The sequence below is a fragment of the Vicugna pacos genome, chromosome 18 (assembly GCF_048564905.1).
Source record: "Vicugna pacos chromosome 18, VicPac4, whole genome shotgun sequence".
Lineage (NCBI taxonomy): Eukaryota > Metazoa > Chordata > Mammalia > Artiodactyla > Camelidae > Vicugna > Vicugna pacos.
Window position 1 is genome coordinate 40,916,885 of NC_133004.1, and position 62,857 is coordinate 40,979,741.

At 50.7% G+C, this 62,857-nt stretch overlaps 5 protein-coding genes, 1 long non-coding RNA gene, 1 other non-coding gene and 1 pseudogene across 24 annotated transcripts; 3 read left to right on the top strand and 5 right to left on the bottom strand.

Annotated features, from left to right (window-relative positions):
• Window positions 1-6,681: 6,681 nt before the first annotated feature.
• Window positions 6,682-9,469, bottom strand: LOC102540382 (cell division cycle-associated 7-like protein pseudogene; annotated as a pseudogene).
• Window positions 7,907-7,978, top strand: TRNAV-CAC (transfer RNA valine (anticodon CAC)). The gene has a single exon. It is a non-coding gene; the product is annotated as a tRNA-Val (tRNA).
• A 6,114-nt stretch (window positions 9,470-15,583) lies between the features above and the next one.
• Window positions 15,584-23,304, bottom strand: LOC140687147 (uncharacterized). Its single transcript, XR_012061292.1, has 3 exons — window positions 22,401-23,304; window positions 18,586-18,699; window positions 15,584-17,783 (listed from the first exon to the last, which is right to left on the bottom strand). It is a non-coding gene; the product is annotated as an uncharacterized lncRNA (long non-coding RNA).
• ACHE (acetylcholinesterase (Yt blood group)) lies at window positions 22,097-27,898 on the top strand. 9 transcript variants are annotated; one of them, XM_072943180.1, is made up of 6 exons: window positions 22,097-22,213; window positions 23,316-23,508; window positions 23,799-24,888; window positions 25,248-25,732; window positions 26,514-26,683; window positions 27,559-27,898. In XM_072943180.1, exons 3-6 carry the CDS (start codon window positions 23,824-23,826, stop codon window positions 27,678-27,680), a joined length of 1,842 nt encoding a protein of 613 aa, XP_072799281.1. In that variant the 5' UTR covers window positions 22,097-22,213; window positions 23,316-23,508; window positions 23,799-23,823; the 3' UTR covers window positions 27,681-27,898. The 9 variants fall into 9 exon arrangements, with proteins under 9 accessions (XP_072799281.1, XP_072799280.1, XP_006219215.1 ...); XM_072943179.1 differs by lacking the exon at window positions 27,559-27,898 and adding an exon at window positions 26,796-27,552; XM_006219153.3 differs by lacking the exon at window positions 23,316-23,508 and having other exon boundaries at window positions 22,105-22,213; window positions 23,802-24,888.
• Window positions 27,899-28,042: 144 nt separating this feature from the next.
• Window positions 28,043-29,142, top strand: UFSP1 (UFM1 specific peptidase 1). The gene has a single exon (XM_072943182.1). The coding sequence runs from the start codon at window positions 28,583-28,585 to the stop codon at window positions 29,009-29,011; it is 429 nt and encodes a 142-aa protein (XP_072799283.1). The 5' UTR covers window positions 28,043-28,582; the 3' UTR covers window positions 29,012-29,142.
• A 63-nt stretch (window positions 29,143-29,205) lies between these two features.
• Window positions 29,206-40,526, bottom strand: SRRT (serrate, RNA effector molecule). Of its 7 annotated transcripts, none has more exons than XM_072943174.1 (20): window positions 40,225-40,526; window positions 39,866-40,005; window positions 36,574-36,702; window positions 36,166-36,312; window positions 35,731-35,943; window positions 33,749-33,918; window positions 33,471-33,655; window positions 33,156-33,254; window positions 32,956-33,073; window positions 32,604-32,758; window positions 32,212-32,273; window positions 32,017-32,095; window positions 31,530-31,718; window positions 31,010-31,183; window positions 30,762-30,915; window positions 30,386-30,579; window positions 30,039-30,195; window positions 29,743-29,844; window positions 29,500-29,626; window positions 29,206-29,399 (listed from the first exon to the last, which is right to left on the bottom strand). In XM_072943174.1, exons 2-20 carry the CDS (start codon window positions 39,985-39,987, stop codon window positions 29,324-29,326), a joined length of 2,652 nt encoding a protein of 883 aa, XP_072799275.1. In that variant the 5' UTR covers window positions 39,988-40,005; window positions 40,225-40,526; the 3' UTR covers window positions 29,206-29,323. The 7 variants fall into 7 exon arrangements, with proteins under 7 accessions (XP_072799275.1, XP_006219212.2, XP_015107447.2 ...); XM_006219150.4 differs by having other exon boundaries at window positions 29,743-29,832; window positions 35,731-35,919; window positions 40,225-40,524; XM_015251961.3 differs by having other exon boundaries at window positions 35,731-35,919; window positions 40,225-40,524.
• An 851-nt stretch (window positions 40,527-41,377) lies between these two features.
• TRIP6 (thyroid hormone receptor interactor 6) lies at window positions 41,378-45,296 on the bottom strand. The gene is made up of 9 exons (XM_015251965.3): window positions 44,808-45,296; window positions 44,397-44,524; window positions 44,181-44,306; window positions 43,503-43,889; window positions 43,086-43,179; window positions 42,803-42,972; window positions 42,134-42,312; window positions 41,776-41,896; window positions 41,378-41,649 (listed from the first exon to the last, which is right to left on the bottom strand). Exons 1-9 carry the CDS (start codon window positions 44,914-44,916, stop codon window positions 41,518-41,520), a joined length of 1,446 nt encoding a protein of 481 aa, XP_015107451.1. The 5' UTR covers window positions 44,917-45,296; the 3' UTR covers window positions 41,378-41,517.
• An 86-nt stretch (window positions 45,297-45,382) lies between these two features.
• Window positions 45,383-58,624, bottom strand: SLC12A9 (solute carrier family 12 member 9). 4 transcript variants are annotated; one of them, XM_072943183.1, is made up of 14 exons: window positions 58,155-58,624; window positions 53,617-53,838; window positions 53,263-53,397; window positions 52,665-52,796; window positions 51,950-52,258; window positions 51,158-51,265; window positions 50,914-51,025; window positions 50,179-50,336; window positions 49,988-50,070; window positions 49,687-49,811; window positions 49,344-49,536; window positions 48,998-49,172; window positions 48,634-48,780; window positions 45,383-46,676 (listed from the first exon to the last, which is right to left on the bottom strand). In XM_072943183.1, exons 2-14 carry the CDS (start codon window positions 53,795-53,797, stop codon window positions 45,787-45,789), a joined length of 2,748 nt encoding a protein of 915 aa, XP_072799284.1. In that variant the 5' UTR covers window positions 53,798-53,838; window positions 58,155-58,624; the 3' UTR covers window positions 45,383-45,786. The 4 variants fall into 4 exon arrangements, with proteins under 4 accessions (XP_072799284.1, XP_006219207.2, XP_015107455.2 ...); XM_006219145.4 differs by lacking the exon at window positions 58,155-58,624 and adding an exon at window positions 54,579-54,707; XM_015251969.3 differs by lacking the exon at window positions 58,155-58,624 and adding an exon at window positions 54,583-54,701.
• Window positions 58,625-62,857: the final 4,233 nt, after the last annotated feature.

Consider the following 62,857-nt stretch of genomic DNA (forward strand, 5'->3'; position numbering starts at 1 on the left):
TCTGATCCACTGATTGCTGCTTCTGAAATGTAATGCTATCTCTATCAAAATCCCAGTGACATTTTTGAAGAAATAGAAAAATCTATGCTGAAATTCATATGAAATCTTAAGGGATTCTGAATAGTCAAATCACTCTTGAAAAAGAACAAAACTGGAGGACTCCCACTTTCTGATTTTAAAACTTACTCCAGAACTACAATAATCTAAACAGTGTGGCACCAGCATAAAGACAAACACATAGAGCAGTGGAATAGAATACAGAGCTCAGAAGTAAGTCCTCACATAAATGGTCAAACGATTTTTGACAAGCGTGCCAAGATCATTCACTGGGGAAAGAGTAGTCTTTTCAACAAACGGTGCTGGAAAAACTGGATGTCCATGTACAAAAGAATGAAGTTAGAACCTTATCTAATGTCATACACAAAAATCAACTCAGAATCAGGGCCTAAATGTAAGACCTAAAACAATAAAACTCTTATAGAAAACATGGGCAAAACCTTCATGACATTGGATTTGGCAGTGATTTCTTGAATACCAAAGACACAGGTAACGAAAGAAAAAAGGAGACAAATTGGACTTCATGGAAATTTTTGATTTTTGAAATTTTGTGCATCAAAGGACACTATCAGCAGAGTTAAAAGGCAGCTCACGAAGTGGGAGAAAATGTTTGCAAGTCATATATAAGATAAGGGATTAATATCCAGACTACACAGAGAACTCCTAAAACTCAACAACAAAAAAGCAAACCACCCAATTCAAAAATGGGCAAAGGACAGCTCACAGAGAAAAAAAATGTGACAGTGAATATATATATGTTCATGTATAACTGAAAAATTGTGCTCTACACTGGTATTTGACACAACATTGTAAAATGATTATAAATCAATAAAAAATGTTATACTGTTGTTAAAAAATAAATAAATTTTAAAAATTGTCAAAAAAAAAATGGGCAAAGGACTTAGTGACATTTCTCCAAAGAAGATATGTGAATGACCAAGAAGCACATGAAAAGATGCTCAGCAATCTGGGGGATATATTATATTGCCCTAGTTTTGGAGTGAGTGTGGTCAAGTTGGGGAAGTGGACAAAGGAATGAAAAGATACAATGTCCAGAAGATGTCTGGCATTCCTTACAAGTCCAGCTTCAGACTTTCTGATTCCTCTCCATGCATCCTTTTGATTTCATCTCCCTCTACTGCCCGAACTTCCTTCTGCTCCAACCAACAGGTCTCCTTGCCTTGGGCTTTCCTACTTCCAGGCCTTTGCCTGAGCTGTTTCCTACATCAAGAATTCCTTCTCGACACAACATTGTAAAATGATTATAAATCAATAAAAAAAAGTTAAATGCACTGTTAAAAAAAAAGAATTCCTTCTCTATCTCCCTTTGCGTTTCTCTCAGCCTGTGAAAATCCTATCCATCTCTTACTGCTTTTCTCTCCTCCACCAGGAAGCCACGTGTGATCAGGAAGTGACTTCTCCCACTCCTGATATGTAAGGGTACTTACTACTGATATCTCTCCCATGGCACTTAATTATCATTCAGTGGAAGACATTACAGTCACTTGAATGCCTACCCAAAAGAGGGGAGGGAAGGTGATATCTTTGCATTCTTAGCTACAGTAGTGGCCACTTTGCCTCCAGAGACAGGGGAGTTCCCCTGTCATTCTGGGGGGCCATTCTGGGGGGATATGGCCAAGCTAAGACTACTGGAGTCTTCTTGCTGTTGTCCAAGAATACCCTACCTCCACATTGGAGTCCAACATAGGGGAAGCTGGAGAGGATGGAAGGAAAGAGACACAGAAGCAAGAACCTCAGCTGCTCGCCCCACTGTAAGCATCAGGACTGTAAAGCACTGCTATATGTGTCAGATATAGACCTTCTGGAGGCTGCCATGTACAACCAAGACCACAAGTGAATATGGTCCCAGCCAGAGTTGGACAAGAGGGCTGCTAGAGAAAAGAAAGGGGCAGAGGCAGGAAGACTGGGGGCTGAGGATGAAGAGATTAGTTCAATCATCAGTGACACCACTGGGCCCCTTCCCAGCACCTCACTCCACAGACATTAATGTGGGATTCATGGAAGAACAGTGAGGATCATTGGCCTTTTTCCAAGTTTCCACCTTTGTCACAAGTACCTGGAGGAAAATGTGAATCAAGGAAAAGTACAACCTAAGACTATCCCTCAAATGTTAAGGATTAGGGACAAAGTGTTGAAGATAAGACCAGGGAATAGGTCTTTCCTTCTCCCCCAAGAAGTGACTCAGGGGAGACTGGGAACATTAGGCCAATGTGCTTCCCATCCTCTCCTCTGTGTCATGATCTGAATTGTGGTTGCGGTTGTCACTGATGGTATCTGGTTGTAGGAGTCAAAGTGCTGACCTGAGTTGTCTCTGAGGTCATGGTGATGGGGTAAGGGACGTTGATTTGCACGTTGGCAGATGAAAAGCTAATATACCTGGCTTTGAGACAAGTGGAAGCCAATAATGATTGGTATACAGTCAGGAGATGTCAGGTTATGCTGAGATAACAAACAATCCTAAAGACTCAGTAGCTTACAACAGCAGAGGTTTAATTCTCACTCATGCTACTTGCCCATCTCAACATCCGTGCTCTTTACTCAAGGATCCAGGCTGATGCAGCAGCCCCTCTCTGGGACATTGCCAGTCTCAAGGCAGTGGGAAGTGACAGATAACAAAACCACAAGCTGACTCTTAAAGCTTCTCTACAGAAATGACATGTATCCCTTCCACCCACATTTTGTTGGTTACAGCAAGTCATGTGGCTGTAGGTGAGTTTGACAGGACAGGGATGTAAAATACTTCAGCAGGGAGAGGCACCACAAGTCTGACACCAAGCCTGATATCAGTGAGGAGGGAGGGTATAATCCACCCCCAAGGAAAGAAAGTAAACATACCAAACAATTATACAACCTACCACAGCTGGGATCATAGTCCTAGTTTCTCCTAGTCAAGATGCCATCAGTGACACAGGCAGACAGGATCGAACCCCTGCTGAGTCTTTGTTGTTTCTCAGAGCGATACTAATGGAGATGGTCCCTGTGATGGTAGAATTAGGAGGATCAGATGCGGTGCTGGTGAGCTCAACCCAGTAGCCAAGGATATTGGAGAACCATCCACAGTGAAAGAGGGGAACTCCAGTAGTGAAGAAATTGGACACTGCAGTCATGTTTGGAAAGTCCTCCCAGAACTGAGAAGATCTGACAACATGCTCATAGAAGCACCAGCAGTGATGACTATCAATTGGAAGAAGATACCTTCAACACTGGGTCTTGTGTCAATATATGGAGTGGTGTAAGATGGTAACAGTGGGTGTCACTTCTGGACACTTTGTAGAAGGGATAAGAGAGTAATGGAAAGAATTTTGATACCAGTAAGTGAGAGATAGTAGGATATGATCTTTCATATCCTAAACTCAAGAAATAGGGTAATATTGTTCTAGTCAAGATGGCAGAGTGGTAGGACCACAAGCCTGCCTCTCCTTGTGACTACAATGAAACCACAGCTGAATGCTAAACAACCATCGAAAAAAGACTGGAACCTAGCAAAAAAGATCTTCTGCAACTGGAAACATAAAGAGGGACCACAGCAGGATGGTAGGAGGGGCGTGCTCATGATACAATTGGGCCCCATACTCCCCAGGTGGGCGACCCACAAGCTGAAGATTTGTTAAGTTGCAGAGGCCCTCCCACAAGAGTGAGAGCTCTAAGCCCCACGTCAGTCTCCCCAACTTGGGTCTTGGCATTGAGAAGAGAAGGAGACCCCAGGACATCTGGTTTTGAAGTCCAGGGGACCGTGGCTCTGGGAGCCCCACAGGACTAGGGGAAACAGAGACTCCATTCGCTTGAGAAGCATACACGGAAACTCACGTGCACCAGGTCCAAGGGCAGACGCAGTGATTCATAGGAACCTGGGCCAGACCTGCCTGTTGGATTTGCAGGGTCTCCTGGAGAGATGGGGGATGGCTGTGGCTCACTCAGGGGACATAAAAGCTGATGGCTGACATTCTGGGAGTGTTAATCTACATGAGCTTTCCTGGAAGCTGACACCTTGATTGTATCATTAGCACCAAGACCTAACCCCACCCAACAGCCTGCAGGGAAGCCTCAGGACAAACAACATACAGGGTGGAACACACCCACACCCATCATCAGATTTCCTAAGGCACAAAGGCCTCTAGACACAGCTCTACCCACCAGAGATCCGGGACCAAGTTTCACCCAGCAGTGGGCAGGCACTGACTCCTCCTGCCAGGAAACCTGCATTAGCCTCTAATCCAGCCCCATCCACCAGGGGCAGATACTAGAAATAAGAAAACAATAATATCAAAGCCTGTGGAAGGAATCCACAAACGCAAAAAGATGGGCGATATGAGGCGGCAAAGGAATATCTCCCAGGCCAAGGCACAAGATAAAACCCCAGAAGAAATAAGTGATGAGGAGATAGGTAATTTATCTGAGAAAGAGTTTAAAGTAATGATGGCCAAGATGTTCAGAGAAATCAAGAGTAGTATAGATGCACAGAGTGAAGGTTTTAGGAAAGAGTTAGAAAATATAAAGAATATCCAAACAGAGTTGAAGGATAAAATCACTGAAATGAGCAACACACTAGAAGGAACCAAGAATAGACTAAAGAAGGAAGAACGGATCAGTGAGCTAGAAGACAGATTAGTGGAAACCACTACTTCAGAACAGAAAAAAAGAAAAAAAAAGGAATGAGGATAGTTTAAGAGGACTCTGGGACAACATGAAGCACTCTAATATTTGCACTATAGGGGTCCCAGAAAGAGAGAGAGAAAGGACCTGAGAAAATTTTTGGAGAGATAATAACTGAAAACTTCCCCAATTTGGGAAAGGAAACAGTCACCCAAGTCCTGGAAGCACAGAGAGTACCACACAGAATCAACCCAAAGAGGAACACACCAAGGCACATAGTCATCAAACTGCCAACAATTAAGGATAAGGAGAAAACAATAAAACTAGCAAGAGAAAAGCAACGAATAACATACAAGGGAGCTCCCATAAGTTAATCAGCTGATTTTTCAGCAGAAACTCTACAGGCCAGAAGGGAATGGTACAATATATTTAAAGTGATGCAAGGGGGAAACTTACAACCAGAAATACTCTATCCAGCAAGGCTCTCATTCAGACTTGATGGAGAAATCAAAAGCTTCACAGTTAAACAAAAGCTAAAAGATTTCAGCACCACCAAACCAGCTCTACAACAAATGTTAAAGGATCTTCTCTAGTCATCAAACCATAAAAAAAGGGGGGGGAACAAAAAGAAGAAAAAGAAGAAAAAAGAGACCTACAAAAGATTGCTTTGGTTGTTCGGGGTCTTTTGTGGTTCCTTATAAATTTTAGAATTGTTTATTCTAGTTTTGTGAGGAACGTTCCAAGTATTTTGATGGGGGTTGCGTTGGATCTGTGGATTGCTTTGGGTAGTGCGGCCATTTTGATAGTGTTGATTCTGGCAATCCAAGAGCACAAGAAATCTTTCCATTTCTTTGTGTCATTTCAGTTTTCAGAGTATAGGTAACCTCATTGGTTAGGCTTATTTCTAGGTATTTTGCTGTTTTTGATGTAATGGAAATGTCTCTGCCATTATAAAATTCTGGTTTTTGAAGTGAAAAAAAAAGTGAATGAAGGGCTGCAAATGGCAAAGTATCCTTCTTTTCTATGGGTGAGTTGTATTCCATTATATATATATTTATATGCTGCATCTCCATTATCTACTCAACTACTGATGTGCACTTAGGATGCAATTATAAATAATCTTGCTGTTAATAGCAGGGTGTAGGTATCTTTTTGAATTAATTCTTATTTTGTGGTTGGCTTTATTCCTTTGATAACTATGTAAGTTTAAAAAGCTAAAGCTCTAAACGTTCTTAGAAACAATGAACAGTACATGTATGTAAATTTAAAAATATATGTGCAGTAATAAAAAAGATCTATCAAGCCATCAAAGACATAGAAGAAACTTAAAGGACACATTAATAAATGAACGAAGCCAGTCTGAAAAGGCTACAAACTGTACGATTCCAACCAAGTGACATTCTGGAAAAGGCAAAGCTATAGAAACAATAAAAAGATCATGGTTTCCAGGGGTCTGGGGAGAGGGAGGGAGGGAGAAATGAATAGATGGAGCACAAGGGATTTTTCGGGCAATGAAATTATTCTGTATGATACTATAGTGGTGGCTATATGTCATTATGCATTTGTCAAAGCCCATAGCATGTACAACATCAAGAGTGAATCCTAGTGTAAACTATGGACTTTGGTTGATAATAATGTGCCCATGTTGGTTCATCGATTGTACCAAATATGCCACATTGATGAGGGATATTGAGGGTAGGGGAGAATATGTGTGTGGGTGGGGAGGACTATGTGCGTACTCTGTAATTTCTGCTTAATTCTGTTGTGAACCTGAAACTGCTCTAAAAGACCAAAGTCTATTTTTAAAAAAAAGGAATAGGGTAATATTGAGGATAAGAATCCATTCACAGAGGAATAAGTATAGTATATGTGAATTCATTTATGTGAATTTTTTAATGTGACAAAACCAGAACTTTCTTACCTACAACAATCAGAGGATTGATACCAACACGCAACCCTTGTGTTTTTGCCATAGGTACCAGATGGGACCCCGCGTCAGGAATCATTGTTAACACCCACCTCCAGGAGTTCAGGCCCGCGATGACAGTCATCTTTGCAAAAGCCATACCCAGGGACAGACAGGAATCCAAACACACCTACAAGTGCCCTGTGTACAAAACCAAAACAAGGGACCCCAACTACATCTGGACCTTCAGGTTGAAGAGCAAAGAGAAGATGGTCAAATGGGTTCTGGCAGGCATGGCTCTGCTACTAGAAAGTATAAAATGGCCCTCATGCTGGGACTCCTATTCCTCCAGCCTTGGCCAGAACACAGTGAGGCTCTGTCATTGTATCTCTGTTCTCGTGCACATCAATTTATTCTACTGAGAGGCCTAAAACATATTCTGGCTTACGTAACTTTAAAGAAACTTAAATGTGCATTAATTTTTTAAACACCATTTCTGAAAAGTAGAGAAGGGGGAGAAATAGAGGCAAATGTAGAAAAATACTGGAAACCTATTCAGAATCTGTTCATTTTTAGCTTTCCCCAGTACCCCTCGACTCCCCCATCCCACAACACCAAAAAGTACAGTATTTCTCACCGTTTCATCAAAGTTCCACTGAACACACATTTAACCTCAAAAATAACGTGGCTGGAAGTTTTCCAGTCCGTATGTGGGATTTTAGTTATTGCAGATAATAAAATCTTTTTAAATTAAAAATTAGCCCTTATATTCTTTTAAAATATAGAAGCAACTGGCCCCTAAATGAAGAGGCAGCGGCTTCTGCTGGCCAGGAGCCTTCCAATGCCTCCAGTGTCGGAAATGTCCAGTTTTCGTTTGAGTCTTAATAAAAATAAAACTCTAGTTCCATGGTTAATTGCACTTCGTAATTTAGGGGAACATTCTTCAATATACATTTCCAATGACCCAGAGCAGGTTAAACTATGTAGTTTGAACTATGGGCACTTGTGATAAGGTAAACTAAAGGGGCTATAACCTCTGTAAAAACCTGACCTCAAGCCTGGGAGGTAAAAGGTCAAGGCAACAGGAATAATTAAACAGAGTCAGAGGCAAGAGTGGCTCATTCAAGGCTCCCTGTGGAACTTTCCTGGAACTTTCCTTAAACTTTAAGTCCATTTAACTGTGCTTTTTAATCATCTGCAAATGATTTTAACAATTCAGTATAGAAATAGGTTTGTGTACACATGTATATAGATTCCTTTGCTGTCTTCCAGAGAAATCTTTTTAAGCATATAAACCAATCTTTAAAAAAAAAAAGTATTTGGGTGGGGGAGGGTATAGTTCAGTGGTAGAGTGCGTGCTTCACATGCATGAGGTCCTGGGTTCAATCCCCAGTACTCTCATTAAAAAATAAATACATAAATAAATAAACTTAATTACCTCCCACCCACCCACCAAAATGGGGAGAAACAAACAATAAAAATGTATTTTTAAAAACTAGTATTTGGATCTATAAAGAATTTCTGTATAAAACACAACTGTAAAAATCTTAAGCACAAAAGATACGGACTCCATGGTGAGTAGCCTGGTTCTTCTTTCTCTTAATTTGTGTTTTACCAGCTGCTCCTGTAAATTCTCCAGATATTCCTTAATGTTATTATAACCATAAAATGATCCACAGGCAGGACCTGCAGGACTGCCCTCCCACCCCACTGCAGCTCTGGTTCCGACACTCGGTCTTGGTATAGATGGTCTTCTGCACACACTGATGGCAAGTGTTACCCAGAACTTTATCATAGCTTTAACTCCAACAGTTACAGCCACATTCTCTAAGTCCTCTTCAGTGATAGCCTCCACAGGCGGAAAGAAAATATACAGTGACTTCGTCTATGCCCCTGGCATCCCTCCCTTCCCCTCAATTGTCTTTCTGCTTCTGAAACAGCAGAACTTCTGCAAACTTAGCGGTGAAGTTCTCCACAGAGAACCTGTCCTGAGCCCATGTGCGCGCTCTGGACCAGGTTCATGCGCCACGTGATCTGTCCCTCTGAGAAGTCCCGCCTCACTGTTTTTTTCTTAGAAACTGAGTTTGGGGTTGGGACTGGGAAGAAATCTGGCATCAAGTTCAATTTGGCCAATAACTGGCAAACATGGCTTTGTTCTTGATGTTCATGGTCCTTTTCAGCAGAGAATCCCAGCTCTCCCGGACTGCATCCCTGGAGTCGTCCACAGACTCAGAGGCAGAATTTCTGCTTTCCTTCCCAGGTCTGCAGCTTGTCTTTCTTCCAAGAATTGCTTTTCAAAAAATCGTCCTGTAAGTGTGAGCCAGAAAACAATGGTTCAGAATAATTGTTCTTATCAGAATTTTTTTGCCAGCTTCTTGGTGGGAAATTGAAAAGATACTCAAAGACCAAAACTGTTTCTTCTAGGTGTAGCTTTTTCTTCATCATCGTCCTTGTTCTCACTCATGTAAGATGCTTTACCACCATCATTCAAATCTAACTCCACGAGCATTACTTCTGGGTTACTATTAACATTCAGATATCACTCTCTGTAAATCCTTCAGAATCTTCCCTCTCTGACTCAGTGTCCTCTATAAAAAAAATTCTTAGCTCTTCTATGAAGTATTTGGAGTGGAAATGCATATCCTGCTTCCCTAACACCAGAGACTCAAAACTATCACAGCTCTCCTCTGATGATAGGATTTCCATGGGAACATCATCTTGGAAACCAACAAACTCTTCCTCATCACCGGGGGCATTAAAGATGTCACCTACTTCTTTAGAGGTCTGTGAGTGAGTCGCCAACTCCATTCTTCCCCACAGGGCTTAGGCCTCCTCCCAGCATGTAGCCAGGGGAGACTGGCTTGCTATGGGAGAATACCCACTCCAGCACACCACACACACTCTATAGGAATTTTTTAAAGGTTAATCTACACCCCAATGTTCATAGCAACACTATTTACAACAGCCAAGACACAGAAACAACCCAAATGTCTATCAACAGATGACTGGATAAAGAAGATGTAATATATACATATCTATATGCAATGGACTACTACTCAGCCATAAAAAAGGAATAAAATAATGCCATTTACAGCAACATGGATGGACCTGGAGATCATCATTCTAAGTGAAGTGAGCCAGAAAAGAGAAAGGAAAATGCCATATGATATTGCTTATATATCTGAATCTTTAAAAAAAAAAAGAGAGAGAGGACACAAATTAACTTACCTACAAAACAGAAACAGGCTCACAGATGTAGAGAACAAACTTATGGTTACCAGGGATTAAAGGGAATGGGAAAGGATAAATTGGGTACTCAAAATCCGCACCTCTTGGGAGTAATGGAAATGTTAGCTATCTTGATTGTCGTAGTAGTGGTTTCACTGGTATATACATCTATCAAAATTCATCAGAGTGTACATCTGAAATACATGTAGTCCACTGTACAGGAACTATACTACAATAAAGACACTAAAAAACAAAAAATAAAAATAAATCGTGGTTGTGTTTAAAAAAAAATAAAGTCTATTTTGTCTGAAAAAAAGGTTAACCTAACAATAGTTTGATTAGGAGTCTATATATGTACAGTAATGCTATAGAGAAAATCGAAGTAATTATTAACACAAAATTCAGGAGAGAGTTATCATGGAGGAGAGAGGTGTATGCAATTGGTGAGAAGCAACTAGGGGGTTTCTAAAGTATATGACATTCAGTTTCCTAAGCTGGGTGGTGGGTACATAGATGTTCTTTTATTACTATTATTCTTTTATCTGCAGGTGTGTGGTTTTTTTCCCCACGCTTTTTGTATGCATAATATATTTCTCAATTAAAAAAATAATTTAAGGGAATAGACAGTAACATAACACATTCTAAATAATCAAATACCCAAGCTTATTTTATTGAAATAAAAAACAAGATAGGAATGCTCATTACTGCCATTATTATTTCAACATGGTTTGTGGTGTTTTAACTAATGTAATAAGGCAAAAAATGAAAACAAATCTTTGGCATATACAATACAAAAAAAGTTAAATGTCCCAAGTTTTTGCTGATGAAATAATTGTATAATTAGAAAATCCAAAGATGTTAGTGAAGGAAAAAACTACTATATTAATGAGAGGCCTTGATAAGGTGGCTGGATATAATATAAATAGTTTTCTCCCTTCTTGAAACAACCAGCTAGAAATGGAAACTGGTAAAAAATGTTCCTTTCACAATAGAAAAGCGAATGGAAAAATATTTAGAAATACATTTAACAAGAAAGAACATATCTCATATGAGGAAATCTATAAAACTTAATTCTAGGGCATAAAGCAAGACCTAAACAAATGGAAAAGATATATCAAATTCTTGGGTATAAAGATTTTACAACAAAAATATGTCTTCTAAAATTAATGTGTACACTTAATCCCAACATCTTAATTAAAATTACTTTTAATTTTTAATTAAATTAAAATTCAATTAATTAAAATTTAAAATTTAAATTAATTAAAGGATTGAACATTTTTTAATGAATACAATTACCTCAAAGTTCATGGAGATGAGCAAATGTCTAAGAATATATTAGAAGATTGTGAAAAATAATTGTGAGAAGGCTTACCTTGTCATATTTTGAAACATACTACAAAACTATAGCAAACCACATAGTATGGTGTTGCCATGAGAATAAGCAATAGATCCATGAAACAGAATGGAGAATTCAGAAATTAATTCAATTATCTTAATATACAACAAATTTAGAATTTAATTCTGATGAAAGAATGGTTTATTTAATAACACAACTGAACATCCACAGCAGAAAATAAAGTTAGATATTTATGTTGCAACATTTAATGTTAAAACAAACTAAATCAAAAAAAGAAAAATTTTTTTAAAAAACTAAATCAAAGACATTTTAAAAAACTAAAAATTGTAGAGGAAAATTTAGGAGACTATGTGTATGATTCGGAAGCTGAGGAAACTATTTTAATCAAAATGAGAAACCTAAAAGCCACAAAAATAAAATTTGCCATATCCTATACATTAAAAAGTAACCTTCTGAGAGGAAAAGATATTAAGAAAATACAAAATAGACAAAAAACAGATGAAGGGAATTACTTGCAATATGAATGACAGATAAAGGGTTACTATCTGTACTACACAAAGAGCATTTATACGTTGACATTTAAAAGACAAATTGTTCAACCCTATCCTCATGGGCACTGTATATTTAATGTCTCCAAAGATACTTTCCTGATTGACAATATGCTTCTGTTGGTTCTTTAAGTTTCCTTGTAGTATGTTTATCTTGTTTTGTTTTATTTTGTTTGAGATATAATTGGTATAGCATTATATTAGTTTCAGGTGTACAACATAATGATTCAACATACATATATATTGTGAAGTGATCACCACAGTAAGTCTATTTAACTACACAAAGTTATTAATTTTTTTCTTGTGGTGAGAACTTTCAAGATTTACTTCCTTAGCAACTCTTAGCAACTTCCAAATGTATAATAGAATATTGCTAACTGTTGTCACCATGCTGTATATTACATCCCCAGGACTTATTTTTTTAATAACTGGAAGTTTATACCTTTTGACCACCTTCACCCATTTTACCCACACTCCACCCCCTGCCTCTGGAAACCACCAATCTGTTCTCTGTATCAATGCATTTTGGTTTTGTTTAGATTCCACATATAAGTGAGATCATTCAGTACTTGTCATTCTCTGTCTGAGTTATTTCATTTAGCATAATGCCCTCAAAGTCCATCCATATTGCTGCAAGTAGCAGGATTTCCTTTTTTTATGGATAATAAAGTTATATTAGATATATAATATTAGATTATGTGTGTGTGTGTGTGTGTGTGTGTGTGTGTGTGTGTGTATTTACCACATTTCCTTTTCTATTCATCCATTGTTGGATATTTAGGTTCTTTCCACGTCTTGGCTATTAATAAATAATGCTGCAATGAAAGTGAAGGTATAGATATCTTTTCAAGTTAGTGTTTTGCTTCCTTTGATAAATATCCAGAAGTGGAAATGCTGGGTCATATGGCTGAATCATATTTTTAATTTTTTGAGGACACTCCACACTGTTTTCCATAGTGGCTACACCAACTTACATTTCCACTCACAACACACAAGTGTTCCCTTTTCTCCACATCTTCTCCAACACTTGTTATTTCTTGTCTTTTGGATAACAGCCATTTTAAAGGGTGTAAGGTGATATCTAACTGTGGTTTTGATTTTCATTTCCCTGATTGTTAGGGATGTCGAGCACCCTTCCATGTACCTGTTGGCCATCTATATGCCTGCAGCATATTTGTGATATAGGAATGTCACAGGTAAAATGCTTTTCAATATATTTGTGAAACTTATGTTTCCATGTAAAGTTTGTTCCTGGTGAAATTTTTTCCATTAATCAATGCCCCTCCTTCTGTCTCTCTCTCCTGACACCTCCCCTTCTTTGTTTGTTTTATGCATACGTATTGATTCCCAGGATAAAATCAAGTGCTTAGCTCCCACTGCTCCGGAGCCTAAGATCATAAAGGGGCATTTCAAGTGGCAGCCAGTTATGGTTTTAACTTTCTTATTGGCAGTTTTATTTTATCACCACAGCTTTAATGCAGTTTCTATAAATTCATTGTAGGCTTTATGATTTGACGCAAACGCTCTAACCCAAGAAAAGAAAGTGCGTGGGGCGGGGCAGGGGAGGTAGGAAGGGAGTGGAAGAACAAGAGCTAGCCAGCTTCGGTTTGCAATATGAAATGACATTATCACTATCGTTTCCAACTCTAACGAGGACTAACACCTTCATTTACTTAAGTACAGGACTTACCCTCTTGGGAGGGATGCTCACGTTAAGTTGGAGAAATGCATGCCACCACTTACACATTTACGGGGTTAAAAAAAAAACTCACAAAAATCTTGTGCTAATATTCCTCACATCATAATTGATATCTGAGGATTACGTATGTATAAGGAAGCCCAGGTCAGCTCGAGGACTTTCCTGATGTTTCAACAAAGTGAACAAAATGATATCAACTCAAGGAAGTGGAGTCCTACCTTTCCCTGGCATCGATCTCTTCTCTCTTACCCAGTCTTCTTCCTAGAGTCTGGCGTGTCAGCAAGCTCTGTTAACACCAGCCTAGCCCATACAGGCGGTCTGGGAACAAATGCTGCTTTCCTATAAATATGGAGGTTGTCACTGGCCTGTTGCTCAAGAGTGCCAGCAGAACACTGAACATTAAACACTCCCATGAAACAGGATTGAAGTTTCAGGCCAAAATTAATGAAACTGAAAGAACTATTTGCTGAGTATGCCAGACTCAGTTTTCACTTACTGTTAGTTATAGTCTTGCTGCTTCCAAACTCTTGTTTTTGTTTTGTTTTGTTTTATGGTTGAAAGTTACTTTTGTAAAAGTACGTATTTATAAGTACAAGTTTGCTCACAGGATTTTTTGTTTGTTTAAGAAATTAATGGACAAGTCACCTTTTGGCTTTGGAGAACCTCAGTTCTCGCTGAGTTTCAGGGTTTGTTTTTTTTTCAATCGTGTTGTCTAGTTCAATATCCAGCTAGAACTATGTTTTTAGGTAAATGCTTTTGCCTCCAAGCCTCAGGAATGTTTTAGAAAGTAAACCTTTTTTCCCTGTTGGTAATTTTAAAGGGTAGGCTTCAGAGTTTTATTTTAATAGTTACATTCTCTAACTGCAGTCTCCAGGAGCTGTAACATGACTGGCCCTGGTGAATTTGTTGAAGTGTGCATTTTATTCAAAAGTGATATTTAAGATAAAATATATACTATATACATAGATATCCAGAAGACTTGGTTTGTGGTACACAATATCAGATTACTAAATAACTGTTATAGGTAATATTTGTGTCACACTCTTTATTCATGGGTATTGCTTTTACAATTCAGTTCTACTCTTATGATGTAAATGAATGCTGTGTTTAAGAAAAAAAATTACCAGGTCCAGTACCATTCTTATCCTTTATGCTACAGGGAATTTAGTTTAACGAGTTTAAAATAAAACATTGTTTATTGGACTATTAAAAGCAAAGTACTTCTTCTCAAGTTCACATGGAACACTCACCAAGACAGAGCACATTCTGGACCATAAAACACACCTGAACAAATTTAAAATAAAAAGTATACAATGTCTGTTCTCAGACGACAATGAAATTAAACTAGAAATCAATAACAGAAAGATAACTGGAAAACACCAAACTATGTGGAGATTAAACAGTACACTTCTAAGTAACATGAGTCAAAGAAGAACTCTCAAGAGAAATTTTAAAATATTTTGAATGAAATGAAGAGGAAAACACAACTTATCAAAATCTGTGGGATGTAGTGAAAGCAATGCTTAGAGAGAAATGTATAGCATTGAATGCATATATTAGAAAAGAAGAAACTGAAGGAAAAAAAAAGATTAGAGGTAGGGTATAGCTCAAGTGGTACAGCACATGCTTAGCATGCATGAGGCCCTGGCTCAATCCCCAGTACTTCCTCTAAAAATAAATAAACCTAATTACCTCCCTGCCCCCTAAAAAACCTTAAAAAAAAAGAAAAAAAAAGAAAGATCTAAAATTAATCATCTAAGTTTCCACCTTAGGAAACTAGAAAAAGAAGAGTAAATTAAGTCCAAAGTAAGCAGAAGCAAAGAAATAAGAATTAGAGCAGAAGTCAATGAAATTGAAAACAGGAAATCAACAGAGAAAGGTCAATGAAAACAAAAGCTGTTTCTTTGAAAAGATCAATAAAATCAATAAGCTTCTAACCAGGTTAACTTAGTAACAAGAGAAAGGACACAAATTACTAAAATCAGATTTGAAAGAGGGGACATCACTACAGATCTCATGGACATTAAAAGGATAATAAACAATTCTATAAACAACTCTATGCCCATAAATTTGATAACCTAGATGAAGTGGATCAGTACCTGTCTGGTTCACAAACTAGCCCTCGTACACTCAGGGCAAGGAGAGACCAAAGAAAGAGGCAGACCACTCCAGCATGTAGGTGGCAGTTTTAATGAGCAAGAGAACTTACTCACTACGCTTGTCTAGGGCCACACACATGATGAACAGTTTTCTGCACCCACCTGTCATATCTTTAAAAAGTCTTGAAAATGGCTCCCACTGAGGGAACAGTGGGGAGAGCATACATTCCAACCACAGGTCAGGATGAGGGGGAGCTTCTGACTGCCCAGGTCTAGTTCTTGGGTCAACACACAAAGTCCCCCATGATCCAAACCACTGATTTACTAGGTCCCCTAGGCTGGGGGTTGCATCACTCAGGGTGTTCACTTGTGTCCTCATGTGATTTAATAAAGATGACACATTAGCAGATTCATCAGATACGAACACACAATATACTGTTTGGATAATGGCACAGATGCCTCCTTGCAAAGCTGTAATAATGTCCAAGACCCTTCTATTTTAGAGGACTTTTTTTTTCTCTTTAGAGCTATTTCAGCATTCAGTGAAGACAAGCTTTGTTGGCTATCATTTAAGTTTGCTAGGTGAATTTAGAACCCTATAATGTCCTCCAGGACAATGGAGGGAACAAGGACAGCAGCCAAATGATTCTATCTGTAGAAAACAGAACATGCCCAGCTGGTCTTGAGGAGGAGATTGGCAGCTTTAGGAACTTGACCTGTACATAACATGCATGTTGGCCGGAGGAGGCAGCAATGTCAGGCATGAGGGGATGGACTGGGGGCAGGATATGCCAGACCAGGTCTCCGCCTTCACCCCTCAATGGTGCATGTTCCATTCCATGTAGAGCGTGTTTCAACAGGTCCAGCTTGCAGCCGGACAATAAGAGCCCACCGGAGACTGAGTACTTCCCCCTCACCCAAGGGTGCCAAGTAATTCACCCATCCTAGTGAGACATCCCATTGAAAATTCCGGTAGATAATGCCTTTCCAGGCATGATAGGGCTTGGTTTTCTCAACAGCATAGCACACTGATTCGTGGTGAGAGTCAGGGCAATGGCTGTCTCCCACCACTTCAATCCCATACGTATTATGTATGAAATGAATTAAATGATTAAATAGTACTTTAGTCCACCTGGCCAAGGTGGTTTTTAACCTGTTAGTAATTTAATATGCTGCTTTAATATTTCATTCTTCTTTTTTACCAACCCTGTTACCTGCAGATTATAGGGAAGATGGAACCTCCATTCAGTGTCATGTTCTTTTACTCCGTCTTGCACATCATGGCCTTCGAAATGTAGCCCCCCCAATCACTGTCTGTTCAGCAAGGGTGTCCGTACAATGGTACTCAGTTTCTCCGATCCCCTAATGGTGGTGCCTGGTTTGCATAGTGACAGAGAAAAGCTTGGATTGAGCCAGACACAGGGTCCACACAAGCCAGGATATATTTAGAACTCTCACTTGGAGGGAGGCCAATATAATCAATTTGCCAATCCCTTACCAGTTGGAGCTCCGATGGATGGCCCCATGCTCCTTTGGCAGTTGCCTTGGGTGTTGTTTAGAACTCGTAGGATGTATTGTTACTGCATTAACCAAAGCACTGTATTTCAAGGGCAATCCAGCATCCTCGGCAATACGCCATCTCACCTAGGCACTGAGGTAGGTACCGAATCTACTGTATGTACTGAAGTGTCCGTTGCTAGGGCTCATATCCAAACTAGGGCACCAGCTCCTTGATTGATGGGGTGGGTCAGTGCCTTATGAGCTGGGATGTGGAAAACAGCGAGAACTGCCTCATGCTCTTGCAGGGGAACCCAAATGTCCCTCCATACATCCTGATCCCATAAGGGCCCATTCATGAATCATCCACCCCTTGGCTTCCATTGTCCAAGCCATGCCACAGAGTCAATCTCTTTAGAACAGCCCTGCGCAAAGGGCTAACAACTGGAGCTCCAGCCCAACCGCTCAGTTCAGCCCACTGTCTGCTACAGTTTTTTCTGAGAGCACCACCTGGAGGAGCACATGGACACTGCCAGGAGCTGTTGTCGGAGTAAATGGGCTTTCTCTTCCCTTTCAGAGCTGGGACCAAAATCCTAGGAGCACTCTCCTCTTCTGTCGTCTCTGCCAGTCTCTGACCCATACCTTCCATAGTCACAGACACATCTAATTCAAATGGAATTCCTGCGTGGGAGACACCCCGAGCTACTTCACTAGTATTTTGCCTTCTCAAAGGTGGCTCGCGGTTCTGATCCACAGTCCCATACATGCGTTTGTTGACCTGGCATAGGGATGGAGGCACTGAGTGAGGTGGAGAATAAAAGTCCCAAATCCCTACAAAGCGTGCATCTCCTTTACATTCTTAGGGGTTGGATAGGCTTGCATCTTACCAGACACTGTTTCTGGGACAGTACGCATCTCACCCAAATGACTCCAAAAACGTTACAGTGGTGCCTGGGCCTTGAATTTTCTCTGGGTTCACCACTCATTTCCCTCACAGATATTCCAACAAAGGCTGAACCAGAGACAAGTCTTCACGTGTTAACATCCATCCTCTGTGTAACAGGCCCATTTTACTGGCATGGGGAAGGGGAACAGCAACAGCTCCCCAGCCCCCATCCCATGACACAGGGTGGAGCTGTGCAGGAAACCGGGGAAGCACTTGGAAGGTCCCTTGTTGCCCCTCCCATGTGAAGGCAAATTGGTCTTGTGACTCAGTGGCCAGGGGATACTGAAAAAGACATTTGCTAAGTCTGCTATCAGACGGTAGTGACTCCTGTTCGGTCCATGCTGTATGTGCATCCTAGGACTGTGGCCAAGGTGTCTAAGACACTGGTGGTGTTGGGCACAGCCTCACATATAGGGAGTACTATCTTGGTCAGTTCTCGGTGGTCCAGCATCATCCACAGGAACCGTCTGGCTTTTTCACCAGGCATCCTAGGCTCCTGAAAGGACTATGGGCAGGGCGTGCAATACCCAATCAGTACAATTCGTGGATAGCTTCTCCTATCTTCTTATGCCCCCTACCCAGGAAATGTAAATTGCTTGACAGTTACCACTCTTCGAGGGAGGGGCAAACTTACCGGTCTCCAGTTGGTGTTTCCCCTCAGCACTGGTTTGATTAACCCAGAAGCAGAATTCACAGATAGAGGGTTGCAGAGGTTGACCTTGTAGGACGCCAAGGCCCACTATGTGCTCTGTATTGGAGAGGAAAAAAATCTCATATTCTCTGGGAGTAGAAAACCTAATTCAGTGTCAGAAGGGCCTTCCTGACCATAACTGTTTGCCCTCTGTAACAACTGAGGGGGCCAGAAAATGGAGGGTGACCGTGTACTAGAGCTCAGCTCTCGTATCCACCAGACCCATCACCTTTTGTTTATTTCTGGGGGACCTGCAAATAGTGAGGTCAACATGAGGCCTCTGATCAACTCCAATAGCCCTCACCTGGAGGCAGTTGTGGCCCGCATCCTATTCCTGATATGTGGGAGGCATCCACCTCAAACAGGACTGTATTCCTGAGACCTCTGCTGGAGCAGGCAGGGCATCAGGAATGGGAGGGACAGATGGGGCAGGTCTGAACTGTGCAGGTCTTAAGGCTTTCCACAGTTTGACCCACCCAGCACTGTGTTGTCACTCCATCTGTTCAGGAGGGGTCCCCACAGCCATGAAGTCAAACCACATTTGCTTCCAGGTTATTTTTCCCAGACCCTTTACAGATGATTAGGATAGCCCTTTTGGCTTTCTGAGCCCCATCTCAGTCCCTGGTCTTCCCCTCAGCCTGTACTCATTCCCAGGATTTGTCAGTTTCTCCCAGATCAGCACTGGATTGCCCAACATCATAAATATCCCGCCTCACAACTGGGCTCAACAAAGACATCGCATACCATACCAGGTGGTGGGGGCTGACTGGAAGTATTTTAGCTTTCATCCCGTTCATTATTTGTAATAGACAAAAAAAGGAACCAGATCAAATGTCCATCAACTGATGAATGGGTAAACAAAATATAGTATTATCCACATAATGGAATATTACTTAGCCCAAAAAATGAAGCTGTGATACATAATACAACATGGATAAACCTTGAGAACATTATGCTAAGTGAAAGAAGCCAAACACAAAGACTATATAATGTATGATTCCATTTATACAGAATGTCCAGAATAGGCAAATCTATAGAGAAAAAAGTAGATTAATGGTTGCCAGAGAGGCTTGCTCCAATGCCCTGTGGATCTCCCAATACCTGCACCCTTTATCCTGGCTCAGGTGGTCCCCTGCTAGTTTAAAAACGCTCTGAGACGGGGACACAATCTGGGTGGTCTCCTCCACCCTCATGATCCTGGGACAAACTGCAGGCTGAGGATGCACAACAGCCTCTCAGGACATTCCCCAGAGCTGCTTGCAGCTCCAGACCCTGGCCTCCTTCTGCAGCCCCCATCACACAGGCACAGAGCCTGCATGCCCCAGGATCCATGCAGACTTGCGGATTCTTCTAACTGGACAGCCAACTGACCCCTCCATGACCCAGGGCCTGGGGAAGCACATCAGGGGCTCCAGCTCCAAGAGCAAGACACCCTCTTCGGATCCCAATCTACCCTACTACGGGGCCTGCCTGCCCTTCCTCCCATCTCCCTGGTACAGCCCTGCCCCTGCCCTCCCCACGCTTGGGGAAAGGGGAGGAGGTTACTGATATCAACGGCTGCATCCTCTTCCTGCCCCAGACTCTCCAGCATCTTTGGATGCATCTCCCCCTTCCCTCTCTTGCAGTCTGACCTTTCATATTCCAGCCCTCACCCCCAGAAAAGATAAAGTTCTAACTGGCTTCAGAAAGCTCCACAACCTGCCTTACCCTTACCTCCCATTGATTCCCCCCCCCCAAGGTACTGCCCCACCGACGCCATTCCCATGCAAGTAGGAGTCAGTACTGACCTCTCCAAGGAGGTCTCTGCTGGGGCAGCTACTAGAAAGTGCCCTGTCCTTCCACCTTCTAAGCTATTACTACTTCGTAACTTTGGGCTATAAGCTGTCCCCTATCTTCATGGTCCAGGCCGAGGAGCTCAGGCGCCTGCGTGGCACAGCCCGTTTTGGAGAGTAACAGGGAGGCAAGCCCCCATCACCCCCGAGGTCTTTAGGGGCTACCCCAGTTTCCAAGGCTAGAGAGGCTGCCTTCGGCGCCACCTGGCGGCCACCGCCCAAAACCGCAGAATGGACCCAGGGCCGAGTCCCGCGCCTGCGGGGGGTCAGTTCCCGCGGGGCGAGCGGGCAGGCTCGGGGGCGGCCAGCTTGGAGAGTCAGGACCACGCGGCCAGGGTGGGGCACGCGTCTGGATTCGGGCGGACTCCGCGACCCTCGCGAGACCCCGAGACCCGGTGACCACGGCCCCACGCCAACGCGGACGTGAATGCAGACCCAAACCCAGAGCACTGCGGGGCGCTCGGCGGCCGAGTGAGTGTGCGCGCGCGCGCCCGCCCAACGCAGCGCCCGCACCGCCGCGCGCGCGCACGCACGCCCCGACGCTCGCCCGCGCCGGCCGCTCTACCACGCAGCCAGCGAGAGTGCGGCGGGCTCTCGAGCAGGCTGGCCCAGGCGGGGAAGGGGCTTTCCCGCAGCGCACTCTTGCGGGCACACCGCTGCCCACTTTTTCCACCCTCACCTCGGGCGTGGGGACGCTGCCGAGGCCTCACCGTCCTTTTGGATGACCCCCTGCAGGGCGGGACCTGGGGGTCCGTGCGGCCCAGGCCCCTCCGACCAGGCTGGGGGCGCCCGGGCCAGGCCGCTCCCACCTGCTGGCCGCGGCGGCCAATGAGTGCCTGGCCTGGTGATGTCATGCCCCGACCGGACCCTGGTGACGAAAGTCCGAGGTCACCCGTCAGGGAATCAGCGCAAACCCACCCGCGGGGGTTCCGGAAGTTTCCACTGTGGCGGCGGAGTGCGGCCTCGCCACGCAGCCTTGCGCGTGCCCCCACGTTGGCCTTCCTTCTCCGGTCCTGGAGTCACCTCTCCCTCCCCCAGAGGGTCTCCTTCTTCCATGGTGGCCCCTTTCATGTCCCCTCGTAGTCTCATGTTCACATTCCCACAGGTGTTCCCTCATCCCAGGAGTGTCCCGCGTCACCTTTTCTCCACTGGTGCTACCTAGACCGCTGAGAGGGTCCTCAGCCACACTTTCACGTGGCGGTCCTCCCATGCCACCCCAGCTCTGTCGTGGCCAGGGATGCTCATTTATTTATTCGGCCCCCAGCCCCGACTTAATGTGTCCAAGTGTGTCCGTCTGTGAATGTCCGTCACTGCGCTTGGCTCTGGCTGTCACTGCATGAGACCGTCCATCTGCATGTGTCTGTCTCGGCGGGCTTCAGTCTGTCTCTCCCTGTGGGTGTCCGCGCCGCCGCTGCGGGTCTTTCGGTCGTGTCTGTCACTGCGTGTCTATCCGTCTGCCGGCGTCTGTCACCGGCGTCCGTCTGGGCCCCGGGGTCTCTGGGTCTGGGCTCCCAGAGAAGGAGGGAGAGGGAGGGGAGGGCAGCCTGGGGAGGCGGGGAGGGGCGGGGGCGGAGACTGTGGGCGGGGGCAGGCGGGGGCGCCGAGCGGCCCGGAGGGGGTGTGTGCGGGGGGCCGGAGGCGGCGGCTGTCAGAGTCGGCTCAGCCTGCGCTGGGGAACATCGGCCGCCTCCAGCTCCCGGCGCGGCCCGGCCCGGCCCGGCTCGGCTCGGCCACCTCAGGTGAGTCTCCCGCCCCGCCCGGGACCCTCCCCCGCCCCGCTGCCCATTCGGCGTCTTGGGGACTGTGCGCTCCCAGAGGGACCCAGGCCCTTAAACGGGACGCTCACCGCGTCCCGGGGCCTGCCCAGCGACGCCCCCCGCCGCCCCACACTCATCCTTAACTCTCCCCTCGTCGCCGCATACTTACGGTTGCCCGCGCGGGAGACGGCAGCCCGCAGGGCCCTCCGCCACCTCTGCTCTCGAATTCCTGTGGGGACCCCCGAGCGCCGCTGGCCCTTCTCGCCCCCAAGTGTGGGACCACTGGAAGGCGCCCCCTGCTTGGGGCAGAATCCGAGCTGCGCAGGTTCCTGGAGTCCGACTGGGCTCCCCTGGATCCCGCGATCCCAGCGCCCCCGCGCAGCGCCCAGCCGAAGCCCCCTCCCAGGCCCAGGCGTCCCCTCCCGCGGGGACTCCGTCTCTATTTTGGGGGAAGGGGAGGCTTAGCGGAAGCCCCGAGTTATAATTAGCCTCACTCGGGTTTCCTAGTTAATCTCGATCACCACCACCCCAGCTCAGGGCAGAGGGGGCTGGGTGAGGGGTGACCGGCGGGAGAGGGGGGAGTTCCGACCCGGGGAATTTTGATCCCTTGGCTGGAGATGCCGGAACCGCAGCAGCTGCTGCCCCAAAATAGCGCCCCCGCCCCTGAGGCCGGGGATCTCCGGAGCTCCGAGAATACAGGCGTCCCGGCCCGCCCTTCAGACCCCTCAGCCATGCCCGCAAGCCCCCAGACCTCCGCCCCAAGTTCCCAGCTCCTGGACTCGGGGCGGGGAGCGCCGTCCTTTTCTTGGTCTCTACTGCCCCCCGCTGGCGGCAGCGTGCACCGCAGCATCAGATGGATGGAGGACTCGAGTCCTGGGGGGCCAGGGCTGGCGAGCCTGTTCGCTGAGGCTAGACGAAGGGGGTGCGCAGTTGACAGGCACCCGTGGGTACCAGCGCGCTGTGCCAGACAGTGAATGAAGCAGGGCTGGGTGGGGCAGGGTGTGGAGTAAGCAGGATTTGGGGTTCCCCAGGACCTGTGACTCCCACACCCTGAATGCCCAACCCAAATACACCCCGCCCCCAGGGCCTCGGCCCTGGCCAACGCAGGAGAGGCTGCGTCTTCACGCCACCTCAAGCTCCCCCATCGGCGCCTCTGTCAGTGAGGGCCCCACCCCTGTCTGGTGGCCTGTGCGTGGCCTGCGGCCTCTGGTGCTGGTACTAGCACTGCTCACCGCTCGCACTGGGCCCAAACCGGTCCACCCAGCTGAGGGAAGGAGGTGAGGGTGGTGGGTCTTCTGCGGGGCAGGGGAGGGTATTGCTTGGCAGGTCTGGGTCTGCTCCTTGCATTTGTCTGTCCGTGTGTGTGTCTGATCTCTGTCCCCTGTTGCTTCTTACTGTCTGCGTCCTTGTCTCTGCCTGTCTCCCTCTCTCCATTTCTGTGCTCTCTCTGCCAACCTGCTCCACCTCCTCTGCAGCTCAGTGATAACCCCTGGGCAAGAGTGTTACCTAATCATCTCCTCCCTCCTGGCAGCCTCAAGCCTTCACCCTCTGCCTTTCTTTCTCCCAGCAGACGCCTGCCTGCCCTGGCAGCCATGAGGCCCCCGTGGTGTCCCCTGCACACGCCCTCCCTGGCTTCCCCGCTCCTTCTCCTCCTCTTCCTCCTGGGAAGAAGGGCAGAGGCTGAGGGCCCAGAGGACCGAGAGCTGCTGGTGACGGTGCGTGGGGGCTGGCTGCGGGGCATCCGTCTAATGGCCCCTGGGGGGCCTGTCTCTGCCTTTCTGGGCATCCCCTTCGCAGAGCCACCTGTAGGCCCCCGTCGCTTTCTGCCACCAGAGCCAAAGCGGCCCTGGTCAGGGGTGCTGGATGCCACAGCCTTCCAAAGTGTCTGCTACCAATATGTGGACACCTTGTACCCGGGCTTTGAGGGCACCGAGATGTGGAACCCCAACCGTGAGCTGAGTGAGGACTGCCTCTACCTCAACGTGTGGACACCGTACCCTCGGCCTGTGTCCCCCACCCCTGTCCTCATCTGGATCTACGGGGGTGGCTTCTACAGCGGGGCCTCCTCTCTGGACGTGTACGATGGCCGCTTCCTGGCCCAGGCCGAGGGCACAGTGCTGGTGTCCATGAACTACCGGGTGGGAGCCTTCGGCTTCTTGGCCCTGCCAGGGAGTCGGGAGGCCCCAGGCAATGTGGGTCTACTGGATCAGAGGCTGGCACTGCAGTGGGTGCAGGAGAATGTGGTAGCCTTCGGCGGGGACCCAACTTCAGTGACTCTGTTTGGGGAAAGTGCAGGTGCCGCCTCCGTGGGCATGCACCTGCTGTCCCCACCCAGCCGGGGACTGTTCCACAGGGCTGTGCTGCAGAGCGGTGCACCCAATGGGCCCTGGGCCACCGTGGGTGTGGGAGAGGCCCGCCGCAGGGCCACACTGCTGGCCCGCCTCGTGGGCTGTCCCCCGGGTGGGGCTGGTGGCAATGACACAGAGCTGGTGGCCTGCCTGCGGACACGGCCAGCTCAGGATCTGGTGGACCACGAATGGCACTTGCTGCCTCAGGAAAGCGTCTTCCGCTTCTCCTTCGTGCCTGTGGTGGACGGAGACTTCCTCAGCGACACGCCCGAGGCCCTCATCAATGCTGGAGACTTCCACGGCCTGCAGGTGACTAGTGCTGGTCAGGGTGGAGCTGGTTCCTCTAGGCCTGTTCTCCCACCTACCTCTCCCCCTGGGGACTCAGGCTTAAGGGCTCCTCAAGACCCACTCCCAAAGGCCCAGGCTTCTGGGCCCCATGGCCACCTCCTCTTCCCTGTGGGCTCAATCCTGGGGTGGTCAGTGGGACAGAGAGGAATGGAAATGTGTGTATATTTCCTCTTTCTCTTTCCCTTCCCCAATCTTGCACTCTCTTCCTCGCTGGTTCTGGGTCTATAACTGTTCATCTCTCTGGCTGTTTGTCCATTTGTTTCTGTCTGCCTGTCTGTCTGTGCTTCCCCTACCCCCATCCCTCCATCCTGTCCCCCCAGGTGCTGGTGGGTGTGGTGAAGGATGAGGGCTCCTATTTTCTGGTTTATGGGGCCCCAGGCTTCAGCAAAGACAACGAATCTCTCATCAGCCGGGCCCAGTTCCTGGCCGGGGTGCGGGTCGGGGTCCCCCAGGCAAGTGACCTGGCTGCCGAGGCTGTGGTCCTGCATTACACAGACTGGCTGCACCCTGAGGACCCGGCGCGCTTGAGGGAGGCCATGAGTGATGTGGTGGGCGACCACAACGTGGTGTGCCCCGTGGCCCAGCTGGCTGGGCGACTGGCCGCCCAGGGTGCTCGAGTCTATGCCTACATCTTTGAACACCGTGCATCCACACTCTCCTGGCCCCTCTGGATGGGGGTGCCCCATGGCTACGAGATTGAGTTCATCTTCGGGCTCCCCCTGAAGCCATCGCTGAACTACACCGACGAGGAGAGAACCTTTGCCCAGCGACTGATGAGATACTGGGCCAACTTCGCCCGCACAGGGTCAGCAGTACTGAGGGGAGAAGGGTCTTTGGGAGCCAGAGGAGCAAGAGGGGGACAAACAGACAAGAGAGAGAAGGAGACAAGCAGAGACAAATGGAAAGGGCGGGGTGGGGGGGGCGAGTTCACAAAACAAAGGAGACAAAGGGAGAAAGAGGACACAGGAGACCCTGGGAGAACGGAAAGAGGAAGGCAGGATGGCAGATCCTCATGAGACAGGACAGAGCAGAGGGAGAAGAGCAGAGCGACAAGGAGAGACAGACTAAGGAATTAGTATAGCACTTAGGAGCCTGAACTGTGGAACCGATCAGCTGGACTGGTGGTGGTTTTGTTAGCTGGGACACATTTGTGCACACACACACACACGCACAGTTTATCTGAAGAAAGGGACCATAAATTCGACATCACATGGATGTCAGCAGAAGTAAACACGGTGTTTGTAAAGAGAGGATTGGGCCTGATATATAGGAAAGGCTCAATAAATCATAGAAAATTTTTGAATGGGAAAAACAAAGATAAAGATGGAGCAAAGAAACTGAGGGAAAAGAAGAGGGACAACAGAAAGAGGCAGGGCCTGAGGGAGGAGAAGTCCCCAGACGATGGGGTATGTTGGAAAAGAGAATGTATTAATCAGGTCCTGGGAGGGAGAGGATGGGGCTCCCCCTGGAGCCTAAGACGGCACGGGTCAGGAAGCAGCCTGCCGCCGCCTCCTCTCCATCTGCATTCCCCAGCCCCCAGGGTGGGGCGGGCTTTCTGAGGCTGAGCCTTCCCTTTCCTTCCGCAGGGACCCCAATGACCCTCGGGACCACAAAGCCCCGCAGTGGCCACCGTACACGGCGGGAGCCCAGCAGTACGTGAGCCTGAACCTGCGGCCGCTGGAGGTGCGGCGAGGGCTGCGCGCCCAGGCCTGCGCCTTCTGGAACCGCTTCCTACCCAAATTGCTCAGCGCCACCGGTACGCAGGGGCCAGCGGGCAGGGGCTAGGCGGAAGTGGGGGAGAAAAGGGGCGCGGAGAGAGAGAGGGAGGTGGGAGCCGGCCGGGTGTAACCCGTCTCTTCTTCCCCCAGCCTCGGAGGCCCCCTGCACCTGCTCAGGCCTCGCCCACGGGGAGGCTGTCCCGAGGCCCAGGCCCGGCCTCCCCCTACCCCTCCTCCTCTTCTTCCTCCTCCTCTCCCGGTTCCTGCGGCTGTGACCACGGCCTCTTCCCTCTCCGGCCTCAGGGGGCCCCTCCTCTAATGAGTGGTCGGACCGTGGGGAAGGGCCCCACTCAGGGATCTCCGACCCAGCGCCCCCTCGCTCCTCAAACCGAGAAACTCAAACTGGACAGGGCGGGGGTGGAGGGTGGGGAAGGACACCTACGACCCATCTCAGGGACCCACACGCCTTTGTTGTTTAAATGGAAACGAAAAAGCCTATTTTCTTTTTCTACAAAATTATTCTTTGGAGCCTGAGCTTGGTGTTGCGGGGAGAGGGAGGCCCTGGGGCTAGATAGCACCCCACCGTGGGGCTATAACCGCCAACCATTTCTGTCTCTTCTCTTTTTCCCACCAACCCACGGATCCTCCCCTCTCTGATCCCGTCCGTCCCCCTGTTTTCCGGTCATTTTCTCCCCTCCCTCCTTCTTCCCGCCATCCTTGTCTGGCCCCGCCTCTACCCTTGTCCTCCCTCTGATCTTGTCTTTCGCATGTTCTCCTGATCCTCTTTCCACCATCCCACGTGGCCTCCTACATTCTCTGTGTGTCCTCCCTGAATTCCCTCCCACCCCGCATGTCCGTTCCCGTCCTTCCCCGTGTCCTACCCCCACCCACTTGCCGGGCACCCTGGCCGCAGACACTCTGGACGAGGCGGAACGCCAATGGAAGGCCGAGTTCCACCGCTGGAGCTCCTACATGGTGCACTGGAAGAACCAGTTTGACCATTACAGCAAGCAGGATCGCTGCTCAGACCTGTGACCCAGGCGGGACCCCCACGACCCCCTGCCCTGCCCGCCAGCCCCCCAGCTGTATATACTATTTATTTAAGGGCTGGGATATAACAGGATCCCTAGACCTTGCCCGCCCTCTCACCCTGACTTTCCACCAGGGCTCCCTGCCCTCTGCATGTCTCGGGCCGAGCCCCCTCCCCCGCGGTGCCTTCGCCCCTCTGGGCTGCCAATAAACTGTTACAGCCACAGGAGTGTGCGCGACTGGGGAGCGGGGGTCCAAGCAGAAGGCCTCAACCACTGGGGCTGAGTGAATGGAGGGGTAGGTGCTAGAGCCGGCGGGAGGCACAGATCTCTGAAGTTGGGTGCTGGGAGCTGGATCGCCCCCGTCGCGGCAGCGAGTACGGCCCGCCCTGCGAGGTGGAGTTCACGCCTGCGCAGTGAGGCCGGCTGCGCGAGCGCGGCGGTGCATTGTGGGAGCCCCGCAAGTGTGTGTGTGTGATCTTTTCGGCCGCTGGGTGCTGCTTTCCTACCTGGGGTCCGGCGGGAGCTACCCCAGAGTCCGCGCGCCTGTTTTGCCCGAAGCTAGCCCAAGACCAGGGACCGGGAGGAAGCGCTGGAGCCTGGAGTCTCCCTGGAGTTCGCTCCGCGCCGCCTGGAGGACACATCTGCCCGGCTCGGCGACCGCCGCTCCCGCCCACCACCCTGGAGCCGCTGAAGGACGTCCACCTGGGCCTGGCTCCGCCTGGCCGCGGCCCGGCTCGCCTTGCCCTCCTCTCCGGCCACTACCTCTACTACCACTACGGCTGCGACGGCCTGGATGACCGGGGCTGGGGCTGCGGCTATCGCACTCTGCAGACACTGTGCTCGTGGCCAGAGGGCCGGCCTGCGGGAGTGCCTGGGCTGGCTGCCGTGCAGGCGGCTCTGGAGGACATGGGCGACAAACCCCCTGGGTTCCGGGGCTCGCGGAGCTGGATCGGCTGCGTAGAAGCCAGCCTCTGCCTTGACTATTTCGGGGGGCCCCAAGGGCGCCTATGTCATGTGCCCCGTGGAGCCGGGCTTCATGGGGAACTGGAGAGGCTTTACTCCCACTTCGCAGGGGGTGGGGGGCCTGTAATGGTTGGAGGGGATGCGGATGCCCAGTCCAAGGCCTTGCTGGGAGTGTGCCTAGGGCCAGGCACGGAAGCCTATGTCCTGGTATTGGACCCTCACTGCTGGGGTGCTCTAAACAACCCCAGTGAACTACAGGCTGCTGGGTGGGTGGGCTGGCAAGAAGCAAGCATGGCCTTTGACCCCAACTCCTTCTACAACCTGTGCTTGACCACTTGTAACTCGGAAAAGCAGCAGCACGCCCTGGACTGAGGCTAAGGTCCCAGAACTGAGACGTCTCCAGCTCCATACAAGCTCACCTACCCCCATCTCAAAGGCAGAGCCCCCAGGAAATCCCAGCAGAGCCTGGGACCTTCAGTGTCAATAAAGTGGCAAGGCCCAGCCAACCATGGCCCCAGCCAATCTTTGGGAGAATTCGGGGAGGTATACATACACCAACTCAGGAGTCACTACGGAAGTGCTTTTATTGGCAGTAGGGCTGAACGTACAAAAAATTCTCCAAGCTGGATGGAACAAGGCAGTCACAAGTATAGATGATACCAAGAGTAAGGAAAAGTAGATGGCTCAAAAGAAATCCACATCATCTGGAGCATCCAGGTCACGGTATTCCACAATGGCCCGTGGGTCTCCACGGACCATCCTGTGAGATAAGAAAGAGGTAAGATGGGGTGAGAGTTGAGGGCCCCCAAAAGGGACTTTGAAGAGGACAAGAAAGCTTAGACACCTTAGCCCATTCTCACCTGTTTCGAGGTTTCCCAGGATAGCCTCCCTGGCCACGGAAGGCATCGTAGTTCCCTCGGCCAGCACCATAGGGAGCATGGGGGTATGGAGGCCCTCCTGTGGGGACCGCAGGGCGAACAGCGCCAGCTGTGAAAAAGACCAGTGTTGAGTTGAAAAACTGATCTCAACTACATCCTAGCTAAGTTTTCTTTCTACCAGCCCCTCACCATCAGTAAGTCCTTCCAACTCTCTCTTGTACTTACCGCCATAGCCCAAGATGGGAGGCCGGGGCTGGCCATAGGGCATCAGGCCCTGAGGAGTCTGGTGTGGGTAGGGAAGTCCCGGGGTCAGGCCTGGGGGGAGTACAACACAGACAGGAACATGAATTACTGCGGGGGAGGGGGGAAGGCAGGGTAATGACTAATGACAACGGGCTTTTTAGTAATACAGCCTGAGACTGGGATAGAAACTTTTCAGGGTATGACAAGTTAAAGAGAACCAGTAGTCTGAACAGCCAAGGGACAGGGAATGTGGCAGACCCTCATGGATCGTATCTTACTCTGGGCAGGGCCAGGAGGCTGAGCTGGCTTGATCTCAGGCAGAGCTGGGCGCTTGGCATCAGTGAGAAAGTTGTTAAAAAATGCCACTTCCTTCTTCACTTCCTCAATTTTCTCTGCATGTTTGTTAAAGATATGTTTGCGTACAAACTCAGGGCCCTGGGTGAAGAGAGGAGGGGGTCAGAACAGAGTGAGCAATATGGGTTCCTTAACTCTCCAGACCTAACCTGGAAGATAAACCTCCCCTCCTTCTAATCCCAATGAGCAGTTCCTCCCCAGGCCTTGAGGAGGCTTCCTCGCTCAATCCTCTCCACCCACAGTGCTAACACAACTCTCTAATATCCCAGACCTTGAATTTCTTGCCACTGAGAGGGCACAGCCACTTATCCTTGCCCAGTTCCTGGGTGTTAGAAGTCACAAACTTTTCCACTTCCTGCTCAGGGTCTTTGCGACCCATCTTCTGGGCCTCTTCCTCTGAAAGAGATTCCCGCACGCTCAGCAGGGGAGTCAGCTTCTCCTCAAATGTCTTCTGCCACTCCAGCACTGCGGTTTGGAACAGACGGACAGCAGGTTGGAGATGGGAGCCAGGAGCAAGGAATAAGCCAGAAGGAGGATATTAGAGTAGAAGGTGCACAGCATAGCTATCTACCAGAGCAGAACGAAGGCCAGAGGCATCTAAGAGAAAGGGACCGAAGGGTCAAGGAGTGGGGAGGCCGGGAGCTCACCTTCTCCATGACTGATGCGGTTGGGCGGCATGGGCCCCCGAACATGGATGATGCCACAACGGTTGGGCATTTCATCCTCATTGGGGTACTCGCACGTGTTGTAATAGTCCAGGGAATGCACAATGCGCAAATAGAGGAGCAGTTTGTCCAGAACCTAAGAGAGGTGAGAAGCCGTGAGTTCACCACACTCCTGCCCCTTTACTGCCGGGAGCCAGGCTCTCCCACAGCCCACACTGCTCTCCCAGCACCTTGATCAGCTTCTCATCCCGCTCCACGTTGATCTCTGCTGGGTTTCCTTCCTTAGGAGGCTCCTCAGGAGGGGCCCCCCCACTGCTCCCCAGCAGCTCCTCCTCCTCAGCACTCACTTCCTCAATCAGGTAGTCAGTGATGTTCTTTAAGATCGGGTTCTGCGAGGGCAGACTCTGGTAGGGCGAGAGAGGTGGAGCAGACAAAACTCCTCAGGGTAGGTAGCCTAGGAACCTCCTCATTTGAAGAGGCAACATGGGGCCAAAGAGTTCAGGACTCAGCTGGCCTGTTACCTTTGCCTTGTTACTTGTCTTCATTTTTGTATTTGTTCTGCCCTAGCCCATAAATAATCACTAATGCCAATCTGTTTTGTTCGAAGCTGGAAGCTGCCCAGGAGGAGAGGGGCAAAAACATGGGCGGGTATAAGGGATCAATGCTACAGATCAAGTAAGGCCAGAGGTGCCCACGGCAGATGAGGCAGTACCAGCGGCTTCTTAAAAAGTTCCACCAGGAGACACTGACTGTTGGCAGAGGAGGTGTCCCAGGCTCAGAGGCCCAGAGCTGGGTCCTGTCGTCCAGCGTATGGATCAGCTTGGCTGCCAGCTTGATGTCATTGCGCACTATCTGCTTGTGCTGGGTGATACCGTTGATGTTGCGGACGCGGCGGGTCAGGTCTCTGTTCACGCCAGGGCTCAGCTCACATTCCCGGAGCTGGAGGAACAGAAAGTTTACCAGCACCGGCCCAAGAAGAGCCACTCAAAGACTGGCCCTGCTGACAGTGCTAGGGATTAGACAGCGTCCTGAGGACCGGGACCAGATGTGTCTCATTCACGGCAACAGTCCCAGAGCCGAACCCAGAGACGACTATATACAATTCGCATGGGCAGACTAAATGGATGAAACAAGGGGCAGATAAGTGAAGCTACCAACGAACAAAGGAATCAGAGATCAAGCAGAGCATGGAAAGCCCCACTTCCTCTTCCTCTGCAGCCCCACTCCCAGCACTCACTCGGATATTCTGCAGGTTCCAACAGATCTCCTTGATATTGACGCTGCGGTCAAAGGTGACCCAACCACGACGGAAAAACCTAAACAAGAAAGAAAATGTCAGCAAAATTCTGGGATGGAGGTGACGTGGGCCACTAATCTTCCCTTGTACCCTTTCACCAAGGTCTCCAGGGTCACACCTCCCTCCATTCCTCACCTCCTCTCTGGCTGGGGCTCGGATAGTGCTACACGCATAAAGCCTGGGTATCTTTTACAAAGCTGGAAAAAGAGAAATAGAAACCCCACTTAGTGACTCAAGGGTTCACTTCCTCCTCCAATCCCCATGTCCTCAGAACCCTAGAGAACTGCCTTTTAATCTTTCCTTGGAATAAGAAAAAACAAAGGGCTTAAGAATAATAGCACTTGAAAGCTAACAGTGCAGTCAGGGCCAGCCCTCGAAGGGCATGAGCCCATGGGAAGGGGGCCGCCCTATTAGGGAAATAAGGATGTATGTAAAAGCAGTGCCAGATTATCTTCTCCCTGCCACCCCACTCAAAGGAATGGAGCATAGGTGTCTTCCCTGCCCCCGACACCATTTTCCCCACGCACAGAAATTATCTCAGCCCGGGAGATGTTGGGTGCGATGTTGCGCATGAAGAGAGAGCAAGTCTTATGCAGAGGTCGGGGTTTACATTCCAGCGCAGGAGTGTCCTTAGGCTTCTCCCTTTCTTCTTCCTTAGGCTTCTCCTTTTCCTTGAGTGCTTCTTCTATGCAGGAAGTGGTAGGAGTTGGTGAAAATTGATTGTTAATTGACGAGAGGAGAATAGAGAAGCTGTCAGACCTACCCCCCACCAGTCTCTCCCAAAAGGCTACCTTCCCATCAATTTCACCAGCCTCTCACCTGTCCCACCCTTGTTCAGTAGGAAGAGACCAGACTACAAGCAGAGAAAATAAAACCTACCAGCCTCTTCCTTCTCCTCCTCGGCCTGGCCGCTCTCGGATTCCGACTCCGACTCGGACACACTGCCTTCGTCAAAGCTGTCGTCACCACTGTGCTTCCTATTCCGCTTCTTGCTGCTCTGTGAGAGCCACGGCAAGAGAAGGGGAGTCAGGTACCAGGAACCAACACTGACGCTGACCCTGTGCAAGGGGAGACCCTACCTTTTTGGCATCTTTCTCAGAGTCTTCTTTTTTCTCTTCCTTGTCCCCGTCACCCTCGGATTTCTTAGTTTTGTCATCACTGGAGCTGTCATTTTCAACCTACAGGTAAAGACAAATCACCAGGGATGTCAGTCTCCCCTTCAGCCTTTACCAGAGGGCCCTGCCCACCCTCCACAGCTGAGCCCACCAGTTCACCTCTCCCGTACTCAATACTCAACCCTCCAGAGTTCCAGCTCATTTGGACCCACCACTAAAGCAGCTCCACTCTCCTCCCCAGGCCTCACAGGCAGCACCCAGAGGCCCCAGCACTCAGACCTGTTTGCCGTCTTCTTTCTTGTCATCCTTATCATTGGCCTTGCGCTCTCCATCCCCCAGGGCTGGTCCAGCCCGACCTTCCTCTTTCTTGCTGGGTTCCCCAGGCTTTCCTGCCTGTTCCTCCTCCTCTTCCTGCTCCAGGATACGTAGATCATTCTCCGTACCTCCTTCCATCTTAATCACAGCTACCAACAAAGGGAGCAGAGGCTGTCAGTCTACTTCCATTTCCAACCAAGACCTTGGTCACAAGACAGCCCCACCCCTCCCAACCCATATACCTGCATCCAGCATCTTGACAATGGCATCAGCTTTGTCTATGTCCAGCAGAAGATTATCAAACCAGCCACTCTCCATGAGGGACAAGAATACTCTTAGTCGGTTTTGCAGGGCCCCCCGGGCCTCCTGCCGTCGCTTCCCCACCTCATCTGGGTGGTACTTAGACCGAAACCTTGGAAGGAAGGGAGGGAAGAGACCAAACAGTCACTGGAGGCCAGGGCCAGGACATGGGGAGGGGCCCAGGAAAGTTAGGGCATAGCCCCCATCCTCTCACACCCACAAAAGATCATAAAAGCAGAGATTAGGGAAAGAGAGGTGCACTAGAACCACCCAATCCCCCCCAAGAGAACCAGAAGTTATGCTCTGAGAAGATCTGGGGGGGAACCAGGAACTAAGAGCTCTGGATTTGGGAAGAGCATGACTACAGGGGGAGCCAGAGATGGAGAGGCAAACTGACTGCCCTAAGTGCCTGGGAAACACAAATTTTAAAAAACATAGTTTCCCAAAGCTTCCGAGAGGAATGCTAAGGAAATAGTAAGCCCCAAAGAACCTCCCTCTCCTTACCAACCCCAAACTAGTCATTAAAAAGATTGCTCCCACCAGCTCCCTCCACCCCTAGGTGGAAGACAAGGGAAACCTGAAATCACCAGAAAGGAAAAACCAAAAAAAAGGCAGAATACCTTTCTCCCCCCTTGGGAAGATAAGCAGATGGTGAAGGGACAGGGAAAGACCAAAGGGAGAAACTGAAGTGCCCTTATAACTCAGTTACTGCCCACAGGGATGGAAAGAGGACAAGGGTGGAGAATTATGGGTAGAGCATGATAAGAAAACACTTAAGGGGTGCGGGGAAAAGAAATTAGGATATGGGAAAAAGGGGGAAAGTGTGAGAAAGTCCCAGAAATCAAAAACAAATGGGGAAAACTAAAGACCAAATGGAAACTGGAGGGGGGGGGGGGAAGCAGCAAAAAGTGTTAGGCAGGAGCAAGAACAGGGACATAGAAAGAATGAAAGGTATATGAGGGGGTGAAACAAGACACAGAGAAGAAGAGGGGACAATGACAGAACAGAACCACAAGTTGAGCGTAAGAGGAAAGGAAAGCCGCAGGCATCACCTCCAGGATCTTTACCTTGGCCGCTTGGTCAAACAGAGCTCAAGATTTAACTAGCCGCGCCCAGGGCCCATGCTGGCTGGTGGGCCACCGGCTGGCTCCTGGCTGGGGTGTCCCGGCCCGGATGCCCCACCCCCGCGGGACTCCGCGGTGGGGGCCCTGACTGACTAACTGCCTGAGCAATCACATTCAGCTAAACCGCTGCATTGTGCACAGCAGTGCCCTGCCTGTCTGCCTGGCCGGGCAGCGCGGTCAGCCCAAGGGGCTCATGTATGGGCTGGGTATGGTGGGGGTGGAGGTGGGTTTGCTCCGAGCTCCGTCGATGAGCGGGTGTAGTTCCCAGTTCTGGCTCTTTTCAAGGAGGAGGAGCAGAAAGAGGATGAGGAGGAGGAGGAGCAGGAAGGGGGGAAAAGATGGTTGATTAAAATTAAAACATCCACAAAAGGAAAAAAAATTAAAATTCTTTTTCTGTCAAACGACCCTGAGATCTTTGCTTTTCTTGTCTGGATTCACTCGTTGCTTTTGGGAGGATGCCACAGCCACACAGGGTCCCGGCGATCAGGGATGACAATGACCCAATATCAGCAAGTGGGAAGCAGTCTGTCTGCTGCCCCAAGGGAACAGGTGGCTCTGGCCAACTGCCTGGAGGTGTCTCACTCACTGAGGACAGTGGGGAAGGGAGACGGGGTGGGGGCCGTGGCGGACATGGAAGTGAGGAGGAGAACCCATCAGCCAGTGCTATTGTACTTCCCTCCCCCACCCCCAGGAAGTTCTGGATTGGGGAAAATGGGAAGAGGACAGGGCTGCAGGCTCCACTGGCGGGGCCAGGGGAAACATGCCAGGGAAAAGACAGCAGGAGAGTAAGGGGCACTCACCACTCCTCATCTTTATGAGCCAGGAAGAAATCCTGCATCTGCTGCCTTCGAAAATCCAGCTTATAGTCGTTATAGCGCTTAACTGCCTCTGTCTCATCCACAGAGTCATCCAATGACAGGAGAAACTCCTTGAAGGTCTTCATCACGGGTGGTGGCACACCCAAGTCAATCTCTGCGATGCTGCCCAGCCTGGGGGGGGCCCGGTCAGGAAGTCTTGGTTGTGGGGGAAGAGGGTGGGGGGATGGGGGGCCAAGGTAGCCAGCTGCCCCCTTCCTTTGCCCACCAGACACCACCCCAGGCACTGACTGCTACCACCCCCACAGGCACTCCTCTGAGTGCCTAAGCCACTTCCTGGCTCCAGCCATGGTCTTCAGCAACCCCAATCCATCCCCCGAGCCTACTGACTCCCTTCTCCCGAGAACCCCAGGTCTTTACCTGGCCTGGATAGGCAGAACATGATGCTGCATGATGTGGACGTCTGGGTGGCCCCAGGGCTGAGGGGGGCCATAAGTTGGGCCCCCACCCCCCCCAGCATAGGGCATCTCATAGCCACTGTGGTATGGGTCAGAGCTGTGCTCATCCCTGAGGGTGGGGGACACAAAAGTCAGACAGAGAAGGGAATCACCTCTCCAGAGCACAAAGGAGGATGGAACAGAAGGAGGGGCACAGATGGAGTGTGGTCTCTCACCAAGGATTTAAAGGGATTAAATAAGGGTGGGTTTATGGGAAGTTTGAGAAAAGGAAATGACAAAGACAGTTCTCAGCAGAAGTAAGGGTAGATAGCTGAGGCCCAGGTAGGACGGAGGCTAAGGAGAGAAGACAGAGCAACTGTTGCCGTCTCACCAGTCTCGCCTCATGCGCTTCTGCGGGGGGCTGAGCTCGTGGCGGGGAGGAGAGAAGCGCTCTCGCCGATTCCTATCGTAATCACGATACTCGCCCCGGCTGCGACGCTCCCGGCCACGGTCCCACTCTCTGGAGATCAAAACAAGTAACGGTAAATAAGACATGGTTGGTTATCCCACAGTCACACTCCTGGATAGGCCCTTCCCAACCTATCCCTAAGAAACCAGACTAAAAGCCTGAAATTATAAAACTAGCCTCTAAACAGAAAAAGGCTCTCATCTCCTTCCATAACTTTAGGCATTACCCACAAACTGATGGCTCACAATTCTTCTTCCAGCCTGGCCTTTTTCCTGAGTTCCAGACCAACATTACCAATCCCCTCCTAAACAGCCATTTTCACCTCAAATTCAACATGTCAGAACTGCACCTGTTAATTATATCACGTGGGCCCAAATTTGCTTCCCAGTCCTGTTTCCCACTCTCAGTGCATCAACACATTACTAGGTATCTAGTTATCAAGTATCACACTCACCATTATTTGTAACTGACTTGTTAATCCTCTGCCTCAAGGCCTATCAAAGCTGTCCTTCTCAGGGGGAGGGTGTAGCTCAGCAGCAGAGCAGGTGCTTAGCATGCACGAGGTCCTGGGTTCAATCCCCAGTACCTCCATTTAAAGAAAAGAAGAAAAAAAAGCTGTCCTTTTCTTTGCCATCCCCACAAACTCTGCCCTGGTCCATGTGCCCTGGTCCTGGACATTTTGCCTTTAAGTGAAGTCTTGGTCTGGTTTCCCTGCCTCTGGTCTCTCTAAGGTCAAAGTGATCCTTCTCAAATACAAATCCAATCACACCACGCCCCTGCTTAAATGCCAGTCCATAGCACTGTTCAAAACCTTGGTTCCAGGCTCTCTACCAATCACCAGCTGACCCCATCCCCATCTTAACAAAATAAAAAAGAAAATCCTCTGTTGTCACCTGGTGGTTTTAAAAAGTTTTAAAAACTTTTGAAGATTAACAAGCTTTTGCTTACGTAGGTTGTATCTATTCACTCAACTATTCAAAAATTGAACCAAAAATATTATATACTTTTATTTTAGAATGGCTATTTTCCAAAAAAAAATTTAGTGAGAAAAGTTACACGGTTTTTTCATTTACAAATCTTTTCAAAGCTGGCTTAATAGAAACAGCTGGATTCTCATAGTATTTGGTTCTCTATTCAGCCTGTTACGAGTTGTTTAGTTGAAAAATATGCAGAAAAGCTGGCCTCACACTGATGTGCAGTTGGAAAACAGGAAGATTTTAATAGCTTTTTCAGATAACTGGGGATATTCTTTATTACCCAAAATTTAGCAAGAGATAGTTTCTTAAAGGCTAGTTGCAATGTTGAATCTAAAAACTAAATTAATGAACATTTTGTACTCTGCTACATTAAAATTCATTGTTCTACCTGGCTCTTTCAGTGGATCTTGACACATCTCATTACACAGTATCAAAGTGTCATCATCATGAGTATCATTGCCCATCTCACCAGAAAGTCTTTAATGGGAAGCTGTCAAACTAACACTGGCAGACACAAGTTTTCAAAGTTTTAGTTTTCACTGGCAAGTTCCACTTCCTCACCTGCAACAAAACTGACAATGTTCTTTGAAGTAGTAACAAGTTCTCTTAGCTTGTGTTCAAGAAAATATCTGCCAAATACCCAAATATTAATAAGCACTGTTTGACAGCCTTTCATTCGGGTAAAAATGGCACCCCAACAAGGGGGTCGGGGGCGGAGAAAAGGACCTGTTAGTTTAACTCACAACTCAATCTCACAAAAGTTCTTCCTCAAGATAACCACTATCCTATACCCAGAAATGCTTTACGCATACTTTCTGTGCATCATGTGTATTAAAAAATAGTCAACAATCCAATTTAATAAGATTTAAAATTTTATTGCTTCCTCAAGGACATTAAGTGAAACTGACTCTTTGTTTTTGTCTTTTTTTTTTCAACTCTTTGGTGCCACTGCCCTGATTTGTGCTAAGGCACCAGCAGGTTTACCTGCCATTGCTATAGCACCAAATGTCAATACGGTGAAAACAACAATACTATCTTAGCATTACTACACAAACAGTTGTGAGCTCACAGACTCCTTAGGGTCTGTGGACAACATTTTGAGAACCAATACTCTAAAGAAACTAGAACACATGCTCTTTTCTGCACACAACTTTATGCCCCCAACTCCAAGTTGTACACTCCACCAAGGAGTCTGGGTAATTCCCACTTGTCTTTCCAACTCTTGCTAAGTGTCCCTTTTCTGTAGCTCTCCCCTGCGCCACCTCCGCCACTTCTCCCCTCCCTCAGAAGATCTGTTCCCTCAACGTTTCACATCTCTATGGTGATCTTTCATATACATTCATTTGCAGCATATTCCCAAGGCCATTTTGGCCCCTACTCCAAGCCCCAGACTGTAAACTCCTTAAAGGCAATAACTACACCTTATCTATCTTCAGAATTCAGATGAACACCTTTGGCTTTCTTCTTTCTTAGACAATACTAAGGAAAACAAAGTGCCCTATAAAGTCTCCACAGTGAAGAGACACACGGAAAGACTGAATGACTTACTAAACTCATTCTTCAAAATGATACTGAATGAAGAAATGCTACCACAATAAGTCACCTCAAACTCTTTTTTCCTGGTAATCTGTCTCCAAATCAAACCTCGCCATCAGCTCACTGATTAGATATCTGCGATGTCCCTTAAAGAGTCAGCCACAGTCGGGCTTATTTTGACTATTTAAAACATCAGCTGTTTCTTAACGGAAAAACCTTAACTATAATTAACTCAAGAACATCCCAGAAAACTAATCACTAGCTGAGTCAACCCTAATCAATTAACCCAATCACCACTGCTCAAAGAATTTTCTGATTTTAGGCTAAACAACTACAAGAAACTTAATTACATCCTGCCAGGGCACTGGTCTGACAACCTCTCCGACCAAATCTACTCTGTAATATTACTTTCTTTAAATCTATCTGTTTAGGTACAATTCACAAACAATAAACTGCACGCAGCTTAAGTACATGAACAAATAATGCTTTTTCATACTCAAACTCTTACCACTATTGCTTCAATCTCCTGGACATTTCAAAAAATCAAGCCATAGCAATGAGCAAATAGGCTGAACCACATGAAATGGTCAAGTATGAACGATTTCACATGGTTCGCCCGAATAAAATCTTAAGGGAAATGTAATCAGAGTGGAGTGCCAAATAAGACAAGCGGACAAAATCAAGGAAAAATAGCGTCTTACCGGTCATTCCAATCGTCCCCTCGACGTCTTTCATCTCTTTCTCGGGAACGGTCATAGTCGCTGCGCTCTCTTCTAAACTTGTCCCTGCGCCTTCGATCATACTCATCGTCACTGTCACCCATGGCGCGGTCTGAGGGGGCCTGGAGCCCAGACACGGAAGGTCAGGGTGTGGAACAATGACGACCAAAGCAAAGAATCGCTCCTCTGAAGCAGCACGCCCGCCTCCCTCAGCAAAGGCATGCCTTCCGCTATGCCCGCCATCCTAAACCCACGTCCGGGGCAGCAAGGAGGGCTGCGACGCTCCACCCGCCCCCGAGGGCCCCCAACCCCTGGTTCTCCAGGCCTCTCCCCTCCCCCACCTGGGAGCGGTCGCGGCCGTTAGTCTCGCGCTCTGGCCAGCAGGTTCTCCGGGCGACCTGGGCCCGCCTCTTGCCTCGGGCGCGCGACGAGGACGGCGAGGAGCGTGAGACAGACGCGAGGCTCTCAACAACAGGGCCGAGGAGACCCAAAGAAAGTGGGACAGCGAGGATGAGCGGTCGGCGCGCGCGCTCTAGCTGCGCCTGCGTCAACCGCAGAACAGCGCCACGAAACACAAAACTACACCCAGCTTCGCTTGAACTGCAACCAAACCAAAGACGGAATGGCTGGGAGATTCGGGGAACGATGGGAAGGGGCGGGGCCCCGGACGTCTCGCGCGCTTTCCGGGGCGGGAACTTTGCAGGCGAGAGGAACTACGGAAGCCGAGACGGACCAAACATGGCGTTGGGAGAGCGCTGCAGCTCTGTGAGCGGGGAGAGCTTCCTCCCGCCGAGGTCGGACGTCGAAGGTCGCGCTTCCCCGGATGTGTCTAGGATCTGAGTCAGTTCGCGTCTAGCCGCCTTGCCCCTCACTTTGGTCGGGGAGTCTCCTGATCTCATCGGGAGTGGCTCCCCCCTCTCCTCGCGCAGGGCAGTCGCTTAGGGAGTACGGGCGTTTAGTGGGATACAGCAACCATTTTAAAACATTTACCACCACTCTCTCTGGTGCTCCCACCAGAGAACCAGCCTGTATTTGTGCCTCAGTACGTGCTACCAGCAAAACCCACTGTTCCTGCTCTTCTTCCAGAAAGGCACCCTATCTTTAAGCAAAACTGGCAAACACCAACCAGTACCTTGATGAGATTGATTGTAGGTTGAGGGCCTGACCACCAAGCAGAATCTGGCTTGCCCCAGATAAAATGCACCACACTGGGGATAACACCAAGTCCTTGTTCAGTGAGTTGAGTGTGAGGACTTAAGGATAGGAAATGCTGCCTGTCTGGCTCCCAGCACTGAGAGGAAGAGTATTTTTACAGGAAACTACATTAAAAAGAGTGCGTAGTGGAGGTGCAAAAAATTGGCCCTTCTGATCTTGGTTCTGCCACTTTGGAAGAATGCAATCTGAGGAAACCACTTCTCAGCTTAAAAAGCAGTCACAACAATCAGGCTCCTGTTGGGCTGCTATGAGAATCAGATGAGACAACACGCTTAAAAGTGTTTTGTCAGCTCTTGAGGGATTATTATTTCACGATTGGAGGAAGAGGAGACAGCATTTGGTGACAAAGTTATAAAGGTAGATGTCAGGGAGGGTGGTTGATGAGAAGGGAGAACACGGCACGTGCTTCTGGGGGAGACTCAGCAGTCGGTGGTGACGGTGGCCGAGAGCTCCTGGATGCGCCAGGCACTGCAAGCCTTGCATAAGATGTGCCCATCCAGCGGGTAGCAGCCCTGACACTCACCCTCAGAGGAGAGCAGCAGCCCACACTCCTGTTCAGAAAGAAGCAACAGCTTTCCATCAGGCCTTGACCCCTGAGTTCCTTCTCCCTTGTGGTCTAACATACCCAGCACCCCAGATCCCAATAACCCTGTTTCCCCTTATCCAGGTCCCCTGACCTCGCATTTGTAACAGCCAATGTGAAAGCTGCGATCCAGAGCAACGATTCTCACAGTCTCCTCCTGACCTGGCTCAGGCATGATGGCTCCACCACACACTGAGCATCGTGGGGCAAACTTCCTGGGGGAGAAGGGAACCAAGGATGCTGTCAAGCCCCAGGGCTGGAGGAGACTAACAAAAGAGCCCAGAGAAGGTGGAAGGCAGGAGGGCACAGAAGTGGCCAGAGGTATGGTCCTGGATGTTAGGGGAAGATAATAAGAAACAAGAGAGGCTGGTACTCAGATATGAAGGAGAAATAAGGAAGATGGGAAAAGCCAGGCCAGACATCCTGAGACAATGGTTGGGAACCCGGCTGACCTGTGGAAGTCCTCAATGCAGTGGATCTGGCTGGTGGCATCCACAGTGAAAGGGATGCCATCAAGACCACGGTGGCACACCACACAGGTGAAGCAGCCAGGATGGTAGGCCTTCCCCATAGCCCGCAGAATCCGGTCCAGGATGGGCTGGGAGCACGTGGAGCACTTCTCAAGGGTGGCCTGTTGGGAAGGAGGGCAGGAAGGTCAGGGGCTGGGGAGACCCATGGCAGCCCTGACTGGCATCCTGCCAGCCCACCCATCTGTTTAGGTAGCCCACTGCATGTGATGCAGTGAAAGGTGGCCTTGAACAGATCTGAGTACAAGTCCCAGCATGGCAGCTTCCTAGACAAGCTATTTAACCTTTCTGAGCTTCAGTTTCCTTCAGTAGTAGTATCTGCCTTACAGGGCAATTGTGGGAATTTAGCACATTCCCTTAAATCTAAAATAAATGCCTCATACTTGTAAGAGCATATTGTCTTTCCCCTCCAGCAGCCAGGATATAGCTACTTACTTCATTCCTCCCTTCTTACATACCAGTTTCAGTCCCCCAGCCTCAAACCCTGTTCCTCTCTGGGGCTTAGACATCTAGTTCCCACCTTGGATGGAAGGCCCCTGTCTCCTGCTGCTGACTCCAGCCCCCCCCCACCCCCGCTCAGCCCCAACCACTCACCACATAGCAGCTCTCACAATAAGCCCTCCTCTCCACGGCATAGAAATGCTGGCCCCGGAGCTGGGCCCGGCACGTGGAACACACAAAGCAGCCAACGTGAAAGACGCGGTCCAGGGCTACAACCCCGGCCCCATCCCCAACCACATCTTCTCCACAGCCACCACACCGGCCTGGGGTTGAAGAGGAACAGGGTCAATCTACACAGGCTTGGAAGCCGGACCCTCTGTTCATCTGACTCTCCAGCCTCACCTCCCCTTTCCTGCCCCACCAGGGGTCAGCTCACCGAAGTACTCCCCACTGGGCGGGTGGTTCATGTCATGTACCAGCTTCTTGGTCAACCTCTCAAGTTCCTCCTCGGGAGGCTGGCTCAGGGGAACCTGGGAAGTGAGAATCAAGGGTTCGGCCCTACCTCTAGCTCCCAATACTGTCACTGAAGGTCACTGAGGGTGACTAGGCAATTCCACCCAAAAAGCTCATCTGAGAATATCTCAGCCCAGGGGCCAGAGGTGCCCTTCTAGAAGCCAGTATGCAGATCTATCCCCTACTTCCTCTATTTCCAGACCTGCCCAACACCCCCCGGGGGTCCAGAGCTCCCACACCTCAGACTTCTGACAACCAGGACATCAAACACCACCCTCACGCCACCCAGTCCGCATCCAGTTGTCTTTGAGGACCCCAAATCCCAGTGCCCGGGACTTACCGGGGTCCCATACCCGCTTCCTCTTCCTGCTGCAGGGTTGGAGGCCCCAGCAGCCTCCTCTTTACCCGCTGGCCCTGGCTCGCGGTGGCTCCGATAGCCAGCCCCCCAGACTTCACCTCGGCCTGGGACAGGAAAGTGGGGGCCCGGAGGGGGCCCAGAGGCCTGAGAGGTCCCCCGCCTGGGGGGGCCACAGCCTCTCACTGGTTGTGCCACCTTCACTTGCACAGGGAAGGCAGGGCCAGCGGGGGTGCTGGCCGTAGCATAGGAGGCCGGAGTAGGGCCCCCATAGGGGGACGCTGGGAGCGGTGGGGGAGGAACACCCCCTCCGTTGGGCTTCAGGGAGCCTGAGCCTGGGCGATAGGCAGGGGGCTGAAGGGACTCATAAGCCTGGGGAGAAACGCAGACCAGAAGGAGTGAACTGGGCACATTCCATGCCACACATCTGTGGAACCCCCTACCCCATATGTGTGGCACCCGGGTTAGCACTGGTTTTGACAAGGACCCGACCCCAGGCGACTGACAACCTAGTAAGTTTTGGTGACCTGGCTCCCTCCACGCTGGTGTGTGTATCATTCACACAGAGGGGGAGGGGGGCTGAGAATCCAGAGCAGGGACCAGGCTGGAGGGGAGGGGCAGGGGACAAGGACTGAAGGGACAGCAGCAAGACAGGGGAGTCACCTGCCGGTCAGGCCGCCGTGGGGCATGACCACGACCCCCATCCAACTCGGCCAGCATGCTGGTCAGGGAATCAATCTCAGCATCCAGACTCCCTGGGCGCAAGCCCCCCCTGTCTGGGGGTGGTCCCTAGGGATGGAGCAAAAGCAGGGAGAATGCAAATCACCTGGCCTCCTCTCCTGTCCCAAGTTCCCACCCCCCCCCAATCCCAGTGCTCACCTGTGGGCGCTGGGGTGCTCCATGGCACCCCACCCAGGCTAGCCCCCGATCCTCCGGTCCCCCAGGGGCCTGGTAACACTGCTCAGATGGGAGAGGGCAAAAACTGACCCTGGGGTGGGGCTGGAGTGCTGGGGTGAGGGAAGAGAGAGCAAAGGTGGGGATGGGAAGAAGAGAGTGACACTTGTGGAGGCCGCCGTCTTGGGTCCCTCTTCTCCCCTCCCCCCCCCCCGCACTTGGGGTCGGAGAACGGGGCAGGAGGCAGGGAGGGCTGCCAGAGGGCAGGGGCTGCGGGTTTCAGGGCTTGGGGAAGCGGCGGTATGGGTGGGCTCAGCGGGAGGCAAAAGCCGCCGCCGGGCAGAGGTGAGCTCTGGTGCCCCGATGGCCTCCTCGGCGGCACTGGGGATGCCTTACCTGCTCCGTGGGCTGGCGGCGGCCCCGAGGCGCCTCGAGGGAGCGCTCTCCCCTGAGGGGCTCTGGCGGGCTCCGGCTGCTTCGGGGGAAGCCAGGTGGGCCCGGACATGGCCTAGATCGGGGGACTCCAGACAGCGGTCAGGGCCCCACGGAGACCCGGGCCTCTGACTTGGACCCCTTCTTCCGTCCCACACCTCGCTTGGGACTCCAGGAAAGAAACTTTTTCTGGCTTTTTTTTTTCCCCTTCCTCCCCAATTTTGGGGACAGCCACGCCCCCGGTGACGTCACTGCATTCCTGGGGGAGGGTCACGTGGCCCCTAGGCCCTAAAGTGCCGTCCCTCCCCGAGTCGGCCCCCTTCTGTGAGCCAGGAGGGCTTTCCGCGGGCGCCTGCGTCTAAGGGGCTGCGAGCAGCCCGTTTCCACGAGCCCCCACCAGGCCCAGCGCCCCAAGTCCGACACTTGGCCCCCTCGCCACTGGGAAGCTCCCGAGCCCCTCTTTCCCCATCCCCCATACAGATTTCTCCCTCTTCCCGTCCCACCCACCCTCCCCCGTCCAGAAGTGCGCCGCCAGTGTGTAGTGTTCTGATCTTTTATTCATGTTCAGCAGTTAGAAAAATAAAACAGAACAAAAACATCACAACCTCAGGGGTCAGGGAGTCTTAGGTGAGCAGGGGAGACTGAGGTAGCCTAGCGTCACAAGCGGAGACCCAGCCCCCGTCAAGGCACCGGTGAAGGGAGGGAGGTCAGCAGGGGAGGACTGCTGATTCCCTCCCCCAGCCTGGTGGGGACAGCTGCCCTGCGTTAGTGCACCGAGGCCCCCCTCCCAGAGAGGGAGAGATGCCAGAGACCAGGATCCCCTAATACTTCCACCAGGGTCCGAGTCCCATGTGCGAGACAGGCGGGAGGCGGCCCTTCCCTTCCTCACCCGATAATCCAGGTGGGCCGCCCAACGTGGGCACTCTCTACTTGGAAAGGGGCTTCATAGATCAGTGCAAGTGACAGGGGTGACGCCATGAATGAGCAGAGTAGGGCCCAGATCACGGCTCAGAATTTCCAGCAGTGCCAGGTAGCGAGGGTAACGGGCAGGATCAGCAGGCGGCCGAGGCAGGTACAGGAAGGTGAGGGCGGTGGAGGGCCCCTGCTCACCATCTCCACCCTCTGGCCCACCAGGCCCTCCTCCTCTGCCGCGCCCCTGCTGGGCCCGAACCAGGGCGTTGGCGCTGCATGCCAGGGCCTCTGCCTCAGCGTCTCCCCGCCTGCCATTCACGAAGTCCCCTTCCTCCTCCTCCTCAGGCTCCTGGGACCCAGCCCCCTCACCCCACACCACCTCCTGCACCTCAGCCCGGATCCTTAGCTGGCTCAGCAGTGCCCGGAGCCGCCCCTCAGCCGCCCCAGGGGCCTCCCGAGGCCCCAGGCACAAGAAGATCCGGAGGCGGGCACTGTGCCAAGCAGGCACCATGCCCAAGATGGTTGCCATCTGCAGCAGGAAGAGGCCACAGACGTCCACATAGCCGGGCCCACCCCGGGGCCGCAGCAGATTGAGGGGCCACACGTCCACGTGATGCGGCTGAGAGGTGCCCCCAGACCCCCGGCTCAGCCGCTCGGGGGGCAGGGCCCCACAGGCCCGGGCCAGAACCACATTCTTGTTCATTTTCAGGGCATCTGCCACCGTGGCCACGTAGTCCTGGGGACTGAGAGCCCGGGGGCTCCCAGGAGCCCGGGGTGGAGGAAACAAGGTGCTCAGGGCTGGGGACCCACCCTCCTGGGTACCATCTGCAGGCTCAGAGAAAGCTGGGTCCGTCAGGAAATGGTCCTCAGGTGCAGCATCATCATAGAAACCCAGGACCAGCGTGTTGGGCTTCATGCCACCTGGGGGCAGAGAGGGGCAGAAATCAGACTCACACAGGAATCAGACTCACAGGCTGAGTTCACACCACGCTGACAGGCACCCACTCCCACGTGCTGACAGCGACATGTGTCAGCCATTAGGTATGACATTTCCACTGTGCTTGCCCTCTTAAGGCAACACTTTGCACATTTGCATAATGACTTTTAGTTTTCCCAAACGCTTTCACATGCTTTTATTTTATTTATCTCCACAACTAATCTCCCCCACTTAAATAGGCAAAGTTTGCCTTAGGATTCTTTTAACTAAGGAGCACGTCTGGTCTGTTGCAGTAGGATGCATTCACTTTAGATTTCAAGCTGCACACCTTTTTCATGACGGGATCTAAGAGTCTGACTCCACTGGGCAGATGTGGGACCCCCTGATTAGTCAAGCTCATGGCCTCACTCCCCAGGGAAACAGGGCCTGGGCCCTGCTAGGGGAGGATAAGAACTCGGCGCTGGGGCTGCACAATCTGTTCCTACAACTGCAAAGCCCTAACGGTGGCACGACCAAAGCACAGTCCCCTGAGAGCTAACATCTGCACTCTAACCCGGGGGAGGGCTCTGTCCTGTTGAAAGCACTTTGTGTTTTAACTCTCTGATCCCTGAAGCAACCCTATGAGGTAGGGACTATTACTCACCCCATTTTACAGATAAGGAACCTGAGGCCCAGAGCGATGAAGTCACTTGCCCAAAGGCTCATGGCTGGTAGACACCGGGGCCAGCAGGCGAACCCAATGTGTCCAGCACCAGAGCCCATTCTCTGAGCCTCTAAGCTGCTATGTGCACCAGCTGCAAAGCCCCAAGTCCCTGCTGACAGCTCCTGGGTTTCAGTACCTGAACAACCAACATGGAATCAGATAATTCCCCCTTTAACAGGGCTGAGTTTACAGGAAGACTCAGACCTCCTCTAAGACCTTCTCAGGAGACAAATAGGTTACTTAAAATCTACCAGTAAATCAAGTTGGACATGCTGGGGGATTGATCACTGAAAGGAAATCTTTCCCTTTTTATTTGAATCATTTCCCGCAGGGTAAATTTCATGCAAGTGGTGGTCTCTTGGCTCAGGATCCCTCACAAAAGGTGGAGCTGAGAGACCAGGACCTTGGATGCTCCAGGGTCTGTCACATAATGCTCAGTAACACCCCCAACACACTTTAGCAGGTGGGAACTCCAGCTGATTTTGCAAATTAAACAAGTCTCACTCCCTCCTGAGCATTTTCCAAGGTTCTGATTTACACTGAACAGGGCAACGTCCAACACTTGAACTTCAGACAAACTGTAAATGCAGCCCAAGTATGCACTCAGAGGGGGCACAGACCCCAGTCCCTGGACTGAGAAAGGAGGAGGTGGCTGAGCAGGGATTTGGAGGAGACAGAAGTGCAGGGCTGGAGGCCTCCACACAAAGACACAGCCACAAAGCTGGGAGTGTCCCACTCCATACAATAGCATCAGTCCCACACACCCTCCGCGTCCTTTGTGGTTTCTGGGAGCCTTGTTACACCAACCCCTATTTCTCCACACCTTTCGAGACCCAGCTGAGATACCATCTCATCACATTGCTGGCCATATCAATGCATAATGGTCTTCCTTCCTCTGAATTGTGGTGGTTAAAAAGCATCTGCCCTAGATTTGACAGGGCAGCTGCCAGCCTCAAATGTTTCTCCCATTGTCCCCAACAAGACAACATGCTTTTCAGAGCCTGTGCCCCAATTATGGGTCAGGAAAAAAACAAAAAACAGTGTCACTCCATCTCCAGTCCTTAAGGCATCTCCTTGGAGACCTTATCACGCCCTGGGCTTTATCTTTTGAGAACTGAGTTTTATATGCCCTAGATTGTGGGTTCCTTTTGGAGTTTGCAATCTGTGGTTTGCTCTCGGGGGTAGGGAGCAGAGATTTTCATGGAGCAGGTCATGGGACCTAGACAGGAGCAGCTCACCGAGGCCTGAGATCCGCAGCAGATGCTGAGCCCCCTGGCGCACGGAGGGCGAGAGGGTGAGGTCCACGAAGGCCTTCACCTGGGCCCGGTCCACCAGGCTCAGCCACGCCCCATACTGCGGCTGCACAGGGTCCGAGGGCAGGCAGTCTGCAGAGAAGGTAGGCAGCAAATGTGGCCCAGACTCAAGTACTTTCTCCCAGAGTCCAAATTGCAAGTGGGTCGAAGAGACAGATCTGGGCAAGGGTGTGGCTGCTAGGAAGGGTCAGCTGGGAAGAAGGATGGTGCCTCTGGGATGCAAAGAACACAAAGAGCATCTGAGAGTGAGATGGAGAGAGAGGCTGGGGGTGAGTGGAGGGCAACTGACCGAGGTCTCCCAGGGTGACATGGCCCAGCACGTAGAGGCCCCCTTTCTTGAGCTGGTTGGCCAACCGCAGCAGAGGCAGTGCACCCCGGGGATTCCCCACCAGGAGCAGCAGCTGGGGCCGCCAGAACTTCACGTGATCCTTCCGGACATCCAACCGGAGCAGATATTTACGAACCTGGACAAGGTGAGGTCGTGGGAAGATGGGCTCTGGTGGACAGCCCCCTCGACCTCTCTCGGACAAGAAGAAACTCCAGCCGAGGGAACAGGGGGCCTCCTTGGGGCGTAGGTGTTCCCAGCCCGCCTCCTCCCCTCCCCTCCCCACCCTCCTCCAAGTCCCCCCACCAACCTGGTGGAAAAGCAGGGCCTGGCTGACGTAGCCCCAGCTGCTGGGGCCTCCTCGAGCAGTGAGCAGGGCGGAAAGCAGGCCCATGAGAAGCAGGGAGCCACCAGCGGCCCCAGGGCTGATGAGGAACATCATGAGCAGGCAGGAGGCCACCCCCAGCAAGCAGGTGTGCCAGGAGAACAGGCTGAAGGTGGGACTGGGGGCGGACAGAGAAGGGAGGATGCTCAGGAAGGGCTGCCCTGATACAGAGACACTCCACTCTATCCCAGACCTCTCCCACTGTGGTCCGAGGCCTGCCCACACCTCCCTCTCTTTCACTGCAGACACAAGCATCTTCTCCTCTCACCGGAAGTTGGGGGCCGAGGCCCACTCCAGGCTCAGGCAGGACAGGTCCACAGCAGCATAGGCCACCAAGTAGAAGACAGTAACCACAGCGGCCAGTGTGTTCAGCTTCCCAGCCAGGAGCACCAGCTGGACAAGGACGAAGAGGCTGGGCCTTCATCCATTCCCCCCACCTCGTCAAATGCCAACACATGCTGTCTTTTCAGCCCTGTCTCCCAGCACCCACATGACCCTTTCTGGTCCTAAAAGCATAAGCAGGAGGGGCTTAGGGGCAGGGGGAAGGCAGCTTGAAGAGGAAGGCTTACCTGCACTAGGCCCCAAGAATAGAGCACAGCCCCCCAGGGGTTCCCCCCTCGGGATACAACCTTGGCCGGTGCCAGGATCACTCCTGTGAAAACAGAAACACAGGAGTCATGTCAGCCTGGGCCAAGCAGGGGACCGAGACAGACATAGGAGGGTGTGCTCAGGGCCAGGCAGGAGGCAGGGGACAGCGCACCGAAGAGGTCATCCTGGGCCAGGGCGTGGAGGATGCGGGAGGCGCCGATGAGGGAGCTCATGGAGGCTGAGAGCGACGTGGCATAGATACCAATCAAGACCAGCGGGGGCCACAGGCTGATGGCCCGGAAGAACCCATAGTCCTCCTGCAGCAGGGTCCTACAGGGAGGAAAAGGAAGAGGATCCAGAGAATAAATATGCACCATCCTAGGGTCCTGGTGAGAACAATGCTTTCAACACTGGGTGAGGTTAAGCACTGGGTATTCTCAACAGACCCTAGCCCTGATCTTAAGGACCATATTAACAGATCAAGTGTGCCCAGGGGTTGATCTGCCCTACTCACGGGGGATTTGGCTGTCATTGGGGTGCTTTGAATTTAATCACTTGTGCACATTCCCAACAGTATATGCACAAGAAGCCAAATATTTATGGAAATACAAATTGACTAGAAAACTTTTCCCCACCCCACCCCCAAACCAAGTGCTTACAACAGTACCAGGCACGAAGCAGATGCTGGCTGCAGGTTGGCTATTACCACATAGCCAGCCTACCCACTGAAGGCAGCAGCTCCAACGCTCTCCCAATGGGACAGACAGTCCCGATTTTTCCCTGCACCCCAACAACTTCAGTATCTACCCCCCAGCCTGTGCTGCCCTTGATGATCCAGGTGTGCCAACCTTGTTCCAACACCTCACCCCACCCCTTTAAAGACCAAGCTCACCCCCTCCCCAGGCACCTGTCACAGGTGAAGCTGGACAGGAAGAAAAGCAGGATGTAGATGAAGAAAGTATAGGCGACAGCGACGATCGTGCCCAGAGGAATCGCCCGGCTAGGGTCCTTCAGCTCCCCTGGAGGGAAGGGAGCAAAGGGAGAGAGGTCAGCCCTCCACCACTCCCTGCATCCCTGAGCCCTCAGCGCCCCCGCAGGGGCACAAGATGGCAGCCCCCCAATCCCAGGAGGTGGCAGGCAGGGGTTCTCACCCGACATATTGGCCCCAGCCATGATGCCCGTGCAGCCATTAAAAAGGACAGCAAAGACGCTGGCAAAGGTCATCATGGCCCCCGTGGTGTAGTCCTTGGCGTAGCCAGCTGAGGAGGGGACCGTTCTCAGGGAGGAGAGGGTGTCAGCATCCCTTCTAGGGACCCAGGCATTTTGGCCCTGCCACCCTCTCCTCAGATTCCAAACCCCAACCTGCCTCCCCACCATCCTCACCAAGACCCCAGCCCTGACCCCATATCTGACACTGGCTCAGCCAACCTCATCACCTCCTTCTCCCCCATATGCTCCAGTCCTCCCTCCAGCGCTTCATCACGCTCTTTTCTAAGATGCCTTCCCTCCCGCTCCTATCTGAATTTCCCAACCCAGCTCAGCCCACTCTAGCTCCACCGGCTCCCACCCTCCCCAGTCCATACCCAGATCTCCCTCCTCTGGACTCCTCTGTGATTCACAGATTCTCTTCTGTGAGTCTACTTGAATCACATTCAGTCCTATTGTGCAATTTGTTTCCTGAACGTACGTCTTATCTCTCCAAGTAAGTAAGTTCCTCTAGGGCAGGGACTATCTTGTGGTCACCCTTGTACCTCGTTGGGCCAAACACACAGCAGCCCACACACGCCGAACAGATCTTAATCAACCTGCATTACTCCAAGGTCCAGACGTCCTGCCCCTGATTTTCCCTGACATCTGTTTTCACCTGGGATTCCAGAGGCCTGTCCCCTACCATGTGCCCACCCCTCTCCTCGAGAACCCCAGCACTCTTGTGCCCAGCTCACCACCCAAATTGGCCTTCAGAGTGCTGCTGTTGAAGCCAGTGAAGTGGCCGACCTGGGGCGGCAGGGAGGAGCCATTGGGGCCAGGCTGAGGGGTCAGGGGGATGTCCCTGGGCCCCACAGCCACAAAGCTGATCAGCACGGAGGCCAGGGAACCAGAGACCAGCAGGAATGTGAGGAAGGAGGCCCGGGCATAGAGGCCAGCCCCCAGCGTGCAGACCCCGCCCACCAGGCCCAGCAGCAGGGAGCCATAAAGCAGATTCCAGCCGTAGCCCTGGGGCAGGACTCGGAGCCCACTGGACCCTGTGGCATCTGTAGAGAGGAAGGAACAGAGTTAGAAGGCCACATTCCAAGGAGGGACCCCAACCATGACTCAAAACAGGGACAGACCCCATCTTCGGTCCACTTGTCCTCATAGAAGCCATCGTTCCCACTCCCCCACCCAACTGTACCCCAGCATCCTAGCCCTCCCTGCTGGGTACCACTATTCTTGCTCTGTCAATTTGGGGAGTGTTAGTCTGGCCTCCCTGACTACATGGTAAGCTCCTCGTGGGCTAGGACAATCTCTCGGATGTCTACAAGAGTCTAGGCACACAGTAGGAGCTGGAGAAACCACTGTACACCCCTCCTGGAGAGGGCTTCTCTACCAGCCATGATCCCAGAATCCTAGACCCTGCAAATCCTCAGAGCTGCCCTGACCAGGGTGGGAAACACAGACCAGACCCAAAGACATCAAGCACAGCCTCCACCAGCCCCAGCAGGGAGACGGCACAGCCACAGACGTTAGCCAGGTAGAACATGAGGCCGATGCTGCCCCCAACCTCAGGCCCCAGGGTCCGGCTGATCATGACTAAAAGTGGAAGCAGGAGGTGAGTGTTAAGGGAAAAGAAACTGAACTGGAGCATGAGGATGGCACTGAACACAAAGCATGCTGCAGCTGGCCCTCCACGCCTCACCTCCCTGAACACACCAGGACTGTTCTCAGAGGCAGTGTGTCCCAGTGCAGCCACTCCCAAGCCACGTGACTTTGTCCAAGTCACCAATGCTCTGGAATCTCGTCTGTAAAATGAATACTACCTAACTGACAGGACTGTTAGGAGAGCCAAAATGGCAACTGAGAAGGCCCCTGGTGGTCTGGAAAGTGGAACTAACATGGAAGGCCACATTGGTCACCTTCCCCATTCCAACCTGTCTGCTGGACATTCATTGGAACTTGCCCCCTCTTATCCTGTGCCCCCAGGGGGGGTGGGAGGGGCCCTCTCCTTCTCCCTATGACAGAAGAGCCCAGACCCCAGTTCACGGATGTCGGAGGATACAGTAGGCTCCGCCCCCTCGCACAGCTCCATTGGTGGCGATGGCACAGACAGAGAGGACGGTGAGTGCCAGGATGAAGTAGGCAACCAAGAGCATGGCCAAAGCCTGCAGCAGCCCAGCATGGCCCACCACGAACCCTGGGACAGGAGTGGTAAAGCAGGTCAGATGGTGGCTCATGCATCCCACCCCCTTTCCCATTGGTCATCAGTTACCTCCAGGGCAGAGCCAAACACAAGGCCATGGGGAGCCCCCTCCCCCAGCCCTTCGTCTACCCACTTCTCCCAGGGCTCTTCCCCAACTTCATCCCAGTCCCACCCATCCCTCCCACTGCACCCCTGAGTAAGACCACCACTCACCAATCCTCAAGAAGACAACTATACTGAACATGGACAGGACCGTGGGCACCACCACACCCAGGAAGGTGGAGAGTTTCCGGGCAGATGCCCCTCCAGGACCTCCGGCCCCATTGGCAGGGAAGGCAACTCCCTCCTCCCCCAGGAGCCGGTAGGCCAACAGAGGAGAGTTCTCACTGGCCATGGCCGAGAGCGGGCAGAGGAAGTCACCAGAGGTTACGAGGCCTGCAAAGAGTTTGCTGAGTGGAAAGCAGCTCCGTGGAGTCTCCCCAAAACACCTCTAACCAAACACCCCAAAGCTTCCCCCAAAAGGAAACACACACACTCACTTATATTCACCAGCAACTCAAAGAGTTAGTAGGGGGCAGCCTGGTCCTGGCCACTACCCCAACAATGGCAGACTCTACAGGCCTCAGCATTGGGTACCAAGGCCCTCACAGCTCCTGGGGGCCACCTCTTGCCCCATATGCCTGAGACTAGGGATGACAGTGGCTGTGGCAAGGTGCAAAGATCCTCACCCTTCTTAACCAGCACAAGAGGAAGCAAATCCCCAAAAGGGAAGTGAGTTATGGGCAGGAGGCCCTCTTCACTTTCTCATCTGGAGTCCTGAGCCGCCCCCCAAGATCCTCCATGCAATCACCTCAGCTCAGGACAATAAGAAACTTCCGAATCTTCCAAAGCCTCATCATCCATCAACCCTCTTCCTCAATCCATCTCGAACAGGCTCCTCTGTCCTTAGCCTCACCAGATTCCTCCCACCCACACAAGGCAGCCCCTAAACTCTACCATCCCAACCATTCCTCGACTACCAATACCAAAACACCGGCCGGCAACACAAGGTGGGTCCTCCTCCCCCAACCGGTTCCTGCCCACTTTCTCCCGGGGCAGGTTGGAGGGGGCCGAGATTCCTTCTCCCCGGCCAGGCGCACCCCCCACAGCCCGGGTGTGTCAGGGCGCTCACTCACCCACCGGAGGACGCAGCTGCTCGGGGTTTATCCCCGAGATTTGGAAGGGTCCGCTACAGGCGGAGGGGGCGCGGGTGCCGGAAAAGACAGCTGCGGCTACCGGGATGCCAGGCCCGGAGCCTCTCCCCCCGCCCCAGCACACACGCGCCCCATTGGTCCCCAGGCCCAGCCCCGCCCCGTGGGCGAGCCCGGGGAGGCCCCGCCCCTCCGGGCTCGCGCAGCCAGCTGGGCTCCCGCCCCACGTGCGACCGGGATGCTGCCCGGGTTCGCTCCTCAGACATGCGTCTTTGGCAGGCTGTGGACCACGGTTCCCACTGCGCCCATCACCCCGGTTCAAACAAGCGCCTGCCGCGCGGGCAGGACCCCACTCGGGGCTCGAAGGCGGCCCGAGGAGTCACTGCTGAAAGGGGCGTGTCGTGACGGCGGAAGGCCTCCGGCAGGTGGGCGGGGCCACGGCACCTGTCACAGGTGCGCTGCGGGGAACGCTGGGCCCCGTCGGTCCGCGCCTTACCGACTCCTAGTCCTCCAGCCTCTCGAATCCCTGTACAGTCCACCAGGTCTCGGCCTCAGCCCTCAGCCCCGCGGGGCCTTCCCCTCGCGCCCAGTCCAGCCCACAAGCTGCGCCCTTCGCTTCCGCCACTGGAGGGAGCCATTGGCCGCCGATCCGGGAGAACCCTGCGGGCGCGGGCAGCCGTTAATCGGCCTCCTTTGCCGCCAGTTTTGGAGCCTCCCGGCAGAGTGTTGTGTCTTCCAGCAGAGATCACAGGATTTGTGAACCTCGGAGAGTTACGGCCACCTTCTCACTCTACAGGTACCATCACCATCAGCACCAACTGGCAACGTTTCCTCATCTGTAAAATGGGGATTAACTAGACCCTCCTGCAGGAAGCGGCTGTGAGAGTTCAGTGAACTAATTAGGCACTTGAAATACCGAAATGTTCAATAAATTATTTGCATAGGGCACTATGTTAAATACGCATAACCACTTTGTGAGGTGGATACCATTGTTATTTCCATTTTTCACATTAGGAAATTGAAGCTTGGAGAGCTTCAGTAATAATTTCCTAACTTTCATACACTGTCATTTGAGCCTCAGGAAATGAACACCGGTTTTCCTGCCACTGGTCTTTGGCTGTAAATTATCTGCAACATTTCCATAGGAGAGGAAGGGGCTCAAAGTAGCACAAATGTGGCTTTGCCAGGGAAAGGTCTCATGAACAGTTAACCTGTGACATCTTTAGTAGTCATCTCTGCTACCCATGACACGGAGCTTGGCTCCTGAGTCTCTCCAACACCACTCTTGTCACAATTTTTGTTGTCTTCAGTATCCACATTGATGAGACTTCCAACACTCAGCTGGCCGGTGCTTAAACTCCACTTCTACATAGATCTCACCCTCCATCCCACCCAATGGTTATGCCTAGACTTGTCCTTACCAGTAATTTTGGCCCCTCCATCTTTTCATTCACCACTTCTAGTTATACCTGTAGAGGAAAAAAATTAATCTGACACTTGCTAAAATGGTAAGGAAGACTTTATTTAGGCAATTGGTGTCAAGACTCACAATAGGGAAGAGAGATGGGGCTCAACCCCAAATATAGCAGAGACAGCTGAGTGTTTATAAACAACAAGCAGAAGGAGGGGGTCAGTGAATGGAAAATTACTAAGAGGAAACACTAAGTTTAGGGGGACTCTAGCTAAACAAACTCAATAGGATTCTTGTGAAAGGCAGGCCAGGGTGATCAGATATCAAGCTTTGGGTGGGGGATTCTCTCTAAACTGAGCTAGGCAGGCCCAGCAGGGATGGGGGTCAAGGTCGAGGCCTAGTCCAGAAGAGGTTTCAGAGGAAACTGGCTGATGTTTGGTCAAGGAGAAGGTCTTTGTCATGCCCTAACTCCAACAATCCTCCACCTCACTGGACCTCCCAACCCACTGATCCTGCCCTGTGCGCACTGCCCTCACTCACTTCCCTTCTCATCCAGCTTCAAGTTCACGATCAGTGAAAAGCACTCCTTTGCCCCTCTCACTTTATCACAACTCCTGGCAAAATCACAGCCTTGGTAAAGGCAACTCTCCACCTACCCTGAACCTGCCCAAGCAGCTAAACATGGCTGGACACCCATCCACCCATAGAACCAGTCTCATTTCAAATTCATGGCCGTGAACCTCAAGTGGGCACTCATGCTGCCCTGCATTCAGACCAGCTTTTCCCTCTGGTCCATTCACTCTCCCACAGTCCTAGATGACTGTTAAATCTTCCCCCCTCTCTCCAGTGGTTTCTCTACCCATCTCCATCTCAGCTCACTACCTTGCTTCCAAATTCATTGAAAAGACAGGAAGCATCAGAAAAGACTCTCAAAGCTCCTAACCACACACCACGCTAGGTTCTGCCCTCCATCCCATTAATAGAGATGAGCTGATTGTGCTCCCAGCTGAGGTTAACCTGCCACTAGGTCCTATCTCATCATCCCGTTTTCCCTTTCCATTGGGTCATTCCCATTAGTATACAAATATGTTTTTATTCTTTTATTTGTCTTGTCTTAAAAAGGAAAAAAAAAGATTTTCTTGAATCCACACACATACCATTACCATTTCATTCCTTTGTTGTTTCTTCTTTATAGCAAAACTTCTCTGTAGGAGTTGTCTGTACTAGCTGTTTCCAATCCCCTCCTCTCATTTCTTCTTAAACTCACCAAGCCCAAGCTTTTGCTCATCAGCAAAAGGGAAACTGCTCATCAAGTCACCAGTGCCTTCCACGGTCAATCCAAGGGTCATTGCTTAGTCTCCTTTGCTGGTTCTTCTTCATCTCTTGTCTCAACTCTGGGGCACCCTTAGGTGTTGGAGGAATGGCCAAGAGGCCACTGTGGACTGGAGGCTCCATTGAGGACCGGAAATTCAGTCCACAGGCTTCTTTTTACCCACTTACACCTATTCCTTTGGTGATCTCACTCAATCTCCTAGATTTATTTATTTATTTATTATTGTTGACTGGTTCAGTCTCCTAGTTTTAAATACCATCCATATAATAGTGTATAATAGTGCCCCAAGGGTGTATATTCAGCCCAGATCTCTACTCTGAACTTCAGACTGTATGTCCAACAACATAGTAACCTCTCTGCTTGGACATCAAACAGGCAACTCAAACTTGATTTGCCCCAAATCAAACGCCTAAACATTCCCCTACAACCTACTCCTCTTGTGGCCGTCCCACCTTCCCAGTTGCTTAGGTCAAAAACCTTAAGGTTATGCTCAAGTACTCCCTCTCATATCCCACATCCAATCCATCAGTAATTCTTTTGGGCTCTACTTTTAAAATATAGCAAGTGCCGAACCACAGTTTATCACCCTAGTCCAAGCCACCATCATCTCTTATCTGTATTATTGCAACAACCCTCTAACCGATTTGCCTGGTTCTGCCCTGGCCCCTACGTCTATTCTAAGCAGATCGGTTAGAGTGATGTTATTCAAAAGCAACTATCCCTTCATGACGCTTCTCTTTTCAAAACTGTCCAATGGTTTCTCATTTTCCTCAGAGTAAAAGCCAAAGGCTTTTATATGAAGGGTAACCATACTTACCTCCTGAAACACCAACTACCACAGTTTATGCCTGTTGCCTTGGCATAAGTATTAACAGCATTTCCTTTGCTCAGAAGTGACTCAGAGTGGTCTATATATTATGTGGGCACCCTACCCACGAAGCCCTATCCGATCTGCCTCCTGCCTTCACCCCTCCTCATCTCCTGCCTGATCTCTTTCTGGGCTGTGACACACAGAGCATGAGCCTCTTTGTCTTCTGGACTCAAATACCATCTTCTTAGTGAAATCTCCTCCGCTGGTCCCATTTAAAATTGAACTATGCTTTCTTTCCTTCCCATCCCATTTCCTATTTTTTTCTACTTTTCCTATATATTTTTTCCTCCATAGCGCTTTTAACACCATCTAATAGATGTCGTTTACTTGTTGATCTTGTTCATAGACTGTCTACTTCCAACAGAAAGTTAAGCTCCACGAAACAGGAACTTTTCTTTTCTTCGCTGCTTTACTCCGGTGCTTCTAACAGTCCCAGCCACTGCGGTGACGTTAGTAACCGTTCATTGACTGTTCTGGGAACCATCGCGGACCTGGGACGGGGGGGCGGTCTTGCTCCTCACGTGACTGCAGCGGCCCCGCCCAGCTCGCTGGTAAGGGAAGATGGCGGCGACCAGGGTGGCCTCAGAGAGAGGGCAACCAACGAGAGGGCGCAGGCTCGCTAGAGCGGCCACCCCCGCCTCCTAGTCGGCGGTTGCGTCCTGGGAAGGCGCGAATTCAGGATATACGTGCTGGTCCTCCTCTCCACCATTTTTAAACGGGAAAGAAATTAGCTAATCACAGGCTACTTGGTCTGACCTGCTTGCTACCTCACCACCGTTTGGGATTCCCAGGACCTAGGCGTGGGATGCGGTATCTGGGTTCTTCTCCCCTTCGTGTTGGCTCCCGGGTCAGCCTATTAAGTCCAGCCTCCGGTTCTAGGGATCCCCGAACACACACCAGGAGCGCCCCTCGGAGACAAGAGCGTCCATTTCCAGCTCCACGGCGCCCCACTCCGAGTTCGCGTTCTAAATGCTAATTACCCGGCAATCCACCCTCCCCACCCCTGCAGTGAACTCCCCAGGATTAAAGTCTCGTGAACCCGGACCCCCTCCCCCAGGCCCCTAGGGCAGATGAGCCCTTGGCCACCGCCCCTCCAATTTCCTGCAGACCCAGCAAACAAAAGGCTCGGGAAGAGAGGCGAGGCTGAGTAGGGCGCCCTTCCTGCAGGAACAGCTGATGGAGCAAAATGACCCAGGAGGGAGAGGAGGGGAGGGATGAAATTCCAGGGTTCCTGAAGGACCACAGCGGGAGGCCAGGCTCCTGGATCCCGGAGAGGGAGGGAGGGAGTCCAGGAAAGTGGATGTGAAGGGCCCAGGCAGGACAGCGGAGTTTGCTGGGCTCTACCAGATCACAGCTGCCCGGTGGGGGTGATGTCAACCTTACGGAATGAAGGGGGTGGGGGGAACCCTGGATTTCAGGTAAGCTCTCAGGCCCCCAGGCTGGAATGGTGGGGGCTGGGAGAGGCCTGAAGCCCTGCGTCATCTCCTCTGGGGCTAGCCTACCGCTCCCCTGGCCCGACCTGCTACCCTCTGTGCTGGCCCCACCCTGGCCTGGCTTCCTGCTCCTCCCCAGGCACTGATCTCTCCCTGCCAAGCTCTACGAATCAGCCCAGGGGCTTCTTGTCCCTTCAGGACCTCGGTAGTTAGCCCCAAGACACCAGTAGTCCTTATATTCCCTCCTAGAGCCATTGCCCCTACCCCCTTCCGTGTCAAGGACACAATTGTAAGGGAAGGGCCACGTCCAGTGGGTGGGGGGGATGCTGGCATGGAGTGGGGGGGCTTGGCCTCATATCCTGTCAGCCTGCCAAGGGAAGAGAGGAAACAAAAGACTTCCCCCTGCTGGGACAATGAGCCTCCCATTACCTCTCCCCCTCCTCCCACTACCCTCCTCCGTTTTAGCTCGGGCCTTCTGCCCCTTTGCCTTCTTTCTCTGTACCTTCTTGCCCTCTGGTAGCCTTGGCCTCTGCTGTGAGCTCTGCCCTTCCCCTGCCCTCCTTCCTATCAGTTCACACTGATGCCTGCTCCTAGTCCTGGCTGTTTCAGTTCCCTGCTATTCTTTCAGTGCTCAGGATCCCTTTCTCTGTCCCCAGTGCTGAGTTTGGGGCTGGGTGGGCAAGGGCCTGGTGAATGTTAGGGGGTAAATTACACCCATTTAGTGGCTAGTAGACAGTAGGGGCTCCTCCTCAAGAGAAAGGGACCAAGGCAGAGGGAGGGAAGGGGAGAAAGGACGTGGGATGTGTTCTACAGGTCCTTAGAGGTGAGGCCACGGAAGGCTGTCCTGTATGCTGAGTGTGGTAGCAGAACATCACAGTGGAGTCAGGCCCACTTGCTGGCTGGCTACTAGAGTGCCTTGGACAGGTCACTTAACCTTCCGAGTCTGTCTCTTTTTTTTTTTTAATCGAAGTATAGTTGATTTACAGCATTGTGTTAGTTTCAGGTAGACAGCAAAGCGGTTCAGTTATGTATATAAATACATATTCTTTTTCAGATTTTTTTCTGATATTGGTTATTATAGGTTATTATAAGATATTGACTATATTTCCCTGTGCTATACAGTAGGTCCTTGTTTCCTGTCCCATCTTTAAAGTGGATTTCAGAGTAACACCCATCCTGCCCCTCTCATGGGGTTCTTGTGATGATTTAAATATGATTAATATTTGTTTAGGAAAAAAAAGAGGAAGCAGTAAAACTTTCCTTAGTCTTCTCAATCTACACAGCCTCCTCCACACCCCCTATTCCCACTCACTGAAGTTTCCATCACCATCATATGCCAGTGACTCCCAAACCTGTTTATCTCCAGCCAAAAATCTGTCTCTGAGCTGCAGATTCACTGAGCTCAGATCTAGCTGACTTCTGGACCGGCTGTCTGGATGGTACATAGGGATCTGAAATTCAACATGCCCATCCTCTTCCTCCCACCGTGGTCCTGTTTCACTAGCTCCTACCTTCTAAGTCTGAAACTTGACTCACGCTTGACTTCAGTCTCCCTCACCCTCGCAGCAGGGCTCCAAACCCTGCCCATTCTAGCTCCTTGACATCTCTTGGGTCCTCACCCTACACACACAAACACACACACACACACACACACACACACCCATACACTCATCCATGTCAGTTCAAATTCTCACTGTCATTTGGAGAATTGTATTTGGTTTCTCTGCCTTCAGTTTCAGTCCCTCTCAATCTTCTCTCCAGAGTTGTACCAGCAGGAACTTTCTATACAAATCTGATGATGCCGCTTCTTTGCCTAAAACCCTTCGGTGACGCTCCAGGTATGCAGGACAAGTCTGCATCCCTGGAAGGTCCTGTACAATGAAGAGTGGCCCTTGCCCACCTCTGCAGGTCATTCTGTGTCACTGGTCTGCACTCCACACCCTGGCGGCGTGAAGGCTGGCTGGCAGCTCGAGGACCATCTCACCACATCCATGCTTTGATAGTTATTTGTCCTTCTGCCTTTAAACCAACCTTTCCCATCAGTCTCCTCTAGGATTCATTTAGACAGCACCATCTTCTCCAGAAAACTCACCTTGAACCTAGAGGCGGGATTCATGTGCTTCCTCTGTGATCCCATGGGACCCTCTGTCTGCCACGTTTATGCTCAACACATAGCCTCCTGTGTTCTGTTCATGTTTTATGGCTATTTCTACTCCTGGGCTGTCAAGTCCTAGAAGGCAGAGGATGACTTTGTATCCCCAACCCTGGTCCATAGTAAATATTCAATAAATAATTGCTGAGTAAATTAAAGAATGACTGGTCAATAAAGGAATGACTTGTCAACAAATATTTACTGAGCATTTACTCTGAGACAGTCTTGCGCGGGACTTACAGCAATGAGCACAACATATGTTGTACCTGCTTTCATGAAGCTTAGAGTCACATACAGTCACTAATAAATAAAAGACGTGTCCATTACAACTTTGTACATGATGAGTTCCAGAAGGTTTGTGGATTCAGATTTATGGATCCTGAAGTTTATACAATTTGAGGGAAGCTTCCTTAAGAAAACAAAAACAAAGCCATGAATATAAAATTAGGGATAAAAGTTAATGTTTACCTAGATTGAGTAATTACAACCAGTTGCAAGGTTAAGGTGACAAACACCACAAATATTACAAAATCTAGAAAAACAACAGACTATTTGTAGTTAATAACTGCCAACACATCACTATGATACTTTCATGTCCTACCTGTTTCTTAGATGTGAACTTTTTGACCACCTCTTCATATAGTAATGATTTTATAATATTATTTTCTATTCTCTCTCGAGCCATCTTTTCTCCAGTATGGTTGCTTGACTTTTGTTTCTTTCATTATTGTGAGTTTATAAAAATTTCATTGAGCTTGACAACTTATTATGGTCATGTCAAAATCTCTATCAAATTCCTTTCAAGTAAGAGCTGTGAGATTTAGGGCCATTTCAAACGTTCTCCTGCTGTGACTCACCTTGAAAGCTGTTTAAATTGATGGCATTCATTAACCAGGGTGGTGAGAGGAGCCTGGAAAGTAAGGGGTGCCTAGGCTTAAACTTCCCCAGCTCCTGGGTAAACTTAACTCTAGACCTGGCAGGGTCAGATGGGGGCCATAAGAAGGGGGCTAGTAAATGGGAAAAAGAGTGACGATGTCTACAATTGATGGTGAAAAGGGATGATT

What these genes read in the sequence shown, in the direction of transcription:
- ACHE (XM_072943179.1), top strand. Translation starts at nt 23,824, where the DNA reads ATGAGGCCCCCGTGGTGTCCCCTGCACACGCCCTCCCTGGCTTCCCCG. An exon ending in GAGACTTCCACGGCCTGCAG is followed by an intron (nt 24,889 to 25,247) that starts GTGACTAGTGCT and finishes CTGTCCCCCCAG; the next exon opens with GTGCTGGTGGGTGTGGTGAA. An exon ending in CAAATTGCTCAGCGCCACCG is followed by an intron (nt 26,684 to 26,795) that starts GTACGCAGGGGC and finishes TTCTTCCCCCAG; the next exon opens with CCTCGGAGGCCCCCTGCACC.
- UFSP1 (XM_072943182.1), top strand. Translation starts at nt 28,583, where the DNA reads ATGGGCGACAAACCCCCTGGGTTCCGGGGCTCGCGGAGCTGGATCGGC.
- SRRT (XM_072943173.1), bottom strand. Translation starts at nt 39,987, where the DNA reads ATGGGTGACAGTGACGATGAGTATGATCGAAGGCGCAGGGACAAGTTT. An exon ending in GCTCATAAAGATGAGGAGTG is followed by an intron (nt 33,919 to 35,730) that starts GTGAGTGCCCCT and finishes CTTCCTTCCAAG; the next exon opens with GTTTCGGTCTAAGTACCACC. An exon ending in AGAAAGAAGACGGCAAACAG is followed by an intron (nt 33,255 to 33,470) that starts GTCTGAGTGCTG and finishes CTTTACCTGTAG; the next exon opens with GTTGAAAATGACAGCTCCAG.
- TRIP6 (XM_015251965.3), bottom strand. Translation starts at nt 44,916, where the DNA reads ATGTCCGGGCCCACCTGGCTTCCCCCGAAGCAGCCGGAGCCCGCCAGA. An exon ending in GCCGCCAGCCCACGGAGCAG is followed by an intron (nt 44,525 to 44,807) that starts GTAAGGCATCCC and finishes CCCTCACCCCAG; the next exon opens with CACTCCAGCCCCACCCCAGG. An exon ending in TGCATTGAGGACTTCCACAG is followed by an intron (nt 41,897 to 42,133) that starts GTCAGCCGGGTT and finishes CTTCTCCCCCAG; the next exon opens with GAAGTTTGCCCCACGATGCT.
- SLC12A9 (XM_072943183.1), bottom strand. Translation starts at nt 53,797, where the DNA reads ATGGCCAGTGAGAACTCTCCTCTGTTGGCCTACCGGCTCCTGGGGGAG. An exon ending in GCGAGGGGGCGGAGCCTACT is followed by an intron (nt 52,797 to 53,262) that starts GTATCCTCCGAC and finishes TTCCACTTTTAG; the next exon opens with TCATGATCAGCCGGACCCTG. An exon ending in GCTTGATGTCTTTGGGTCTG is followed by an intron (nt 52,259 to 52,664) that starts GTCTGTGTTTCC and finishes TCCTCTCTACAG; the next exon opens with ATGCCACAGGGTCCAGTGGG.